The sequence below is a fragment of the Saccostrea cucullata genome, unplaced genomic scaffold, assembly GCF_032062105.1.
Source record: "Saccostrea cucullata isolate Sc308-1 unplaced genomic scaffold, CSIRO_AGI_Scuc_v1 ctg2806, whole genome shotgun sequence".
Lineage (NCBI taxonomy): Eukaryota > Metazoa > Mollusca > Bivalvia > Ostreida > Ostreidae > Saccostrea > Saccostrea cuccullata.
Window position 1 is genome coordinate 4,623 of NW_026920864.1, and position 72,089 is coordinate 76,711.

At 32.9% G+C, this 72,089-nt stretch overlaps 3 protein-coding genes and 3 long non-coding RNA genes across 6 annotated transcripts; all 6 read left to right on the top strand.

The window, feature by feature from the left end:
- The first annotated feature begins 5,222 nt into the window (after positions 1–5,222).
- LOC134258529 (uncharacterized) lies at positions 5,223–6,418 on the top strand. Its single transcript, XR_009990168.1, has 4 exons — positions 5,223–5,334; positions 5,660–5,731; positions 6,194–6,215; positions 6,313–6,418. It is a non-coding gene; the product is annotated as an uncharacterized LOC134258529 (long non-coding RNA).
- Positions 6,419–8,163: 1,745 nt separating this feature from the next.
- On the top strand, positions 8,164–9,633 carry LOC134258530 (uncharacterized). Its single transcript, XR_009990169.1, has 3 exons — positions 8,164–8,226; positions 8,603–8,712; positions 9,615–9,633. It is a non-coding gene; the product is annotated as an uncharacterized LOC134258530 (long non-coding RNA).
- Positions 9,634–9,653: 20 nt separating this feature from the next.
- Positions 9,654–59,506, top strand: LOC134258524 (multiple epidermal growth factor-like domains protein 10). Its single transcript, XM_062741086.1, has 25 exons — positions 9,654–9,711; positions 9,943–10,173; positions 10,824–11,075; positions 11,222–11,362; positions 11,526–11,756; positions 19,417–19,668; positions 19,766–19,906; positions 21,040–21,177; positions 25,977–26,114; positions 26,739–26,876; positions 27,156–27,293; positions 29,047–29,184; positions 30,928–31,065; positions 36,742–36,870; positions 37,222–37,359; positions 45,131–45,262; positions 45,408–45,525; positions 45,796–46,096; positions 48,743–48,800; positions 53,380–53,517; positions 53,927–54,064; positions 54,438–54,575; positions 57,983–58,120; positions 58,945–59,051; positions 59,366–59,506. The coding sequence occupies exons 1-25, from the start codon at positions 9,654–9,656 to the stop codon at positions 59,504–59,506; spliced, it is 3,810 nt and encodes a 1,269-aa protein (XP_062597070.1).
- Positions 30,927–33,363, top strand: LOC134258526 (scavenger receptor class F member 1-like). The gene is made up of 6 exons (XM_062741089.1): positions 30,927–31,065; positions 31,309–31,446; positions 31,664–31,801; positions 31,924–32,010; positions 32,760–32,883; positions 33,031–33,363. Exons 1-6 carry the CDS (start codon positions 30,987–30,989, stop codon positions 33,209–33,211), a joined length of 747 nt encoding a protein of 248 aa, XP_062597073.1. The 5' UTR covers positions 30,927–30,986; the 3' UTR covers positions 33,212–33,363.
- LOC134258528 (uncharacterized) lies at positions 42,014–50,169 on the top strand. The gene is made up of 4 exons (XR_009990167.1): positions 42,014–42,291; positions 42,640–42,744; positions 43,064–43,226; positions 49,752–50,169. It is a non-coding gene; the product is annotated as an uncharacterized LOC134258528 (long non-coding RNA).
- On the top strand, positions 43,979–46,068 carry LOC134258527 (THAP domain-containing protein 6-like). Its single transcript, XM_062741090.1, has 2 exons — positions 43,979–44,291; positions 45,131–46,068. The coding sequence occupies exons 1-2, from the start codon at positions 44,087–44,089 to the stop codon at positions 45,340–45,342; spliced, it is 417 nt and encodes a 138-aa protein (XP_062597074.1). The 5' UTR covers positions 43,979–44,086; the 3' UTR covers positions 45,343–46,068.
- Positions 59,507–72,089: the final 12,583 nt, after the last annotated feature.

Sequence of the window (72,089 nt, forward strand, 5' to 3'; positions counted from 1 at the left end):
AAATAGGCATACGCCATTTTGATAGCATTATCTACGATACATCATTACTAGGGTATACTCGTCGCATTCGTTACACCTGACTGCTTTATTGTCACATGTATCGACGTGGAATGGCGACCCGTGTTCGTGCTGGTTATCTTGCATTACCTTTGTTTGTATTTCATTGCAGTTACGTTTATCTATGTTGTTTGTATACTGCACTGACTTATACAACTATAATTGTAAATTTATTTGGTATCTTACTTTCCGGCATTAGACGAAGTATTACGTTATTATTCTCGCTACCAAGTCCTGTATAGCATACGCCCGTCTACACCGGTGTCGACTGATTAAATTGAACAGTCTCAAATTTTGCCCTATTTAAAGGGGTCTGCAGGGTAGCGAGACTCGGGAACTAAAATGGCGGAGCTTTAAAGTGCTTTGGCACATATCTTTATATAGTTGTCATAAATAATGTCAAAAAGATAAAATTTTAAACACCCGTACACAAAAGTTATAAAGTGCAAAATACATGTAAGTAAATTTTGTGACATTACACATCCATATAGCCTTAAAATGAAGAAAACTATAAAGGCAATGCTATTTCAAAATTCAGAAAAATGTCAACGACCACCTATATTCAGCACCCTTAAAATGTTTTTCATTCATATACCCGAACAGGGTATATGTGCTCCTGATCATTTTACAGCAGCTTGGGCAAAATAGTTAGTTTTGGTTTTAATAGTATTTGAGAAATTCTGGAATAACCATCGAATAAAAAAATGTTACATGTGTTATGCTGTTTGTTTTCACCAAAAATATACCATCCTCCACCCAATTGGTTGATTTAACAATACTCACGTTAGGAAATATTGAATTTGTCTATGCAATCTTACAGTAGTTATAAATTTGATATGAATGTCCCTTTATTAATGTCATTTACACATTGTATATATATGTAGGACTCCAAAGTGCGATGGGACTCCAAAGTCCGATGGTCACGCCAAAGTCCGACGGTCTGCGCCAAATCCTGATGGTTTGACACGCCAAAGTCCGATGGTGCATAAAACAATTAACTTTAATGACGTCATAATACTCCTGCGCGAAAATGCGATGCCGCGCCATGCCAAGGCCCAATTGTTTAAAATAAATACAAATAAATAACAAATACAAAGACTACCCCTAATCTTTTGAATATAGGTGCAATACTAACACTTATCAGTCGAAAAATGTGTAACGACTATAAGCTAGATATCTTGGATGGGTGCAGGACTAACCCAAATCAGTCCAATAGTGTGCGAGGACTAACCGTAAAATCTGTCGGGTGAGTTCGAAGAAACAAATTGGTGTTCAAGAACTAACCCTTATCAGTCGAATAGTGTACAAGGACTAACCCTAATGGCTTTGGTGGGCGAAAACAATAAGCAAAATCATTTAAAATTGTATGCAAGACAAATACAAAATCTATGAATTTTGAATGCAGGACGACATCATGACGTCGGACTATTGTGACGTCATAAATATTGATTCGCGGGTATGTTAAGGCAGCACATGGATCAGAATTCGGCGAATTAACACTTTTTTTCTAATTATGTAACATTAATAAGTCGGAAAAGTCAAGGATAAAACTTTTGCTATAATTATGCATTCTATAGACTTCAGTGGGACTTATACTACAGGAAGCACTTCACCACGACGTCACCACGTGACGTCTATAATTAGAAAATATGCCTTAATGAAAAAGTGAAAAGTTTAACACTACCCCGGGGATATTTAGTTTCAATTTGTAATAGTAGTTATGTAAAAACATCTCTGTTCCATAAAAAGTGCTGCTAGAATCCTACTGTCCTATTATAGAAATAATTATTCAACAATTTCGGTCGAAACCTTCCCAAAATTTTTACATTTTGTTCATAACATCGAAAAAAGTGCATCAATTCCCGTAAACCATACGTTTCTAGCAGCACTTTCCAAAAACAAAAGAATAAGAAGTTTAGATAGAAACAAAAATTAAGTTTCAAGGTATGCGGCGTAGTGTTAAACTTTTGCATTTTTTTTTTGCTACGAACGATAGAGGAAAGGCTGATCGGCAAGTAAACACTCTCCCTGTTTTAATTTTACGAAGAAATTGCAGAATTATATTACCATACATTATTCGTACGCTTTATTCCCACAGGAATCACACATGATATTCTTTCTTAATGGTTTTAAACTCCGATTTCTTGTGTTTGTTTACATGAATTCACATTACGTTTCAATTTCACTCTGCTTCTGCATGATCAACAGTTATGACGTCACGGGTTTGGTATGTAACCCCTGTGATAACTACAGAGGCACAGGAATGACAATATTCCGTTTATATTATGCCTCTGCATATTTTGATTCATTTTTACGACCTCAAATCAATCTTAGATATCGATTTTTAATTGTTATCTCTAAACTTCACGTCATATAGCTTACTTTGACGTCATATTATATAGGCAAGTAGAATATTTGGTTGTAACCTTAACCTACCTGCGTTGTTCCTCCGCACCATCGGACTTTGGCGTATCAGAACATCGCACTTTAGCGTCGCGTGTCTCATAGGAAACGAGCCATCGGACTTTGGCGTGACCAACGGACTTTGGCGTCCGTAAAGACAGCGAGCCATCGGGGTTTGGCGAGACCATCGCACTTTGGCGTCACCATCGCACTTTGGAGTCTTACATAAATATGTTTCAAAATATATCATATTTTATTATCTTAATTTCCTCTAGAATGTGACGTTGGAATGTTTGGTGTTAACTGCAATGAAAGCTGTGGCCATTGTCAGAATGATGGGCAATGTCAACATGTAAACGGTACTTGCTTACAAGGATGTTCAGTTGGATATCAAGGCGTTCGCTGCACCGACGGTAATAAACATTCTTTTTTAAAAAGTATATACATATATATAATCATTTTAAATTTCACAATTTTAGTTTTTTAGAAAGAAATGTGTTTAAAAATTCGACGGAAATGGGACATTAATTTATAATAATGATGCCAGAATATTTTCTCATAGAATCAATCTCTATAGCTTTTCCTTTTAATGACTTAAAATGAGGGACAGAATATAACATATATTCATAGAAGTGAGGGTAATATTGCTTTGTTGCTGTCTGTCGGTTGAAACACTGCATGTCTTTTCATTTTCTTCTCAGTGGTTGCACATACTGAAATCAAATTTGGGTATACAGATCTGTCATAAGAACATCTAGGTCAAGTTTTTTAGGTATGATCGAGCCATTTGGACATAGTTATGCCCCTTTGACTTAGAAAATTTCCAATTATTTGTATATTTCGTTCATTTTTTTTTCAAAAGTTACACCTTTTGAAATGAAATAATGTGTACAGATTTTTAAAAAAAACCAAAAACATTTATATATCTAGATCAAAATCTGTTTTTGTAGAGATCGAGGCAGTTTTTGACAAATTTATGCCTCTTGGACTTTAAAATGTGCATACGTACATGTATTAATAATTTTTCATTTTCGAGTTCGCAAGGTTCCTAAAATAATTGAAATATTAATTTTGTAAGAATGTGACGGTGGAATGTACGGAGCTACTTGTGGTAAAACATGCGGTCATTGTCTGGATAACTTACAATGTCATCACCTTAATGGCGTATGTTTAGATGGATGTTCTTCTGGATATAAAGGATCTCTCTGTATAAAAAGTAAGCAAGTGTTGAGGAAGCAAATGTAAGAATGTCCACAAGTGTGATGAACTTTCATTCTTAACTTAAAAGTTCATGTAACATATTGTAATGATATAAAATTATGAAAGATTTACGTTTTCTATAACTACTGAATAAAAAACTAATTACGATTTAAATGGGTATTATGTACATTATTATAACAATAGTTAAAAAAGTGTCAATATTTTATTATCAAGTAAAATGAGTCAAATTTAACTAGTTAAACTCCCTTGATCTGCTTTTAAATATGCATATTTACATAACAGTAATATATGACATTAATATTCAATTTTATGTAAGTGAAGGGTGTAAGTATGGTATTATAATAACTTATGAAATTTAAATGTTGTGAATTCCTGAAAAACTGTGAAAAAGTTAAGCGGCACCAATAGATAAAAGTTTTTATATAAACATAGAAAGCAAAATTTTACATGGTGACCATGCACTGTTTAGATTTAAAATTTAAATTCTCTGTTTAAGAATGTGAAGAAGGAAAGTATGGGTTAAACTGCAGTAACAACTGTGGAAATTGTCTTGAAGATACACAATGCCACCATGTAAACGGTTCTTGCTTACAAGGATGTTCATGTGGATACCAAGGGATGCTTTGTACTCAAAGTAAGCGATAACTTTCATTGACTTACTTAAGTTAATAACAATGTATATACTTATCATCTTGTTGGGTAAAAAATATTTGTAGATTTTTTCAATGGAAATGTACTTTATTTTTTTTATTCAAATATATAATGTAGCCTCCATAGTAGTACATGACTGTGATTACTATTTACCTAGGAATATGCTGGGTAAAAAAACGAAGTATTTCAATGCAATGAAAAAAGTATCCATAATAAGTCTAGTGTAGAGTTTGTTTAAATCACCCCACCCCACCCCTTTTTTGGTGAAGGATGTGTTTTAACCGCATATATTAATTTTTTCTACACCAAATTGATTTCTATAACCAAAGTGCTTTTATGAGCAATGTGGTCCAAAATACTATCGGTATGACATTAAGATGATCTTAATTACCTTTATTCATCTCTATACTTGCTCTATAAATATTACAGAGATTTATTTAGATATATTTTTTGTATTTTTTCATCATTTACACCTTACATGTATATTATTAATTATAAGAAAACCAGACCTGTAGCACAGATTGTGTTAGTCAAACTTGTCATCATGAATCAGGTGTCTGTTTGACGTCATTTCAGGTGAGCTGTAAATTGAGTTACAAAATATATACCAAAATACAGAAAACTGGTCTAACGATAACTTTTTTTTCTTCATCAGACATTTTCGAGTTAAATTCCTTTTTTTAAAAAAATCGTGTTATATTTATACACCTATTATGTTGAAATGGGCAAATGCATGCCAAATAAAATATTTTTCTTTGATGACGGTACAACAGCGGCATTGAGTTCTTTATTAAAAATCAATCATTGAAAACAGTCGCAGGTACTAAAAAGTAGTAAAAGTTTCTTAAAAACTCTGATTAAAATATTTCATTTTCAATTTATAGAAGAGGCCTGACACACATACCATTGATGTCACAACTATCATAATATGTGTTGTAGTCTCTCTTTTCATTGTATTCATCGGAAGTGTCTTGAACTTTCTCATCTGGAGGCGGAATGGGAGTGAGTATATTTTTTTTTTCATTCATCAGGTCTTTATGAGTGATGTGTCTTCAGATTATATTACAAGCAGAATAAAAACAACATTATGGGTATACAATGTTTATAACTGTCCATAATTATTTGTTAGATAATTAATCCTTTTATTAATTAGAGGAACGATGTAGATGTACGTGTATAAAAGAGCTGTTTGTCTATTGACTCCACAAACAGTTAATAGGTTGTTGGGTTCGACAAAACGCATGTTGCCCTGGAGTTCAGTCAATAGAATATAATATTTTAATTCATAATAAAATGCTCTGAGGATAATTTATTCATATATTTACAGATAAAGCTAAGGAAAGCAGACGAGTCGGACAAAAAATTAATTTAAACGAACTGTCAGCTGTACACCTTGCAGGTAAAATATACTCAATGTTTATAAGAGAATATTTTTTTTATAGTTTTATACTTTGTTATTGAATGTGTAATTTATTTTCAACGGAAAATGAAAATTACTCTGTTTTTACCGATCACCCAAAGCGGAAGTAAAATCACATATGTTAGAAGTGTTGAAAGTCGGCTTCCTGAAAAATCAATTTAAAGATGCAGAATTCGCAATGTAGCGGTTATCTTGAATTTAATCGATATTCTAGAATGTTATAAGGGATTTAACTAGGCTGTGTTGCCAACTAACAAGTAGGAAAACAAACGTTTTTTTTTTAATTTTTAAGAAACTGGGGCAACACTGTCTGAAATAATCAAGAACTGATATAAACAGACAGCAGACCGATAGACTATCAAAGGCCACATTTCTTCTTAATAAATTCTGGTTTTTGCACAAAAGATGTAAATTGAGATCAGTTTTTCGTTATTATTTCAGATCAAAATATCGAGAGAGATAAGTATGCAATAACATATTTTTTATCTTTACTTCATTTCTAATTATCCTTCTTATTTAAAACCATTTCATTATATTATTTTATACGAAACTGTTCACAGGACTACCTCACCTTATACAGAACTTGGTACCCTGAACAAATCTGACACTTACGAGGATCTTCACATCTGTGCTGACCGTGAAGAGAAGAATTGATAAAGTTTACGTGTAGTACACTTTAAATATAGTTTCCTTTGTTAACTTTGGTGAATTTTGCCAAGGTATCATTGCTTTGTAATATACATTTTCTAATCTTGGATGACTGATGACTGATATTGTTTCTTTCTGTAGGATAAAGTAAGGGTACTTAAAATAAAGTGATTTCAAAACTTGTTCTATGTCTAGAGGAATAAGACAAGGATAAGAATATTCTATTTCAGCCTTGCAATTTATTTTTATTTCTTGCAGAAATATTAGCTAACATTTTAGGAAATACAAGTAACGTAAACTTATTTATATCAAATAACGATGCAATAAAAGCCAGTTGATAAATGTGAAATTCTATTCATGATAAAACGTCTTTAAATCTTCATTTTGTTGACTTTCGTTCATTGAACTTACAGGATGCAAAAATAAATTAAGCTGTCATTTTACAGTGTCAAATCGATTATAATGTTTTTAGAATAACTGCGAAAAATATATAACTTTATATTTTTTGTTCTTCTTATTTAAAACAAATTGATTCTTATCGTATTTTGAAAGAAGCTGTGTTGAACGTCAATTGATAAAGCATTTACTGTATGTTAATTTATGTAAGTGAAACAGAAGTTTATAATTATAATAGTCTACATATTAAATAATATGGAATAGCACGTTGAAATTTTATCTTCTGATGATCCCATGTAGCTATATTTGTGTTGTTTAATTCATCGTTTAATAAATAATGTTAAAAATTAAAAGTGTGTTTGATCAAGAAGTTTAAAAAAAATAGAAAATAGTATTGTTACGTCTTGATGAATAGCAATAAACTAATTTCTGGCTTTATTTCAGGAAAAGGGTAAATATAATTTTCCTGTAGAATATTAAATTGCAAGAACAGTCCTATAAAATATACCTGCAATGACAACGCAAAATCGGAAACTTTGTTAAAAATATCAAGTTTTACTGTAATTGGCACAATCCAGGAGACTCGATTAAAATATTTCAATGTTGGGTACAAGAGAATACCGTATAAGCAGAATTTCTAGCGAGGATTTATTTTCGGCATTAGCGAGGATTATGAGATTGCTAAATTTGAATATCGCTAAACATTAATTGCGTTTTATTTATATTAAGTTCTTACGAGAGCATTTTAAAATCGCTAAAATAACATCTCATTGAAAATAAAATACCAGTTTTAAGGACTAATAACTAACTTTGCGACTCGCTAAATTTACCACTTATACGGTATGATAAATCGAAATATGAAAAAAAAATGAAAAAGTATATAACATAAACAATGATAAATCATAATTTAATCATATATTGAAGGTCTTTTGAAATTTTTACTTCAATGCTTCTCTCTGCTGGATTTTAATAAACTAGTTCTGAATAGTTTAATAAAATGTATCAATTTTTCGAAAAGTATAAAATGCGTTTTTACCTGCGAATAATATTTTCAGAAACATATTTCCATTAGTTGTTATTTGATTTTTATTATTTATTAAAGTCTAGGACTGTAATATTAATTTTTACTTTGTACACTTATTTCTCTTTTTTAATGCTATTTGTAAAATATGAAAACGTCTTGTAAATATATCTTTGTGTTATATTTTTCCTTAATACGAAAGATTGATAATTTTGTTGATAAATGGAGGTCACATACTGATAATATTAATTTTAAAAATCTTCATTGCACACCTTGCATTATTTGTTAAACACACACAGAGATATGATATCTCCCTATTTTTTTTATCTATACTTCCTCGTCTCTACTTAAACAAAGTTATCGGGATATCTGTGTGTGACTTCTATCATTGATGTAACTGCATTATAAGGTAAAATCCAAAACATTTCTGTTTACTATTACATAAGCATTTCTATCCACAAATTTAACTGAATTGAAATCTAAGTGCGGATTTATAACAAATATTAAGAACTTTATCACATCACATGTTCCTGAAGGCATATCAATGTAACAAAAAGCAGTATGTCCTCTTCGAATTTTAACCAATTATGAAGTCAATTTCTTGAGAGAACGTTTGGTTATTGTATTATTTCATATAATGAATTAACCTCTCAGCGACATTGCAGAGTAGTTCTCTTGTTGAAATACATACTTTCTTTTTCTTGGTTTTGTCTCCCCGACCTGGGGGTCATGATTTTAATAATTTAAAATCTTCACCACCCCAGATGCTTCCACTTTTATTCCAGCTTTTCTGGCCCAATGGATATTGAGAAGAAGTTGAAAATGCGAACAGTTTACAGACGGACGGCAACTACGAAGGTATAATCGGGAAAGCTCACTTCAGCTTTCATCTAAGGTGAGATAAAAATATACAGCTCAATTTGAAAGATCACACATGAAGAAGCGTGTCCCTCCTTTTTTAGAATAGAGGGTTTGGCATACTGTAGAAGTACTTTTTCCCCGTTGTATTAATTTATGCTATTTACGCGGTCACAACTTTTTCGCGGAAATTTGTCCAAGCATACTTTAAATATAAGGCATATAAAGTGACAGTCTACTAGGAAATCTGCGTAATTTTCTAAAACTGGATTAAACAGAAATTGACATTCCGTGGAATTATGACCCCGTGGAAAAAAAGTACGTCTACAGTATTTCATTATCAAATCGTAAGGGGTCACATTATCCTGCTTATTACAAAGATAGTGCCCTCATAAGCTAGCATAATTTCATATTCCTGATCGCTGCACTGCGTGGATATTGTTTTGAAGATCTCATTAACATCAAATATACCACAAATGACAAATGAAATTTTCACACGTCATCTTTTCATAAAATCAAACATGAAAATATTTTGGATTCGGCCTGTCGAAGAAATTTCTTCATTAATAATAGTTCAGGGTTTGCATTCAAAGTAATGAAAAGTAATAATTATAATACAGAAATAGATGAGATACATAACATTTGTGCGCTTGAAGAATAGATTTAAAATATGACCTAAAAATCATCCACAATCAAATTTAATATGAATTGATCCACTGAAATTCATATGATAAACCTGTAGAACAATTCACACGTTGAGTTATTTATTTTTAAGGAATGAATAGAAAAATCGGTTGCTCCTGAACTACAGAAATGGTATATTTCTCTCCCAAAGCTAAAAAGCATGAAAAGTCTGTACCTACAAATGAATTTGCTTTAATAATATATTATCTAAACCGTCGCAATTTTAAAGAATGATGTATGTGTTTTATTTTGCAGGCATTTGTTGTCAATATACATGTAGAGTATTTTGGTGCCATGAGGATGTTCAGAATTGCCCTGTTTTTCTCATGTATGGCATATACTTTTGCGATTGGTAAGAGGAAAACAATGGGAGATAACCGATTCTATTAGTCAATTTCATTGAATCGCCTTTTTATCTAGGGTACTTTCTCACTGAGAAGGAAATAACTTTAAGGAAATTATCTTTGCAAAATACCAGTGTTACCGACCTCAGAATAGAAAATTTCTTCATAAATTTAACCATGACGCTTTTTTGTAACCTTAACGGTTCAGATTTATTTTAATTTTACATTTTTTTTTCAAGAAAATTTAGCTTTAAATAAACCAGCATGGCAGGCGCACAACTGGTCCGGTAAGGAAACAGAATGGGGAGCATGGAAGGCAGTGGATGGACAATATTCTAACCGTGCTGCAGGTGGAAACCAGTGTACGATATCAGCAGATGGACAACAGATAGCCGAATGGAGGGTAGATCTTGGGAGAATTGTCAGCATTAGTTATATCGACATCTGTTACAGGACTGATAATGTTCGTAGTATGTACACCGTAAAAAAATTCAATAGAAACAGAAGAATTGCAGTGATGGAAATGGCTAAGCGCCTATAATTCTTTTTGAATTATAATTTCCTTTTCAATTCGTCTTTGTACCATCTATTACTATGAGATCAGTTACCTTTTGGGAAAAAATTACTTTGCTTACATAGTGTCTAAATAATGTAAGTAGCTTTTCAATCATATATTCAATTTACATATTACAAGTAAAAGATGATATTGAAAACATGACAAAGAGTATGTTCCCAAAATATTTACATCCATGAATGAATATTTCAAAAAAATTATTAAGAAATCTGAAATACTTCATGAGTTGTTATTTTCTTTTTTTTAAAAAAAACTTGAATGTAATCAGTAAATGTATTTTCTACATGTATTAATTATGTCTCAGATTAAAATAAGTTAAAAAGCTCTGAATGAAATATTTTTGAAATTATCGATTAACTATTTACAAAAAACGGTGTTTCAAACACAATATACTTTGTGTTTCTTGGAAAGAATACTAGCATTAGATTTACCTCACACCTCATACAATTGTTGTATCTTAAAGTTAGCATATTCTTTAATTCAATATCCATATATTTTATAACTTCCATGTCATTAATCGCTGATCTGTAGATTGTACCTTTTCAGGTCCCGGTGCGTTTTATGATCGTTTTGCCGGCTTTTACCTCTACGTCTCCAATACTACATCGAAGGAGAACGGAAAGAGATGTTTCCACGAATTGCAAAATGTGAACGGTACGCCATCGGAAGACCAGAGAATCAATTGTTCTGTGTATGGAAGATTTGTCATTTACTTCAACCAGCGAATCCAAGGCTTTCACTATCCTTCCTACTATTCTCAGTATGCATACAATGAATTGTGCGAAGTGAAAGTATTTGGTAAGTTCTGTTTTATAACACACAGTGTTTCAGTATACACTACAGACTTATCTTTTACACTGCCTGGCTCTATTTTACAATTTGTAATTTTGTATTTTGGACAATACACAAGGTATATTGATTGATTAACCTCGCTTTTTAAAAAGGCTGCCCTGTTACTGGATATTATGGAGAGAATTGTACCAAAACCTGTCCACGGAACTGTCAGGGACAGCAGTGTGACGCCAATACTGGAAATTGTCTGAATGGTTGTATAGAAGGATTTAAAGGCCCACACTGTAGTTATTGTAAGTGTATTCATTTTAATCGAAAACTTTATTTTAAAATTACTTTTATTTATTCGGGAAAAAAGCCCTTTGATGACTGACTTTTTTAAACATTCTCATATCCCGAATGTTAAATTCCATAAAAAAGTTTATGTTTATTAATTATTCATCCTTTGATCAAAAGTTAATCTTGCACTACGGAAACCAGCCTGGCAAGAAAACGATTATCCCCATCATTCTTTAGTATGGGGAGCAGCAAAGGCTGTAGATGGGAAATATACCGACCGCTCAGCATTGGGATACCAGTGCACAATATCAGCAGATGGAAAACGAACAGCAACATGGAGAGTGGATCTGCAGGGTTTGTTTAGTATCAGTCATATCCACATCTACTACAGAACTGGGAATAGTCCTAGTAAGTATTCAGTATTGTCAATGATTGGGTGATGAAAGTGTTCTTTCATAGAAAACTAAGCGTATGTACTGTTTAAAATCAACTTTTTTTTCACTTTATTTATAAATTTTAACAACACTGAGAAATAACATGTACAATTTGAAAAATCTAATGACAATTTTATAAATTTGTTTTTTAAATCGGTTTTTAGAAGACAGGTAGATTGACGTCGTAATAGTGTTTCGATGCTAGGGTAAACTGAAGCTCTTAAAAGAAAAAGTATTATATGTGAATATATGCTCTTTAAAAGTAAAACATAGAAATTAGCAAATCTCCCGATGATTTTCATTATTGTTTATGTGAATCATTTGAATCTGTCATATTTTGTAGTATGCTATAAAACAGGAACATTCGTTAATTTTGAAATGTTTCCTGTGGAAACAAGATCGTAAAATTTTCAGTTTCTAAGATATTATTTACAATATGGTAATACTCATCATATATTATAACCTGAGCAAAAAGGTTATTGTAATATTTGTAAAATTTGCACATAAATGACACTGTCCAGTATTTCCCTTCACTACATGTAAATGCGTTGGGACGTGGAGACCGGTTCTTCGGATGAGACCGTATAAACTGATGTCCTGTGTTGCAGTAGATGCTGGCATGAAAAAGATCCCTCCCTGTTCAATGGCCTTAAGTGCCGAATATAGGACAAAATTGCAGCTCTCCGCCGGCAAGTGGTGACGTCTCCATATGAGTGAAAAATTCTCGAGAGGGGCGTTAAACAATACACAATCAATCAATCAATACTACAGTTAATGTACCATGTATTTTAGGACGATCCTTTGAAAATTCCTGGGAGGTAGATTGCCCCCCAAACTTGTGTATTTGTGCATTGAATCTATAAACCGAGGCCCCGTGTCACAGCAGGTGTGGCACGATAAAGATCCCTCCCTGCTGAAAGGCCGTAAGTGCCGAGCATAGGCCTAAATTGGCAGCCCTTCACCGGCAATGGTGACGTCTCCATATATCAGTGAAATATTCTGGAGAGGGACGTTAAACAGAATACAATCAATCTATCAAGAAACGTTACATCTGTTATTAAACTTTAGATTTTTTCTTACTTAGTTTTCTCACAATAAACCCCCAGTTGTCTCCCTTCAATCTGTTAGAGTACGCAAATATAAATTTCTTGTAGATAAAGTAAAGCTTATAGTGGGAAAAAACTCATTTCACCACTGAAAGCGAATTTAAACTGTAAACCAACTTTCATTCGCGTGCGAGAAATTTCTGCGAGGTTCGCGAGAGCCTCGTCATCGCGAATATTTCTCGCCGCGATCCTTAAAGTCTCTCTGTCTGTTATCAAAAGATCTTAAAAGGCTTGATTGCGAAAATATGAGGGGTGTTAGAAAAGTTCGCGGACAAGTTCTATTGTGAGCGCGCTATTTCCACGAAACCAGTCAAACTTTCCAGATAAAATCTTAACCATTTTTCCAATTAATATACAAGAATTTGTTTCTCTCTGGTGATTATTAAAAATTAAAAATTTGCGTCACGGAGCATGCTACATTTTGGCAAGTTTATATCACAAAGACTCTTTATTTAAAATTAAAAATTGCACAATTTTAGCGCAAAGGGATTAATGATATTTTTCCTGCCGCTAAAGCATACAGGAAACGTCACTGGGAGAAATTTTGAACTAAATTGGATGGTATATGACTGTATTATAGCCGAATATAAATGATCAACGCGTAAAAGCACAGAATAAATAAATTGCTAGATTCTCATTCGAGTTTTTTTTTTAAAAATGGAGGCGGGCGGGCGGCTTTTATTTTATATTTTTTATTTTTTCAATTTTGCAGATTTTTTTATTGACCTGGTCAATCGGTGTAATTATATCTAGAATACCTGAATAAAAGTCATAGTAAAGGTTCAATTACCTCTTACTTCACATCATCGCTAATCTTTTTTACCAATGACCCTTGTTTAAAGTATATACGCTTGTATTTCAGTAATATTACCATCTTTTCAGCTGTCAAAATCATGTCGACTTTCGCGGGATTTAAAACGAAAGAAGAATGGTAGATGAATACCGATACCGATCAGAATTAAGACGACGAAAAACAGAAATTTAAAAAAATAGAGGCGGGGGTATAAAATCGGGGCGGGCGGGGATGAGAATCTAGGAATATTTTTATTATGGCCAAATCGGAACGTCATTGAGCGTCACGGAGCACTGCACTACGAAAAAATTATTTGTGCAGACAGGAACATGTCTAAAAAGAGATTAAAATGTCAAAGATGCTGCTGGGAATTCTCTACACATACAAAGAACAAGTTTTCAAATGATTGTAGCTTCATAAGAATGGAGGGAGTAACATTTTGAATGATTAACTCCTTCGATACTCCATCGATACTTCAATACACCCATATCACATGGACGTTGCGTTGCGCCTATATGGTTTTGCAAAGCTTCCATACCTTATCGATTAACTGCATAGACTTTTTTTTTATTTTTTAAGATTTCAATGATATCCGAATTAATACAAAAGACATTATAGTAGAAAAGTAACATGTCTTGATATAGAAATCCAATTTTAAAATAGAAAAAAGATCTGAAGAAATGCAAGATTTATAGAACTGCGACAAAGCTTAACAGGTTGAAATCTGGTTGTCACGTCTGTTGTGTATTGGAACACACTTGACCAGTAATGAAGAAAACACGTGTGTATCGCAGAAACTACTTTTTAATTGAATTAACATGTAACAGTGAGAACCAATAACATACACATAACAAAGTTCCGGAATACATGGACACAACATTCCTCCCTCTTAAGTTTTGAAGTAAGATTTACCCCTTTACATTAATTTCTGTGCCTTGCTGGTACATAATGTAATTCGCGGAAACATATTACATACAAATGTAAACTATACATTTAAGAACAAAGCATTAATAGCAACATATGTACAAAACTTTTGTTTCCTTGTGATACCATGAGGATTATTATGCCTCAGTCTGCACTAGTATCACATTTCACTTCAAACATAATCAGCAAGATGTTTGGGCGGTTTCCTGACACGACTCGGATATCTTGGTTCAGGGACAGCTTGAGTAGATGGCATGGCACGGTCGTCATTGGATGGATGCGAAGGACGTGGTTCTGCATTGGACGCGGGCGAGCTCTGTTTCGCGATGTTTGACTTTACTGGTTGTTGACTCACAGCTGTGTTATTGTTGCTAGGTTGAATATGTAAGTCCTCCTGAAATGGCACATTTGAAGAACGCAACTGATCAGCGTGTCGTCTCCATGTGACTCCTGGTGTTACTTCTACAGAATATGATACAGGTCCAGTCTGAGCTGTCACAGTTCCGGAAGTCCACTGAGAATGATCCTTTCGGTAGTCACGAACAGCAACAGAATCTCCTGGTTCGAATTTACGTAACACACTTTTTCTTCTTTCGCGCACTTCACACTGTTTCTCCTCTACTTTCCTCCTGACATCTGGTTTCATAAGATCTAAACGAGATGGTAAGTTTCTGCCCATGAATAGTTTTGCTGGACTTTCATTTGTTGTGCACTGTGGAGCATTACGGTAAGCCATAGGAAAATTGCTGAGTTTCTTCACCATGCTACCACTTTCCTTTTTACTCGACTTGAGACTCATCTTGAATGACTGCACAAATCTTTCTGCTAAACCGTTAGTACTGGGGTGATAGGGTGCTGAGGTTATGTGTTTTATACCGTTTCCTCTAGTAAAATTCGCAAACTCTTCTGATGTGAATTGAGGTCCATTGTCACTTACAATTTGTGATGGTAAGCCATTACGTGCAAAAACGGTACGTAATACATCTATGGTCTGGGAAGATGTGGTAGTTTTCATAGGTATCACCTCTGGCCACTTAGAGTAAGCGTCAACAATAATTAAGAACATTGAATTGAGAAACGGACCCGCAAAATCGATATGGATCCTTTCCCATGGTCTAGACGGCCATTTCCAGGGGTGAATAGGTGCGGCTGGTGGTGCATGCTTTACTGCCTGACATCCAGCACAGCTCTTTGTCAAAAGTTCTATATCCCGATCTATCCCTGGCCACCAAGCATGACTTCTTGCTAAGGTTTTCATTTTAACAACACCAATGTGACCTTGATGTAGCTCATCCAAAACTTGACTTCGCAGTGACGGCGGAATCACAACACGTATTCACCATAATAGACAGTTCTGGTGAATAGTAAGTTCACTACGGCGCGTAAAGTATGGATCCATCTCCTTCGATTCTGAATTTGCAGACCAACCTCTGGACACATTATCGTAAACTTTCGACAAGAGGTAATCATGCCTTGTTTCACGCTGGATTGCTTCAGGTTTGATAGGTAGATGTTCCAGTTGACTGACATGCAACATTTCCACTTCCGTTTCCTCTTCTTTGTCCACTGATCTGTTACCCTCACACGTGACAGGTAAGCGGGACAAGCTGTCAGCATTTCCATGTTTCTTTGTATTTCTGTAGATTATATCATAGCTGTAGCCAGCCAGGAACAGTGCGTACCTCTGCAACCTAGCTGCTGTTGTGTTTGCGATCCACTTCTTTGGACCAAATATAGAGATTAGTGGTTCGTGGTCTGTAATGAGATGAAAACTTCTTCCATAAACATAAGTGTTGAAACGTTTTACTCCCCAGATAATTCCTAGAGCTTCCTTCTCTATCTGTGAGTAGTTTTTCTCAGATGTGCTGAGTGAACGTGACGCATAAGCAATTGGTCTCTCTTCACCATTGGGCATAATGTGACTCAAAACAGCTTCAAGGCCATAAGGAGAGGCGTCTGTCGCAAGACATAAGGGGGGTAAGTTTGGATCATAATGGGTAAGTACTTCATCTGATGTTATGAGCTTTTTAACTGTCTTGAAAGCCTCCTCACAGTCTTTTGTCCAACACCACTTGCGGTCCTTTTCCAGTAAGTTGTACAGTGGGTGAAGCACTGTAGATAAATTGGGAATGAAACGTGCATAGTAGTTCACAATCCTTAAGAAGGAACGAAGCTCGGACACATTAGTAGGTTGTGGTGCATTTACAATAGCTTCTATCTTCTTCTGTGTCTTTTGTAAACCATGACGGTCAATTTCATGCCTACAGAAAGATACTTTATCCTTGAAAAATTGGCACTTGTCCAAATTTACTCTGAGTCCATATTCTGCCAATCTGCCAAGCACAGCATCTAAATTTCGTAAATGCTCTGCTTCATCTTTGCCCGTGATGATCATATCGTCGATGATACACTTCACTCCAGGAAGTCCTTGAAGCACCATATCCATCGAACGCTGCCAAATTGCTGGCGCAGACGCAACACCATACACTAGGCGATTGTAACGATATAAGCCTTTCTCTGTGTTTATCGTAAGTAAGGGACGGGAATCTTCTTCTACCTCCATCTGTAGGTAAGCATGTTTTAAATCCACTACTGAGAATTGTTGTCCTCCAGACAGAGCAGCAAATATATCTTCAATTCTTGGAAGAGGGTACTGGTCAACTTCTAATACTGGGTTAAGAGTCACTTTGAAATCTCCGCACACACGAACTGAACCATCCTTCTTACTGACTGGTACAATCGGCGTAGCCCATTCACTAAAGTTGCACTTCTCCAGTACACCATCTTTCACCAACTTCTCTAGTTCTACCTCAACTTTAGGTTTAAGTGCATAAGGTACCTGTCTGGCTTGACGAACTTGGGTTTTGCATCAGGTTTAACTGTCAACTTGGCCTTGATTCCTTTTAAGGTTCCCCAATCATCATTGAATACACTCGAATGTTTATCTAACACAGTTTTGAGATTTTTCTCTGCTTTGCATGTTGCAAGCGCTTTTATTTCTTGCCAGTTCAGTGTAATCTGTCTCAGCCAATCTCGACCAAACAGTGTAACTCCAGCTTCCTTCACAACATACAGATTAAGGTCCTTGCGTTGGTCCTGGTATCTCACACTGACTTCTGCGACACCCGCAGGTTTTATTCTTTCTCCTGTGTAAGTCTTTAACAGAATGTCACTGGGATTCATCTTGACGTTTGGAAATTTCTCCTTGAATATTTTCTCGGGAATAACAGATACTGCAGCTCCTGTATCCAATTCCATTTCCAGACTAACACTGTTTACTATGGGTGTGATCCTTATCACATCATCTGATCTTCTCATGGAGTTAATATCCATCTCTAAAGTCTTGATGTAGATCTCATCACTATCTGAACTGTCATTTTGATTTATCATGTGAACACTCATCTTATTTTTTCTTCTGGCTGCGACATGCATGTTTAGAGTGACCCTTCTTGTGACACTTGAAACACTCCTTGTCTCTGTAATAACAACTTTGTGGGTTGTGGTCACCATTGCACCGGAAACATGATTTTCCTCCCTTGGGCGTATATTTCCCTGATGTTCCACCATATCCGTGAGACTTCTTTTTAGTATGTAGTTTATGTACACTTGCACTAGGACTGTGCTTAGACTGTAGTTCTGTAGCATCCCTGGCTGCTGTCTCCATAGCAACAGCTATATCTGTAGCGGACGTAAAGGTTAGTTCAGCCTCGGATAAAAGTTTCTTTTGTATATGCTCATTGCGTAAGCCATAAACAAGTCTGTCTCGTAACATATCATCCAGAATAAACAATGTTCAGTTAACTTCCTCAGTGCAGCTACATAATCAAGAATAGTCTTACCTTCTGCTTGCTCCCTCTTATGAAAGCGAAAACGTTCAGCTATGACAAGAGGTTTTGGACACAGATGCTTTCGTAATGTCGCTACTAGGTCGCCATACGATACTTCTGAAGGTTTCTTGGGTCTCGTGAGCCCTCGCAGCAGTGAATAAGTGTTTCCACCAATCAGTGTAAGTAAAACGGGTACTTTCTTCTCTGATTTAACTTCATTACAAATAAAATATTGTTCAAGGCGTTCATGATATGAATCCCATGATTCAACTGCACTATCAAATGGTTCCAATCGGCCTATTTTCCCTGCCATTACTGTGAAAGCACGTGGACCGGTACACAGAACAAATTCGGTACACAATCCGAACAGTTACTTGCACAAATTCGACTAAATCAGAATGTCACACTCACCGACACAGTTTATCCGAGTAACTCATACATTTATGCGTAGGCTTGAACACATTCCTCGTCGCCAATGTTGTGTATTGGAACACACTTGACCAGTAATGAAGAAAACACGTGTGTATCGCAGGAACTACTTTTTAATTGAATTAACATGTAACAGTGAGAACCAATAACATACACATAACAAAGTTCCGGAATACATGGACACAACAACGTCGCTTATGTCAAGTGATTGCTCCGTGAATTCCATGAACCCATGGTAAAAATGGTTGTAAAATTTCAAGATTTTATTATATGGACCTGATTTTTTACATACCAATACACAAAATGTAGGAATTTATTCAGACACAAGTGTTACTTCACACTACAAAATAGATTTTCCGTAATTCAATGTGTCCGCGAACTTTTCTAACAACTCTCGTATATCGCCACGAACTGCTTTACAAATGGTAAATCTTGAAATAAAGTCGTCGCGCATAAAAGTTGGTTTACAGTAGACATTTTTGTCTCAAAAGCAAATTGTGAAATTAAGAAGTAAATTGACGAGAAAAAATCACTCCATTAGACATTTTTATTTAGGCCCTGGTGCATTCTATCAGCGTTTTGCCGGGTTTTTCGTCTACATTTCAAACGATACCTCGAAGGACAACGGTGTTCTATGTTTTCATGAAAAACAAAATATCAGTGGTTCACCCATAGAGAATCAGACCTTGAGCTGTCCATTTGACGGACGTTATGTGATATACTACAACGAGAGGAGAGCGGGCGTACACTATCCAGAATATTACTCCACATTTGCTTCGAATGACTTATGTGAATTTGAAGTTTATGGTGAGTTTTCTGTTCCTGATAAGGATTTACTACATGAATGTTATTAAAAAGAAATAAAACAGTGATATGAAATTTTTTATCAATTTTATTTAAACAGGATGTCCTAATTCTACACACTACGGAAAGTATTGTGACCAAATGTGTTCGGACAGTTGTCTTGGACAGAGGTGTAATTTCTTAACAGGGAACTGTCTCATGGGATGTTCAAGGGGACATAAGGGACCTCAATGTAGACAAAGTAAGTGGCAAATTAATATGCAGTTTTATTTTTATGTAGGTAATAAATATTTTAAGTTTTAAGCAGAAACAGATGCAAAACCCTAGTTATACATTGTAGTATATATAAGTTATTAACTGACTAATTTATTTGAAAGTTAATACTTTTTATTAAAACCTTAACCAAATAAATGTAATTAAATATATGTATGTGTACATTGTGTTTGTCAATTTGTTTTAACTTTCTGCATCGCATGTATCTACTGATAAGTTGTGTTATACACATCAGAGTAAACAATTACTCAAAGATTGAGAGTGTTTTTTTCCTTAAGGTAGGATTTTTCTCTGGTTTCTGACAAGATGGGATAATCAAAGTACATTTGTCAATATGTCTTGTATATTTAGATTTTGAAATTTAAAAGACCATATTTTTCTTTCCTCATCACAATTATACAGCTTTCAATAGAAATGGTAAATGGCGTTTGAAAACTAGCAGGGACTAAATTTTTGGCGGAATGGTGGCGTATGAAAATATCTCCTTTTTTGCCTCTCAAAATTATTATAGAACATTGAATTTAGTTATTATTTTTACGCAATCAAAGACTAGACGAAATGTTTAAATGTAAGTTAAATTATTAATTGGGACTAAAGTTTCAAAATATATCAAATAAATAAGATTTTTCACGCATACTAGAACTATGTTGGCTTTTAAATGCTTCAAATCTAAGTACAGATTGGGGCCAAAAATCTGTAAAAAGTATTATTTCTCTCTAAGTAAACGATCAAAACTTTTAGTTTTTGTATCATTTTGTACCTTTCTGTGACAACTTTACTATATGTGAAAATTAGAAAAAGTTAAATATAAGAAGCAAATAATAATAACTAATAAATCCTAAAATTTTAAGAAAAGTAGAGGAAATTCGGATATTTTTATTCTTAATGTCCAGGTTAAAGGTAATGACCTTGATCTTACCTTTCCTCTAATATTAAATGGGTAATTTTAATCTCACTGATACTATCACTTAGTGATATTGTCCTCTTCATTCTGTGAAAATTTCATTAATTTTTAAATACAAGAAATGTGAGAAGAATCCTACCTTAAACGCGGATCTAATAAGTACAATACAATTTTATCATTCTATAATTATGTAAAAGAATGTGACGGTGGAATGTTTGGAGGATCCTGCAGTCAGAAATGTGGTCATTGTTATGGTAAAACACAGTGTCATCATATCAACGGTTCATGTCTAGGAGGGTGTTCTGCCGGATATATTGGATCTCTTTGCAACAAACGTAAGAAAAACTATACCTTCAATGTTTAATTATGTTCCCCAAACGAAGTTGGGGAACATATTGTTTTTACTCTGTTTCTTATTAAGGTCTTCCGTTTCAGACGGAAGACCTTCTAGCGATTCTACTGTTTCTTTTTATTTTTTTTTCCCCTTTTCTGGTCAGAAAGATTTCTCAGAGATGGCTGGACGGATTTTCTTGAAATTTTCAGAGATGGTAGAGAATAAAAATACGCCCAGACGTTTTCTTCATTTTTTCAAAATTCACTTCCGGTCGTCAGATATGTCCGATTTCCGCCTCTTTCAAAATTATTTTGTCTCAATCATATCTCAGAAACGGTAAGAGATTAAGACACCAAACTTACAGGGATAATAGATCGTGATTAGTAGGCGAGCCCATTTGGGTTAAGATCGACCGCCGTCACTTCCGGTCGTCACAGGAAGTGATCAAAGAAATCGAAAATTTCAACTTTTCTTTTTTGAAACTTTTTTTGCATCACATTATAGCATCTTGTTTGTAGTTTCGAAATATATCAGTCTCACCGGAAACAAAAACGACAACTTCCGGTTATAAGAGAAAAACTGCATATTTTCAGTATTTTTCTTTCCCATAAATGTTTTTTATAGATGAAGCATTTTTAATCATTTTTGGATATGTTATTTAGACTGCAAATGACTACAGTAACGTCAAATATCTTTGTAAAATTCACTTCCGGTCGCGTGATTTCCTGTCCTCAAAATGAGAAGTTATCACAGCTAGATCTCGTCAACGGTAAGAGATTAAGACATCAAACTTATAAAAGTGGTAGATCTTGATAAGTAGACCAATTCAGTTGGGATAAGATTGTCAGCCGTCACTTCCGGTCGTCACAGGAAGTGATCCAAAAAATCAAAATTTTTAACTTTTCTTTCATGAAACTTTTTTTGCATCACATTTTAACATCTTATTTGTATTTTTGAAATATATCAGTCCGACCGGAAACTAAAACGACAACTTCCGGTTTTAAGAGAAAAACTGCATATTTTCAGTATTTTTCTTTCCCATAAATATATCTTATAGATAAAGTATTTGTCATGATTTTTGGATATGTTATTTAGATTGCAAATGACTACAGTTACGTCAAATATCTTTGTAAAATTCACTTCCGGTCGGGTGATTTCCTGTCCTCAAAATGAGAAGTTATTATAGCTACATCTCGTAAATGGTAAGAGATGAAGACAACAAACTTATAGGAGTGGTACATCTTCATGAGTAGGCAAAATAATATGAGTAAAGATTGTCGGTTGTCACTTCCGGTCGTCACAGGAAGTGGTTAAATAAATCAAAAAAATTTCAACTTTTCTATTATGGAACGTTTATTGCGTCACATTATAGCATCTTTTTTGCAGTTTCAAAATATATCAGTCCCACCGGAAATAAAAACGATAACTTCCGGTTATAAGAGAAAAAATATATGATTTGAGTACTTTCTTTCTAATATATATTTTTTATAGATGAAGTGTTTGCAACGGTTTTTGGTTATGTTATTTAGACTGCAAATGTCTACAGTAACATCAACTATCTATGTAAAATTTACTTCCGGTCGCGTGATTTCCTGTCCTAAAAATGAGAAGTTATCATAGCTAGATCTCGTAAACGGTAAGAGATTAAGACACCAAATTTATAGGAATGGTAGATCTTGATGAGTAGGCAAATCTATTTGGGTAAACATCGTCCGCCGTCACTTCCGGTTACCACAGGAAGTGATCAAATTAATCAAAAGTTTCAACTTTTCTTTATGGAATCTTTCGTCGTAATACATTATAGCATCTTATTTATAGTTTTGAAATATGTCAGTCCCAGTGGAAATAGAAAAGACAACTATGAGAGAAAAACTGCGTAAATTTAGTATCATACTATCCCATAGATACTTTTTATAAAAAGTGTAATAGAAATCATTTTAGGACATGTTATTCAGATTGAAATGTCTAGAGTAACTTCAAATTTCTTTTCAAAAAATGTACTTCCGGTCACTTGATTTCATTAAGTTAACATTACGAGATCTCTTAATCTGCAAGAGATCAAGACACTGAACTTACATGTATAATAAACCATAAAGATTGGGCACCAGATATAGGATAACTTGCGTCTGATGTCACTTTCAGTCGTCATAGAAAGTGATAAAAGAATTAATGAAAATGATTTTTGTAAATGTTATTAAGACTATAATTGTCTAAAGTAACGTCGAGAATCTTGGTAAGTTACACCTCCGGTCGTTTGTTTTCTTGAAATCATTTTAAATATTAGATGCCTTTTTAACATAGATAAAACCTCATTCATGCAGATAAATAGAGGAGAACGGAAGACCTTCTTTGTTGCTATAGCAACAAGAGTTTCTAGTTATTATGTTCCCCAAACGAAGTTGGGGAACATATTGTTTTTACTCTGTTTCTTATTATTATTATTATTTTTCTTCTCGGGAAAATTTTGTCCGCGAATGATCTTGTAAAGTACACATCCGATTAAGGGGAAACCTTTTTAGGGTAAGTAGGCATGTTATGTAGATTTGCGGAACGAAGGTCATTTTGCGCGCACGTGCTTGCAAGAGCGCGCACGTGCAACACGTGAAATGACCAATATACTTGAAATTGCCGTATCTTTTACATTTTTCGATGTAATGCTTTGATATTTAGAATATGTAGACATATTATAAATGTAGATAAGATGACATTGTCAAAATGCCATTTTGTGTGCACGTGCTTGCAAGAGCGCGCACGAGCAACACGTGAAATGACCGATTTAATTGATATAGACGTAAATCTTTACTGTTTTGATGAAATGCTTTGAAACTCATAATATAAGGATATAGTAGTAGCATAGACAATATGACATGGTCAAAATAGCAAGATCTCAAGCGCATGCACGTGCGCTTCGCTCTGATTGGCTGAAACTAAAGTCTCAATATCTTTCTTGGTGTTGGATGAAATCCTTTGAAATTTTGAACATAGCCATGCATTAGGATATCCTACAACATGATATATAGCAATTATCAAGAAAACACGTGCATGCACGTGTGCTGCAATCTGATTGGCTGAAACTTTAAATAGCTGTAACTCCCTTGGTTTTCAACCAAACGGGGTGGGATTTAGAACATAGATAGATGTAATGGACTTCTACAAGAAGGTATGTCACCATGCCCATGTATGCACGTACGTGCACGTGAAATGAGTAAAACCAAAAATACACTTGAATGAGCGTATTTTTTAATACTTTTGGATTAAATACTTTAATATTTAGTATATTAAAGTACATAGATTGTGTAGACAAGATGGTATGGTCATTACGCACATACATTCACATGCGCACGCGTGCAATGCTAAAATTTGAATAAACTTGGTACCCTTCTGGGTAAACGTTGTTAAAGTCTCAAATGCATAAAGTTTGTCTTATTTAATGAAGCTTACAGGGAATATGGCACCAAACGGGAGATGGGGAGCGTTTGGGGAACATCTGTAACGATCCCCGTTACAATTAGCACTAGTTATTATTATTTTTCTTCTTCTTCCTGGGTACTTTTTTGTCCGGGAGTGATCTTGTAAACTACACATCCGACTTAGGTAAAACCTTTTTAGGGTCAGTAGGTATGTTATGTAGAATTGCGGAACGAAGGTCATTTTGCGCGCACGTGCTTGCAAGAGCGTGCACGTGCACCACGTGAAATGACCGATTTAATTGATATAGGCGTAACTTTTCACATTTTTGATGAAATCCTTTGAAACTCATAATATAAGAATGTATTAGTAGCATAGACAATATGACATGGTCAAAATAGCAAGATCTCACGCGCATGCACGTGCGCTTTGCTCTGATTGGCTGAAACTAAAGTCTCAATATCTTTCTTGTTTTTTGACGAAATCCTTTGAAATTTTGAACATAGCCATACATTAGGATATCCTACAACGTGATTTATAACAATTATCATGAAAACACGTGCATGCACGTGCGTTGCAATCTGATTGGCTTAAACTTTAAATAGCTATAACTCCCTTGATTTCCAACCAAACAGGATGGGATTTGGAACATAGATAGATATAATGGACCTCTTCAAGAAGGTATGGTCACCATGCACATGCATACACGTGCATGTACATGTGCTGCAATCTCATTGGCTGAAACTTTAAACAGATATAAATCCCCTGGTTTTCAACCAAACGGGGTGGGATTTAGAACATAGATAGATGTAATGGACTTCTACGAGAAGGTATGGTCACCATGCTCATGTATGCACGTGCGTGCACGCGAAATGAGTAAAATCAAAAATACACTTGAATGAGCGTATTTTTTAATACTTTTGGATTAAATACTTTAATATTTAGTATATTAAAATATATAGATTCTGTAGACAATATGATATGGTCATTACGCACATGCATTCACACGCGCACGCGTGCAATGCTAAAATTTGAATGAACTTGGTACACTTCTGGATAAACGTTGTTAACGTCTCAAATGCAAAGAGTATGTCTTATTTAATGAAGCTTACAGGGGATATGGCACCAAAAGGGAGTTGGGGAGTGTTTGGGGAACATCTGTAACGGTCCCCGTTACAATTAGCACTAGTTAAGATCAGTATTATTTTTTCACAGTCATGTTAATAACATTTTCATTGTACTGCATGAAACGACAACTAAAGTGGTAAATACATGTGGCATATTTGATTTTCTGTGAATAGACCATGACATACACCTGTATAAAACGATACAAAAATTATAACAATTACATTTTTAAATGAGATTTACTAAATACAGAGAACTTTTTGGTAGAATGTGTGGTTGGGACATACGGATTGAAATGTAACAAAACTTGTGGACTCTGTTCTGATGGATCAAAATGTCACCATGTGAATGGTTCATGCGTAAATGGATGTTCTTCAGGATATAAAATTCCTCTCTGTATCACAGGTAACTGATTTACAGGGTTTAATTTTCACTTACATATATTTTGTTGCATTATCACACCAACTAATGATTTCATTCCTCTTTTAAGAATAAAGAGTGTTCTACTCTAAATCCTTTCATTACTTTCAAATGAAAGTACATTAAACAACAAACACACCATATGGACATAACAACGACACGCAGTAGCTTTATTTGTACAGTATACAGAACATATGCAAAGTATGAAATTACATCAATATGTATATATATACAAGTTTATGTTGGATTGAATAAATCATGATAAAATTTAAACTTTATCGTGCTCTACGTGTCGTCCTAAACTGGTATTTAAACCATTATTCACCTCTTATATAGCCTTGCTAACGAGACCGGTTCTAAAGAACCACGTGATATTCACCAGGTATTCGAATGAAAACCTTGTAATTCCAAATAAGTAATTCATTATCACACCAAGTAGAAATTGATTTCTGTATAACTCGTTCCTCAAACGAAAGAAATCATATAATACATGTACATATGATTATATTTCTTGCATTTATCAAACGTTCTGATATTCACGTGTTTACTTATTAATAATTCTTTAGGCGTGTTTAAGATATGATCATAAAAATATCAATATATTTTAAGAATGTGACCATGGATTTTTTGGCGACGCCTGTAGGGAGGCTTGCGGTCATTGTTTTAGTAACGCACCGTGTCATCATATCAGTGGTTCCTGTTTACATGGATGTTCTGCCGGATACCAGGGTCCTCTTTGTAAGAAAAGTGAGAATCAGGAATAATAAGTACACTTGCTAAAAACGAAAAAAAAGCTGTATACATGTACATGCCTGGATCATCTTCGAAATAATGTTTATTTGCTTAATTTCTCCTGTCGAATAATTGGATCACTTACATTCATGTTCTCTAACGCAATCTATGAAGCGTCAGATAATGATCATTTTCATACTGTTTAAACATTCAAGAAATCAGAAAAGCAAATTAGGCTTTCCAATGTGAAAAATTCATTATTAGAGTTGATATAAAAAAACATGCTTCTTATAGAATGTGACGGAGGAAAGTATGGATTGAAGTGTAACAAAACTTGTGGACCCTGTTCTGATGGATCACAATGTCACCATGTTAACGGATCATGTTTGAATGGATGTTCTCCGGGATATAAAAGTCCCCTCTGTATCATAGGTATTTCTTAATGATTTCTCGTCATTGGTCATTTGAAAAATTATTTTGTTAAAACAGATTCTGATTGCACACATAAGTACTCTAGAGTTGACATCAAGAAGATGCTTGAGTTTCTGATTGACAATATCTATGTGGATTTTGGAGACCAGGTATTCCAACAATCTATTGGAATTACCATGGGTACAAATTGCGCTCTGTTATTAGCAGACTTATTTTTATATTCATATGAAGCAGAATTTATGCAAAATCTTATGCGTGAAAAGAAGAAAACACTTGCTGTGGCCTTCAACTCGACATTTAGATATATCAATAATGATAATATCCATTCCTACATTGTTATGATATATCCTTGTGAGCTTGAGATAAAAGATACCACAAAGTCCGACACTTCTGCTTCATACTTGGATATTTTGCTTGAAAAAGACACTAATGGTAATCTAACAACCAAGCTATATGATAAACGTGATGACTTTAACTTTTCTATCGTCAACTTCCTTTACTTATACAGCAATTTACCTTCATTACCTGCATACAGAGTATATATATCTCAGTTGATTCGATACGCAAGAGCGTGCTCTACGTATGAACAATTTCTTAAACGAGGTAAATTATTGAAAAGCAAGTTGATGAAACAAGAATATCAACAGTCTCGTTAAAAGTCATCATTTCGTAAATTCTATGGTCGATACAATGACCTTGTCAGCAAATACAATTTATCATTGAGTCAAATGCTGACTGATGTTTTTCATTCCAATTGTTAGTCAATTATTTATACACTGAATTGACGATGGATTTTTTCCGTTATTTCCTGATCCTGACAAGGAGCACACGGCGGGTGTGACCAGTCGGCAGGGGATACTCTTTCCTCCATGGCACCTGATCCCACGCATTATTTCGCACACCATAGACTTTGATGCATAGTAAAAAGAAGACCATTTACGTTTTGAAAGCGTTCTTTCACTTAATAAAAAGAATGACAAAATTAAGAAATTACAGTTAAAAAATTTAATTACATTTTATGTTTCCGATATTGAAGACGATTTTTCAAATGATACGAACACTAACGTCGTAATAGAGTTTTCTTGAAGTTATGACTAAGTTTATCTTTTAAAGCTTATGAAAAGCTTAAGGTGACGCTATAAAAGCTCTTTAAGAATGGGTAATTTTTTGTAATAAAAGAAAAAAGAAAATAATTATGCTCTTGAAATTCTAAACAAAGAAATTCGAGAAATTCTCCAAAGCTTTTATTATATCCTTTGTATTCGCTATATATTGTAGTACACTATCAGAACAGGAAGATTCGTTAAGATGACTTCTCTAAAAACAGGACAGTAGAATTTTTGTTTCTTATATATAAATATGTAAAATATTTTAATAGTATTTCTCATCGTATATTATGGTTTGATCAAAAAGTCTATAGTAGTCTTCGTATAATTTGATTTAAAGTGCGAAAAATATACATTTTCCTATATAGCCTAAAGTAAGTGTACCCCTATTTAAAGACCGTCACTGAAAATACCTGGACGGTAACTTAGCATGCATACTGAAGTCAAAATAGAGAGTTTCTCTATTTCACTTTTTATGCAAAACAAACTCCAGTCGGCTCCCGCAACAAATGATTTTATTGCACTGTTAGGGATACATGTATATAGTAAAAAAAAAGTATTTTAATAAGCGTGTTTATAATTCTTCACTAAAAAACTATTTCAAGATGTGTTTTGGATTTGATCATAAAAATAACAATATCTTTAAGAATGTGACAATGGATTTTTTGGCGACGCCTGTAGGCAGACTTGCGGCCAGTGTCTTGGGAACCCACCGTGTCATCATATCAATGGTTCCTGTCCACAAGGATGTTCTGCCGGATACCAGGGTCCTCTTTGTAAGAAAAGTAAGAATTAGGAATATTTGGTACACTTGCTAAAAAATGTAAACATGGGGCAAACTTTAAAATAATGTATGCTTAGCCTCTCTAGACTCAGTGTAAAAATATTTCGTCGTTAGGTGGGGAAAATCTTTTTTCAAGAAAAGGTTAACATATTTGTTGACAAAATATTCAAACAAACAATATGGATGTTATTTTGCTTGTTTAATGTGGCGCTTCTGGCCGCGGTGATCCATTTGCTGGGGCTACCACAGGGCTGCCCCACAATCAACAATCAATACAATAAATGTGACGACCCAAATCGGGCGGATCATGCACTGGGTAGGTCACAAGTGCATGAACGTCACCAATGCAATAATCAATCAAATTCAATCAATCAATTATTAATCAATCAGTCAATCAATCCATTCCAATATCAATCAAGTTAATTACTTGTCAATCAATCAATTATTAATCAATCAATAAATCAATTCAAATATCAATCAAGTCAATAAACAATGGAATGAGCATGAATATGTGTTGCACTCGTCCAGTTGCGTTGAGGTGCGACGGAATACGCAAACACTTGGAATTTCAACCGCAACAAGGCTGAAGTGGACGCTATCCCAAACAGGCAGTCATCACGGTATAGGTAAAACAGAGACCTCATCACCGCGACATTGGTTGATGCAGACGCAATCCCCAACAGGCATTCATCACGATAAAGGTAAAATAGAGACCTCATCACCGCTACGTTGGTTGATGCGGACGCTGTATCCAACAGGCAGTCTTTGCAGAACACGCAATCATACAGAATTCACTAATGCAACACAAGTTGATGAAAACGCTGGACGAAGCAGGGCACCATTAGGGAATATTGGAGCACACGATTATCACTGCAACATAGGCTGTTGTTGACGCTGGGCCAAGCAGGAAGTCTTCAGCTACAATGACATAACAAGAACAGCAGTATTTGTTCTAAAACAAGAGGAGGGTGGGTGGGGAAAATTAAAACATTGCAACAATTCAACTTCACAAAATTTTCCATGACCTTACCGTTTTATTGATTTATCGAAAAAGGAAGAGGAGGAAACAACTAAATTTTAGACTAGTATATGTAAACGGACCTAAATTATCCGGATTGATAGGTTGGAACTAAGGGTTTATAATTATATATCTGAAAGGGACTTAAGATATCCGGAATGGAGGGACATACGGTTACTGAAATAAACTCACCTATCCGAGACCAGGCTCATATAAGTGGTATTGTATAATATTTGATCATGTAGGATGTATAGGTTTTTTTTTAACAAAATCAATTCCGACTCCAACTTTTAAAGGTATTTCCTTTTATATCGTATTGAGATAAATTCACAAATAGTACAAAATGAGGTATCTTGCTGAGAAACAGGGGTGTTGAGAGAGGACCTGACTTGCAAAACAGAGACGAATATAATAACTCTTTTCCTTTTTGGTGGACATCAGGTTATGTAAGATGAAATCAAATTAATTAGTTACACAAATGTGTTAATAACTATAATCTAAGAGAGGTCAATAGGGTTTTAATTGACAGAAACCGATTGTTTTTAAACATTAATGCCTATATGCCATTTAAACGAAAAGTGGGTCAGTGAACTGAATAGAGTAAATAATGCCAAAGTCAAAGGTTAGCAAAACGCAATAATTCCTACGATTATTAGCCTTTTCATATTAATCCCCCCTTTTTTTGGCAAGTATATATCTTTCTCAATTCTTATATTCTAAAATCAGAATGTTACAATGGAACATTTGGACCTCGGTGTAAATCACACTGTGGAAACTGTACAGATATGGAGGATTGTGATCACGTGACCGGATATTGTAAAGGAGGTTGTAAAGATGGATCAAAGGGAAATAAATGTGACACAGGTATGAAATATCATTCATTTAAAAAAACATTTATCCTTATAGTGCGTTTTTAAAGCATTCATTCAAAAAACATCCTAGTAATTCGTTTATCACATTAAACAGTCTAAATGGCAATTGTTTATTAATATCCATGATTCAAATTATGAATATTCAATGTCATTGTCATTGATTTGTTTAATTAAAATTGTTTTAAACTTCGTTATCACATTTATAGTATCTTTATTTCTGTTTAAACAAACACAGTTTGTCTTGATGGCACCTATGGTTCGAATTGTACGGAAAATTGTGGAAAGTGCAGAGGTCCCAAGAGTTGTGACAAGGTGTCAGGGTTTTGTTTGAATGGCTGTGAGAATGGATATTTCGGAGAAAAATGCATATTACGTAAGTATTCTAATCGACTTTTGAAATAGCAAGCTGGGTTAATGATATTAAAATATATGAAATCAGCATTTCAAGGCCAACCATTTTAAGCACGTCGACAAAAAATGTCAATAATAAATTAAACTTTTCTACAAAAGAGAATGGGTATCCCTTGGCGGGAAAGGAGAGGAGAGTTGCAAAATGAAAGATAATATTCATTATTCTATTTCATATGAAGAATGTCCCAATGGAAAATATGGATACATGTGTAATTCATCCTGTGGAAATTGCAAAGACATAAGAGATTGTGACCATGAGACCGGATATTGCAATGGAGGTTGTGCTGCAGGATCAATGGGCGTGAAATGTGACGAAGGTTCTGTTTTAAAAATGCCACACAATTGAGTGTAATGTTTTTGTATTTGCTATTTGAAAGATTTTATATCATCGTTTTTCCCAAGGATTTAAATTTTTTTGCATCAAACCGTAATCTTTCAGAATGTCCCTTTGGATTTTACGGGGAGGAATGTTCTGAACGTTGCAATCTGTCTTGTGGTTATAAATCTGGACAGCAAAGTATATCAGGTTGTACAAATTCTACCGATTACATTTAAAATTTCATAGAGCACAAAGATCCTACCAGGTGTACGAAAGTTTATTTTGTTATTATAGTTATAATTTTTTATCTTCTTTATATAACTTTATGTTAGAATCCGTTTTCAATAAGAATAGGTCCATTGCAGTCTTCATTTAAAAATATGCAGGAAATCCATCACATGAAATATTGCTTAGATTCTTTTACAGAATTGACTAGTGAAATCGTTATAAGCATTGCCAGACTGTATCGATTGTGTTCTTGGACACTATTCGTATAATGGTCAAACGCATGTACATGTAACCCATGCAGAAAAAAAAAATGTTTGTCTCTAGTCCGTAATTGTTTTGTATTGCAGTATATGAATCGGTTAAAAGTCGTAATATAGTCCCAGTAGAGTGAATTTAGGAAAACATGAATAGTTTGTTTGTGATATGTGAGATGAAGCATCATAAAAATAAAACATGAAATTGACTGCATGATATTACTACTGTTGTTAATGAAAGTTGTTAAATCTCTTGTTTTTCCCTTAAGGTCAGACATGGAATATTATTTTGTCTTATATGTAAAATCATTGTTTTTAAAAGAAGTACTTTTATTTGTATCTAACAAAAAAGGTAAACATTTGAAATATTGATCACAGGGAGATTTCATTGTTTGAATTTTTGCTGAACTGTTCTAACAAATTGTAGAGAAATATAAAAAAAACGTTAATAATGAGATTGTTTTATTTTATCAGAGGAGACAAACACCTTTAAACTTACTTCTGCAGATGAAAACAAAGATACCGTGTATGCTTTGGGAGCTACACTGACACTTTCCTTGCTAGTGAATATTCTATTTGCCGCAATGTGCTTTATTAGGTATGTTGTTCTCGCAAACATTGTAGAAAATCTAATCCTTAAAAGAAAGTTTTAAAAAGCATTTACGAATAGTTTTCAATAAAATAAGATGTTCATGTTCGTAAAAGAAATGTTTCGATTATTTTTCCATGATTTTCTTGTCTGTAGATTTCTTTTGAAAAGAAAGGATGAGATTAACGGTAAACCATCGCCGATGTATGTAAACGTAAGCGGAAGACTTAGACAAGACAATCGACCTTCAGAAGAGATGGAGTTGGACCAACAAAACGTGCAATATGAGGCTCTCGCGGCCCCTTCCCAGGAAAATCATTACGATGCCTTACAATAAAGAATGCCTAAAATTGACCACATTGTAAAATTAGTTACATGTATAATTAATAACAGCTATAGACGATTTTCTACATCTTCAGCAGAGAACAACTGGATTACAAAATATATTAAGGAATAAGCTTCTATCGGAAACTTACATTGAAAGTTAATATTAAGGTCAGGCGAGACGTTCCTCAAAATCTGTTTTGTATATCTTCGTAATGTATGAAAAATATTCAAAATTTTAATAACATTCTGATTTCTAAACCAGTTTCTAACCGTTTTTAAATAATCCAAACACTCAAACATTTGAAATTGGAAAGTTATTTTTCTTCCCCACAGTATTATATAAGAAAAACTACCCCTGGTATCTTGCAGAAATGCCTGGTAAGGTACCTCAATTTTTTGTGAGTAAACATGTTTAAGTAACAACACTTCAATGACAAACTCTTAGAAAAAATTATCTATTATAAAGGAACGTCTGTCCTTAATGCTGATAATTTTTCTGACAACAACGAATAGTCTGTGTATTCTTTTGAAACTAATTTTCTTTATTTCAATATATCTGAGTATTAAGATTTTCTCTCTCTTCTCTCTGTGTTTTCTCTCTGAATATTGAAAAATGTTTATATCTGTAACATGTTATATAAACTGTAAAATCACATATTTTCGTGGGGTCAAATTTTTGAGGGTTGAGAAAGAAATATCGGTTTGTTGGAATTTGGTTTCAAGGTTAGAAAAGGCTGAGTATGAATGCATATGAAATTATATATTTCGAAGCTGTCATGTATTCGAGGACCTCTCCATACCTAGAAGTTAACGAAAATTACAACCCCATGCACACACACAAATAACAGAATCACATTTTTTCAAAGAGAAACAGAAATATATTAATGCATATGAAAATTTTATTAACTTTTTCTATTTTCTACAATTAAAAATGAATGTATACATCCATCGATGCTACTTATTGCAGAATGTGCAATGTAAGCTTAAAAGTTTTGTAAAGATCTAATTTATCCCATTTTTTTTACTTTTTTCTGATTAAGTTTTAAGTAATCATTCAAACATATTGTTATATGGGGGATTGGACCTTTGAATATTGCATATCAATCACAGGCTGATGGTGGAGTGTTATTTTTAGTGATGTAAAGTAGCATCCAGTTGTAAATTTATTAGAAATGTTTTATTTTTCATGTTATTTCAATATCTTATCGTTTACTTCAGTTATTGGTACAATACACATTACACTTCGACATTGTTGTGTAAACAAATGCTGCTTTTGTATTACTAGACAATCTAGCGAGATATTGTTGAACAGACAGTAGGGAACAATGATACTAAGATGTTATATGTCAGTTTTTCATCATTATCTACCATATTACGACTGTAATTTACTAACGTATTTCAGCATTATCACATGTGTTGTAAATTGGGCGCCTGCCATCTTTCTTACGAAGAAAATAGCCATGTGATATCAACATTGTTGATTTACAATCGATAAGATCGAAATAACACTGTCCGTGTCGTCAAATTTTATAATTGATAGTTAAATGTTATTTTATTGCAGTATTGAACCATCATTTAATTATGTTTTATTTAACGAAATGTTTTGGAACTTGAATGTGTAGCGTAATACTTAAAATTAATGCAATATTTAAAAATATTCTTCTTTACTCCATGGACATCAAGCAGTCAAACTGTTTTATTTTAATCAGCAATGAGTCCTCTACCAAAATTGTGATTTTATTATGTATCAGGGGTTCTAATAGGGCGGGGCTATATATATATATATATATATAGTAAAATGCATTATTATATCTTTGAAAAACTTCTTCTCTGCTCCTGGGTATTAAATAAACTAACTAAGTACATAGTTATGATGAGCAATAGTGCCTCTACCAAAATTGTGAATTTTATGGCCCCAGGATTGGTTTTGTTTTAGGGTGGGGCTCAAATGATTATATAGTGAAATTGCATGAATATATATATATATATATATATATATATATATATATATATATATATATATATATATATATATTTATATTTTCAGTTTTACAAACGCTCAAGGTTTTGAATTTTTAGAATAAAAAAATATAAAAATTTTTTTCTTTCCGATGTCAAATTTGAGTCGGGAGAGATTTCAAATTTAACGAACTCGCACTTCCGGTTTTCAAGAATCACTGAGAAGATAGCTTGGTTTAGTGTAAAATTCATCGATACGAGTGCCATTCAAAACGTTTCACCCGTTCAAAGGACAAATAAAATGCTGACGACTTTGTTGCACAATTAACATACTGGTGAGATAATTACTGTATTCGTTTCAAAAGTATCTGTCTGTAAATTATTTTGGCCCCAGGTTTTAAACTGCCCGTGGTAGCTATAGGTTGCATATTGTTATATTTCAGCGACATTGTTTATGTCTCTGTGAAATAGCTTACAGAGAAGCATGAATTCTTTAGAAAATGGTTGCTTATGTATCAGATGTAATGAATAAACTAGGGAGAAGTTAGGTCCATTTGAGGAAGAAATAAACAATAACCTGTAGAAAACAAGAAATAAAAAAATTTGATTAACTGAATTGTCTATTAAAAGGCAAGAATATACAAATATATACAGGCATGTAGTATCATTTGTATCAGCTAGAAAAAATATTTTACACAGGTCCAGAAAAATACACTTACACTTAATTAAAAAAAATGTTCACACTACTCCCCAATACTCCCTGTCTGTTTTATGATATGAATTATAATTTTATGCATCAAGTAAATTTTAGAACAATGTCTACACATTCACCTAACACATATTAAAAAAAATGAAGATATATTGAAAGACTTTTAAAGAATTGATTTTTAAAAATATATTTTGACCAACATCACAAAATTTATATAACTGGCCCAAACTGGCAGATGATGAAATAAGCAATTAAATGTTAACAATATGAGAGACTTTCCTATTTGTAAGCATTATGTGTCCAGTGGTATTAGGAGCCTATTAGAATAGCATAAAAAAAGAATGTACAAATGTTAATAATTGATTTATCCAAAAAAAATTTTATTTCCTTCTCCTTCGGGACTTTTTTTTTCTCATGTTCATAACTAAACCTAAACAAAAAAAAAATGCTGGCCTTATAATGAAGAAAAGGGCCTCTTTCAAAATAGATAATTTCAGGGACGCTGGGTCAGGGATACCAGAGGGGTACTTTGACTAAAAATAAATTAATGCTTTGAAATCTGCCCTTTGATAAGCAATGGTGCCTTCTTCAAAATTTGTGAATTTCATGGCTTTTGGATTAAAACGCAAACCAAATACAATCGCTGGAAAGTTGTTACATGATATTCAGGTGACCTATAAGGCCCGTGGGCCTCTTGTTTAAATTAATTTCCGTTATTTTGTCCAATTATTAACTACTTAAGCTTCAAATTTGCGCTTAAGAGTAAAAAAGAATCCCCTACATATCTAAATGTTTTTTTATTTTTCCTGAGCCGGGAGAGGACAAGTTTCAATTAAAAAAAATGGCATGATTGGTATTGCTTTTTTTTTAAGAATGTGACGGTGGTTTAAACTGCTCCAAGACATGTGGTCACTGTCGTGACGACTCACAATGTAATCATATCAATGGAACTTGCTTTACAGGATGTTCACCCGGATACAAGGGATCGTTCTGCATCAGTGGTGATTTATATTAATTAATCTTTATTTCTTATTAAAAACAAAAATCAGGCATGAGCACTTTATACACTAAAACATGTTCCAAAACATATCAAAAGTAAAATGTCAATATTATCTAAATTTTAATGTACTTTCTGTACATAATTCCTGCGAAGATAAATATGTATCTAGAAGTAGCAACACACAAATATTTTTGAACGAACTTTTCTCAAAATATGCCAGTGTTAATTATAAACTTCAGATCAATGCCTTTAAAACTACTCTATACTTAATATATATATTATACACAGCTGCAGAAAATCAAAGGATCTAAAATGAAATTTTATAATGAATTTCCTGATTTATATTACTTAGAATGTAATGGTGGAATGTATGGTGTAAACTGCAGTCAGACCTGTGGAAACTGTCTTAATGATTCACAGTGTCACCATGTTAATGGTACCTGTTTACAAGGGTGTTCAACTGGATACAAAGGATTGCTTTGTACACAGCGTAAGAAACCTTCTTTCATCATTCTTTAAAGTAGTTCTTCACTCGCACTACGTCATTTACGAATAGTAGAACCGGAACCGCGCTTCCCTTTTCCGAGATGTGATTTTTTAAACTATATTGGTTTCACTTTTACTTAGCGTTTTAAATATCCTGTAACGATTTTGCTCCAAGTCGCTCGCGTCAACAAACGTACAAACACTACAGTTTTAAGGATAAATTAATTAAAAAGAGAAGGCTGGGAAAAACTTTGGGTTGACAGAAATAATTAGTTAATAATATGATATTTCTGTGAGTGATGCATGTTCTATATGCCTCTCCGATAACACGGACCACGAACTTGCTACATCAGAACATGTATGATTTGTATCATACTAAAAAAAACTGTTGTCGGCGGCCAAGTTGAAGTTAATAGTGATAATTCGGAAGAAAAGTAATGACTACGATTTGACTTAGACAATATATAAGTTTTAGTAATCAAACGTTACAAAATTTACTTTGAATAATAATAATATTGTATAAGACGCATACCCCCCCCCCCCCTCCTCCACTTGCTTACCCACGAATTAATGCAAAATTATCTTTTGAATAGAAGTATATGACAAATGTTGATTCACTGGCAGCATACTTACTTTCCTGTAACAAAATTATCCACTATATGTGAGAATCAGTCAATCACTTTCATTTTCATTGTCTCCAATTTACAGACAAATGTGTTTTAATCAAAGAGTAAAATAAGATAAATTTTAGTGACAATAGGTATTGGGTGTGTATAATTATTGTTTTAAATATGTACAACTTTGTTTATACAAATATACACTCCAAATGTAACAGTTTTACAGGAAAATAAGGCAATATATTACTTCTGGAATATGGAAATTAGGGGGGTACCTTTAGTGTAGAGCTCATACCACGAAAGGTAATGCGTCAACATATAATTTTTTTAAGCTTAAAAATCTTTTTCTTAAATATTATTTAGTAAAAATAATACAATTTTACGAAGTTTGAGTCCATGATTTTTTTTCAAATGACCGAGATTGACCTGTGAAGCATATTATCTAATATTAAATTTTAATACGTTAGCCTAACAAAGTGCATCTATTTATAATAATTCATGCAAAAAAATGATTATATATTGTTGACTAACATATTTCTACTCTCTTTAGGGTATTAAAGTCGAATATTTAGACTTGAATCCAGTTAAATACAACAAGATCTAGAATAGGTAAATTTTCACTATTTTACATTTCGGGGTATATATTCCGATAGGCATTAGCGGAAAAGTAAACATGTTGACATATTATTTTTCTTGTATCTATCCATTGCTGGGATGTATGTCTATCTTTTAAAAGCAGATTTTTTAAGATTGAGCCCATTTAGTGCCGATTATAGAACTAACTTAAATTTAAATTCTTTTAATTTATTTTATTCTTTTCAACACTTTATTTTAAGATTACCGTATTTCGTTTCCCTTTTGAAATGTTGATTTTCACCATATGATCAATGAATAGGGATCATATCAAAAAAGAATAATGACTACTCTATTTTTGTATATAAACAGAAATGTATTTCGTCGATTAATCTCTTTTCCCGCAGTCTTAGACATTGATTATAAATCAAAGCGATAAAGGTCTGTAGAAATTCAATCATACGTATTGACTGTAAACCACTTCAAACTCAAATTGAAACATAAGTATGAGATCATCTTTTGTTTTTTTTAACAAATACTCATTTTTTTAGTTATTTCACTTGACACTGCCCAGAAATGAAGAATAAATATAAGACTGCCGTCATGAGAAAAGGGCCCTTATCTTTTGACGTCACAATGCTCAGAAAACGACGTCAAAGTTGCGGTATGTAAACACGGAAAAAAAAAAAATGTCAACTGCGTTTCGTGACCTAGAAATAAAATTGGATTTCAAAGTGTAACAAAAATTTGAAATTTGATGCGGACATTTTTAATAGGTATATAGTATGATATTATTACTATCTAACTCATGAATTTCTTCATAATCCTGTTAAAGTATTTTAACTTGATGTTGATATACGCGACATTGGACATGCACATTGCTAGGAACAGCGATTAAAACGATTTCTTTTCATGACTAAATTAAAGATGCTGCATATTTGTTTTTAAGAAATTTCCAAATGCATAAATTTTAATTCATGTTAAGAAGTCTTAATATTAAAAGGTATATTCCATGTATATTCCATGTATATTTTTTTAAAGAGAGAGAGAGAAAGAGCTAGCGAGAGGTCTATGCACTTGTATTATTACCGTTCTTATAAGCGCTTCTTTTTTTCTGAAAAAAAAAACATAACCTCTCTTTGACTGGATATATATTCTGGTAACATGGGAGATGCAATTAAACCTTCTACATCAACAATAAATGATTCTTTACTAAATCAACAGTAAGAGAATATTTTAATATTATTTGGAAATTGAATTAGACGTCACTACGTTTTCAGCGAGTAACGTCAAAGTTATTTCAGAGGCGCGCCTTACTAAAATGCCTATAAAATACTGAAAAAGTGAGATATTTTCAAAATTTATGTATATTTGCATTCAGAAAGAGTTCGGTTATCAAAATTTACCAAAAAGTAGATTTATGAAAATTTGACCTTAAGGGCCTTTTTCTCGTGACGGCAGTCAATTAATGTTAATTTGTATTGACAAATATTTTTTAATGTAAATTAGGCACATTAATCTATTTGTCAATATTGTTAGGTAAATAATTGTTTATAGGAAGAACATTTTGTGTAGAATACAAAATATTTTTTAAAAAATATTGTTCTGTCGAATACAAAATATTATTTCATAAACATTGTTCCATTGATTTTATGTAACTTTTATATGTATATAAAAAATTACTCTTTTAAACTGTTCAGGCAATTATAATAGTACACATAAGCTTGTAAATGTATTTGCATGGATTTTCTTTTTTGTATTTCAAATTTCTGAGAAAGTAAGAAAAGCAACAATTAAATGAATTAAGGCTGTTGTAAAAAAAAAATGAATCTAATCTTTCGAAACTTTGCCCCATTTTAAATGACGGACTAAAATATGTCGATTAAAAACCCTGTTTTAATCTTCAGGAAATAATATTTCTTAAATCAATTCCGGTTTTCCATCATATTATCACACCCTCGCTTTAGATGCGTTTGCTTGTCGGAGAGCCACTATGGTGACTATTGGGAAATGAAGATGAAGCCGCCTTACGATTTGCAGACCTTTATTTCTCGTTGGGTCGGATAGTATCAGGGACGTGTGCGTCCGGATTCCAACTCTCCAATTGCTTAGAAAAATTTGTATTTATAGACATAAATGTTATTTGATGATTTTGAGTAACATATGACATGAGTTACTTGATTTACAAGTAGATTTAAAGATTATGATTCCAAATACAGTAAAATTACTTTTTCATGGGATCAAAGTTTCATGGTTTGAGTAAAAAGTCTTGGTTCGTTGGATTTGAATTCATTGATGAAGAATTGTCGAGTAGTTACATGTATGTATGTAACATTTTCATTTCGTGGTGGACATGAATTCGTGGGTATCTCCATACCTCTAAACAACATAAATTAAGCTCCCACGACAATTTGTGAATTCATAGTTAACAATAATTAAGTCACACAAAGCACAGTCCACCTGGTTATATCATTCATGGCTCATTAAGATAATGAAACATTCAAAATAGATAAATCTGATAGATTGAATCAATTATGACAACTCATTAACCCCTTCACTTCCGTACCGGTCAAATTGACCGGTGGCGCGTTAAAACACGACTTCGCGAAAATAAGATATCCGCATTTATTTTATGGTAGCATGAAGGTATATAAACTATATATCACCTTTTTTGAAATTTTCTCTACTTTTAAAATATCTAAAAAGATTTTGTCTTGATTGCCGGTATTTAATCGATTTTATGTTGTGAAGACAAACGTGACTTTTTGAAAATGGCGTAATTTTCCAAAGCAATTGCCGATTTTCCAGACGATTGACATTTTTTTCCTGATTAACTTTTTAAAGAAAGTATGATATATTCTTAAAGCATATTTTCCCCGTTTTTAAAATATGTAAAAATTATTGTTATTACTTTAAAGTATGTTTTAAAAACAAAAATTTTCTTGCACTTATGTGTTTTTTCTCGATTTTATTCGTAATGTTTAAACAAAGCTCAGTTTTACGTTTATTTCTGTATTGAAATAGGGAAAACAAAATAAAGCTGGTAAAAGTAGAGAAAATTTTCTTTCCAACAAGCCCTTACAGGCCTTCTTACGCTCAGTATTTTCTTAATTACGATAATTTGAATTTGTGACCTTCGCATAGTTTTTATGGAAAATTCGGTCAATATTTACATGTAACGTCAAGGTCGATATTGTTGTGTCTAACTAGCTCGAAACAACAAATTCTTTTATAAGACTTTTTGACCATTTAGATATATTTTTTACTGAAATAAATGCATAATACAAAAAAAAAAAAGATTTCAAAAACAAATATATACTATCGTTCTGCAATTTGTGCGAAGTGAAAAGTTAATTTATTCATCTACATGTAATGATGTATATTTCAAGTAGTGATTTATATACAATGTTGATAAAAATTGTAGATTCCCTAAACGTCGATCTTTACATAAAAAAATCAGATTTTTAATATTATTGTATCTTGTTATACTGTATTCTAAATTTGCAATTTAATTAGATCTATATTGGCACGAAATTTAACAATACAAAAACTCGCATTTATAAATAAATACGACTCATCACTGTATGAGTTGATACGAATTGAAATAACCACGTGTTTCCGCTATGGCAGCAGTGAACAACATGATGGCGATCCGAAATCTGAACGTCAATTTTCATGATTATTTCACGACGAAGATCATCACATCAATGAATCAAATAATACGGACATGCCTTTGGTATTAGCAGGTGAGAATACGACGTCCAGATAACATTTTTTTTTCAGTCTAGGAAATAGGAAAAAGTCACAAGTACCTAAGTCAGGTGTACATTGACTGAATAGTTTAAGTTTAAAACGCACTTAGTTCACGTTCAAAAGAAAACTAAATGTACACATGTATTAGATCTTCATATTTCAGTGTGCGTATTTCGTATTGTTCAGCCAATTTTGTTTTGCTTTTGAAATTTGATGCTTTTGACAATCACTCGAAAGTTCAAAGTAAAATCAAAATTGCCATAATAATGGATAGTTGTTTTCAGTATGTGTGTACCAGTCAGCCAGTGTGTACATATACCACTTTCACATTGAATTTTTAGGGTGCTGGCACCATATGCAACAATACTTTCATCTGTGAATACCCACTTGCTAAGCCCACCATGAACTACGAAGGCCAATTAATATGTAAGGACACCAATGAACAGGTAAATTTTTGTTTTGATATTGAAAATTTCTGTATTTCTAAAATTTCAAAAAATAAAGTCAAATTTCATTTGTGTCATTCTCATGATATTGTATTTATACAAGTTTATAAACATTTGCTTTATATTTTGAGAAATAAGTGTTTGAAAAACATAATACTTATGATGCTTGATTATTCATACAAACACATTATTTAAACACATAATATCTAGTTAAATGAATGCCGAGATATATGGAACAAGCTCTTTTTATAGACTGCTGTTGTATTTCCAATCTGCATAAAGTATGTGGTTAGAATTTCCATTTTCTCAATTTTTTCAGACACTCACCAATTATCGTACATCATATACATGGGTGGTCAAACTCACTGGATGGTTTATCAACACTCCCATGCTCACGAACAGCCTTGCCCCAGGAAATTTGCCCTGAAGTAACATTGCAGTCTATTGTCTCCTTTCTTTTTACAACCCTGGCAGCCATGCAGGTATGCAATCTATGAAAGCCATGAAGGGACATAGAATTTTTAAAAATTTATAAAAGTAAACGGAGTTCTCGATTTATACAATCCATTCTCTCGGAATGACAATCTGTTATAATAAATTGCCAATTCATTTTCACAGATTCTCAATTTGTTCCCTCAAATTGCACAATCCGTTATCTCAGATTGTATAACTCATTCTCCTAGTTTAAATGATTCGTTCCCTTGGAATGTAAACCCTTCCCATGATTCCAATAAAATTATTATTTATCTGTACATATCGGATATGGTAATATATGTTGAAAGAATAGAATATTGTAGTATTTTACATCCTACCTTTTATTACCCGGTACATATTATGGTCCAAAATGAAAAAAATACATGAACATTTTCAAATCCATATGCTAGTACTGATATTTGTTGATCAAAAAATCTTTGAGGTTTTTGTGTTACGTGTATATTAGAATAATTGAAAGTCCTAAATAGTAAAAGTGAATATGGGTCCTGTGTAATCATAATATTTCTAAAATAAATATACGTTGAATTAGTTATGAAAGAGGTTGGAAATGGCCGGTTGCTGAAACAAAATAAATAGAACGCACAAATTGATTAAAATGGTTGGATGTATCTGTACATATATGTAATGAAATTAAAGAGCACAGAGAAAATCAGAAGACTGACGTTGTAACAAATCGAGATCTCGAATTATTAATCTGTGAAAACGAATTGCAAATATTTGTCAGTTCTTGCCCCTTACTGTACTATAGGTGGCGCACGACACGCTAAGGTTCATATTTACTTCCGGTTTCGATTCGATTTCGCTTAGTTTCTAAACTATTTTGAAAGTTCGTCAAAATAAACATCCAATGCCTACTTGCTGTTGCGTGCCTGGTTGTTCCACGAGAGGAGGATTAAGTTTCCCAAAGGAGGAGAAGATAAAAAAGCTGTGGATTCGAGCCATTCGAAGAAACGATGAGGATATTGCGTATAAACATTGGACGCCACAGCCATTCAGTGTTGTGTGCCACAAACACTTTCGTGAGGAAGATTTCACCTGCGAAACACAGCACGGTTAGTAAGATTATATGACTTCATTTGTAGTTGCATTTAAATATTTTATTAATTAATAATAATTTGTCTGTAAATCATAACAGCTGTGTAATAATAACGCGACGGACACACAAGAGAATTTTGAAACGTGTATATCAAAGTCAAATACAGTTTTAAAAATACAGCGAAAAGTTAAAGACTTCATTGAAATTATTTCCCTTAAATGACCAGCCATACTGAGAAATTTGGCAGAAAGATAATTAAATGCTTTTATCAGTTTATATCATATGCAGACCTTATCAATTTATCAAAGCACAATATTTACTTCTGTTACACATGCTCATAGCTGAGACTGAAACGAATCACTGAAACAGCTGATATGACTAAGAATTTCAATATTTTTTTTTTTTCATTTTCACATTTGCATGATTTATTACTTATTATATCTGTTTATTTTTTCATGTTGACAAGTGCTTTTCTTTTCCATTCCCAGTGCAGTATCCTGGTTTTAAACGGTTTGATATTATCAAAATGTGCGATGGAGTGGTCAAACTTGTGAAATATATATTGAAAAATACCAAGTTTGCTATTTCATGGCTATTTTGTTATGTCATAATTCATCAAGATGTTTCAAGGAATTAGAGTCATTCTACAGTCATGCTCTTTTGGAAGCTCCTGATGAGTGGATGAGGAAGACACCATTGGACACGATAAGCATTAAAATACATATATCTTTAATATTAGTTTTTATCTGATTGAATTGAAATATTTTAACATCTCGGAATCTGAAATATCATGTCTTTTTCTTCCGAAACATTTTTATTATTAAGGTCACAATTTTCTTTTTGATAATTTGATAGGCACTGAGCCACTAAGGAGGCAAAGAAAACCTGAGGCAGTCCCTTCCATTTTCCCCTGGACCAAGTCACCATCTATTAATTTTGATGAGAGGAGCAAAAGAGTAGTGGCCCGCCGTGCCAAAATGGAGAAAGGTGACCATGAAAATTCAGAAATGGTTTCAGATGATTGCAATGTATATGAAGTGGGCAACAGTGTAGAAGTGGAGGGATGAAAAGTTTAGCCCTAGTGATATTAATAATATTGATATAAGTGCTACTGTTGCACCTCTTTTTATAGATTCATCAAGTCAAACAGCAAAATTGCCAATCATGTGTATTGAAAATTTCATGTATGATGATGAAGGCATCATGTTTTATACAGGGTTGAGTTCCTACACAGACTTTTTACATGTACTGTATAGTCTTGGTGAAGCAGCCTTTCATCTCAATTATATTTATAATCAGGTGCAAAATATGTCCATTGAAAATTAGCTCTTTTTGACACTGATTAAGTTGAGGCAACATAAGCCCAATTTTGAATTAAGTAGATTATTTTCAATATCACAAACAACTGTTGAGAATGTTTGGATTACTTGGGTAAACTTTATGTCGAGACAGTGGAGGGAACTAAATTTCTGGCCCGAAAAAGATCTGGTCACCTTTTTCTCTCCATCTGATTTTTACAGTAAATTCCCCTCTACACGAGTACTACTTGATGGAACAGAAATTCCTGTAAAGAAACCTAAACCCCCCATTGCCCTGCAAGCAACCTTCTCTACGTATAAAAATAGAAACACTGTCAAAGTACTCGTAGGCTCATCTCCAGGGGGTTTAATTTCATATGTGTCTCCTGCTTATGGAGGGTCTGCTAGTGACAGACAGCTTGTTGAACGGAGTCCTTTGTTAAGTGCTGACTTATTTGAACCTGGTGATTCTCTTATGGCAGACAAGGGATTCAATGTACAAGATCTATTTGCTCCCAAAGACGTAACTGTAAACATTCCATCATTTTTTAAACAAAAAAAACAGAATGTCTGGAAAGACAGTTTTGCGTGATCGCAAAATCTCTAGCAAAAGACTTCATATTGAGCGGCTGATAGGGTTAGGAAAGACATACAAAATTCTGAAAACACCCTTAAACACAACTGAGACAAAATTGGCCAGTGAAATTTTATTTGTATGTTTTACACTTTGTAATTTCAAAAAATGCATTGTTCCCAAACATGCATAATGTTGACTTCAATGAAAATGAATTAAGTACTAAAGTTGGTTCACAGAGTCATACCAAACTATAATATATGTTAGAACATTTTTATTGGAAAGTTTTGACAATTTGTTTAAAAAAAAATCACTTGCTTAATATGTAATGAACTGCTTTACTGATAACAAGGTGAAAATTAATTGACATTTTTGTGCATTGTACTTCAATAATACCCTAATCTAACCCATTAACTTGGAGATGTCAGTTTATTAATTGATTTAAAAATTCTCAATTAGTTTCAAGTATCTGTATAGCTAAAGTCTTAAAGCTAGTTACATAGTCATATGAAAAGATCTATTGGGGCACATGTACAATGTACACATAGAGTATAGGTATAAATGTATGAACATGTAACAAATGTAAGTTTCTATGTACCAGGTACAACATAAAAGTTAACAACTTAAAAAATTAGTTCATTTTGTTGTCATGGTAATAAAAGTTCTTAAGAACAGCAGTCTTGAAGTATGTGTCAAAAAATGAAATTAATTTCTGCAACATTCTATCAATGAATGCTTGGTCTCTCTGAATGGAGATAACTTTGAGATCTTTCAGTGTGTAAACAACTAAATAACAGCATGTTCTGTTTGAACAGAAGAGTTGCCCTTGAATTTGATAGAAGTAGTCATGAGTATTGTCTAGCTCTAAACATCCATCAACATTCTTTAAATAGGAGACAGTTTCCTCGGATATTTTGCAGTATTTTGCATTGTAGGGGCATTTGACTTCAATTAGTGTACTTTGGTCTAAGATGGCATCAGGGGAAGAAGCAATAAAAGGATGCAACTTTGAAACAAATATTCCACATTTGAGGTTTTAACATTAAATTTTTCCTCAAACTTTTTTATCGCCACTGACTCATAACACCTACCATGCAAAATAGCTGGTACACGAATTTCAGGCATATGCTTAGTTAAATTTTCAGCCAGTTTTGAAAAATCAGTTTTGTCAGTAGCCTTGCAAACTCGACCAAAGTTGGACGAGTGAATTCTCTTTCGTCTTTCATCACGCCAGATGGCGCTTTTACTTTGTCCCCGTGTTTGCTCTTCTAACTTAACAATATCCTCATCTGAAATTTTTGATATATTCATGTTTTGTAACCATATGTATGACAATGGGTGACTGAAATAGTCATGATCTTTTTCTAACCCAATGGTGCTTGCTAGTGGGAAGATTTGTGAGATAGCCAAATCACTAATGTTAGGATGATTTACCCAGACATTTCTGAAGGTATCAGAGTACCCTGGCATATTCCGATATGCCCTGGGCCTTGGATCGTAACTGACATCCACTTCACCCGCTAAAGGCAAGTCATTTGCTTTAATTGGACTTCCTTTGTATACTTTAGTGTGATGGAAAGTTTGTAGGTTTTGTGTACATGTCTCCTCTGTGACAATGTCTAGACTTTTACTGAACAATTGTAAACCAAACAATACTACACACACATGCTTACACACAGCAGTTGGGCCCATACCCGCAGCACACTCACACTGACTTTCAACAATACACCCATCCATATCAACACACACATCCACTTTATATGACACACTCTTCTTCATCTGTGCCTTGCATTCAGCCTTGATGTAGTAAAAGTTGTTTTCAGCACAGAGTCTCACATACTTCAGAAACTTGCTCTCATATATGTACATCACATTACTATTAACACTTTTGTTCATTCTTTCTAGATATGCTTTAACTGCCTCTTCTCTAACTTCGACCATCTGTGTGTCTTTGTTAATATCTTTAAACTTTTCATAACAAGGAACTTGCATGCAATACTCTCTCTCTACTCTTTCTGTAGCACCAAAATTTGCATTCCTGTCATATGCTTCAAGTCTGAAATATGTTGAATGGGAACACTTGTTTTAATATGTATATATAGATATAACTTACAATAAAAAAAACCAAACTGTTACATATTTTTATAAGTACTGCAATAGTTATGTAAATGGTTTAAACAGAGGTTTCTCATCCATAATACTTTCTCTCACTCTCTCTCTTCCTCTCTCAGGCCTAATTTTGTATATTATAGGGGCCTTTACTATGTGATAAGCAGTGCAGTCAGGTAACAGTAAATTTATAAAAAGTTTTAAACGTCAAGCACCTATTGCTATGAGCTAAGCCTACATAATTCAACAAAAAATGGTCTTTTTGAATTTATACAACATATGTAACTCAAATGCATTATGTAACAAACAGTTACTATAAACGTTATAGGTCTGGTATTATGTAACAAATATTGTATGATATATAATTAAAAAGGCCATTCTAAATTGAATTATGTAGGGTTAGCGCATGGGCGCTTGACGTTTTAAACTTTTTATCTGCATTGATATAATTCAGTAATAACAGTAATAAAGGTTAAAAACTTAAAGAGCCTTTGGCTTCGCCTTATACAGATTGACAATGACATGCGTGAAAATCTGACTCAGAGTCAGAATGTCAAAATGTAGACAGTATTAATCTCACAAAAGTCTACATAAAATTTGCTTTTGAAGAACTTTATTGAAATTACAAAGAATATCAGGTACCGATAACGTCTTAATCACGATTCTGTGTTCGACAGAGAAAATTATGGTTAAGAAGTCGCCCGCAAGTATTACCTTTCAACCAATTCTCTTTTGCGGCCGGAAATGCGAGCATTTCGTTTCCGTAGCTCTTTTCTAAGTGTGGGTAAATCCCACGATCCGTAATCAGCCATTATATATATAAAATCTAATCAAAATAGCAAGGTATACAAGGTCAAAATTACGTTGACACTCTCTAAAATTGAAGGTACGAATAGTCATGACCTTAAACGTGTCATGCGCCACCTATAATTCAGGGACGATAATGTGCAGTTTTATTTGCAATTACCAGTATGTAATTCGAGATCTCAAGTTATGAATCAAGGGGGTGAATTAGTAATCTGTAAGATCGTTTGTGTAATTCGAGATCTCGAATTATGAATCGAGGGAACGATTTATTAATCCTTTGGATTGGATTGTCTAATTCGATATCTCATTTTTTACTTTTTTGAAAAATTGATGTGTCCCTTCATGGCTTTTGTAGCAATCTAATTAAAATTAAATCTTCCATCCACTGCCAGATTTTTTTATGTGTTGGGATAGCGTAAACAGAGGCTTTAGTCAGATTGCCATATATGCTATTTGTTTTAGTTCAGTAATTTTACCATGATGGTTTACTACAAGGTTGTTGAAGTATCAATCCTGATACATTGACTGAGCAATATCATTTAACTACTTGAATCACATAATACAATTTTAATTTTAAAAGGAAAATCAAATAAATGTAGTAATTTTAGCATTCTTAATTTTATTTATAAATGTAAATTCATATACACAATGACATGTTTCTGTTTCAAAATATTTAAATCTTTTACAGGATAGAAGCTGATCACTTGTACTTGACAGCAAATAATGTCTTGGACAAGTCAAAGAATTTCCTCCAGTCTTACAGAGAAATGACAGTTGATAAAAGAATGGTGGACACAAAGTAAAAGTGCTCTTCAACATTTTGTTGAAGATTTCAGTCTGATTTGGAATTCATCTTGCAATATATATGGATTTTTATATTTGGATATAAACGTCACATTTTCAACTTATTGACTAGACAGTTTTGCGTTAAATATTGCCAATGCTATCTATTATTATTATTTCCCTCCAAGACAACATGTCAAGTCTTTATTGTACCCCTTAAGCTCTGTTATACCAGAAAAATCTTGTAATGAAATCATTTAGTTTATTTTTTCTTGTTAGATTAAATCCATGAAAATAAAGATTATTTTTAATAGCATCAAAAGAATGGATTTTTTTGTTTAACAGAAAGATTGTATACATGTTTTGCTAGGGGTTTGTAAGAAGCAGATCAGAATTCTTTGTTGGAAATTTTGTCGTTTGCCATTTTTATCACGTCAACTATTAGATGATTTATCCATGATTGAAGCATTTCAAAATTGATATTTACTTACAATTTAAAGCAGAATTCTGAACTGATATGACCTTGACCCCCTTAAGAACAAGAGTGTCAAGGTCAATTTTTAATACAAAAATGTTCTTTCATTTTTATTGCCAATATCTTACATACAATATCATAAAATATACAAAAAGTGTCAAGAATGTGTCCAGAATGTGAAATAACAAACATGTTTATAGCCAAAAACTTTAAAAGGTTGTTGCTTAGCAACCTTTTAAAGGTCATTAAACAGATATTTGAACTAAAATGATGCATGGATATTGCAGTTCTGACCCCTTCTTGAGAGTATATTCAGAATTTTCCATTTCAGCATCCATTGTGTAAAATTATGGCAAGAATATTGAAAAGTGTTGAAAAAAAATTGATGAAACTTTTGCACTTATTTGACCTTTGACCTCCTAAAAATAGTTCTAATGAGGTCAAACTTTAAGACAATTTATCTGCTGTTCGTCCCTTGTACTTTTATGACCTCACATCTAACTTTTATTTGTGCTGGGATGCATAAATGTGTCTAGGATGAGTAATAAACGAAAATTCTGGCCCGAAATTAAAAAATTCTGGGTTGCTAAGCAACCACTTTTAAGTAGTTATATGCAGAATTGAAAAAAAAAGTTTTTATGTTTCATGTAGTAAAGTATCATGCTCTTTTGTGAGTATATCCAAAATTTCCTATTTCAACATACATCATAGTAAATATTTAGCTTGAAGATTAAAAAGTATCAAAAAATCCCATAAAATTTTGCACTTAATTGACCTTTGACCTTTATTTTTACTAATAAGGTCAGATGTTGAGTATCTGAATAGTCATAAAATATCATCTCTAAGACATTCTCTACAAAATGGTATGAAATATATACTGAAAGGAAAAAGAATAGCATAATAGCGAAATATATTTGACTATAAGGCCGAAAATTATGAAAATTGGTCAAATGTGTATTTTGATTACTGTGCACTAAAATTGCTGGTCAAAATTACTCAACCATGAAATGTATGGCGTCACGTAGGGGAAATGATAAAAAGCCAAAAACACGTGCATGTTGATGATGACAATTTTATGATCACATTTTGTGGTGCTGATCGATGCATTGGAGTTAAAGACATTGTTTTCCGCATTTGAAATCAGTATAAATTTCGTGCAATCATGGTATGGCTGACGGAAGTTACAATGGTTCCAGTAATTGAATTGCGTAAGTGGATGAAAAGGCAACAAGATGTTGCTGTGCAGTTTGTTTTAAACTTTTCAACAAGAAAGGGTTTTTCAGTTGTCAGAGAGTAAATTAAAAGGTTTCCAACCAACCATGGCGGTGACGTTGACGCGTAACAACGTCACATCGAGACAGGGCTTTTCACCATGTCACCTCGGTTGTTGGCAAGGTATTATCACTGAAACCGATATTTATACAGCAAACTATCATACCAATATTTTCACCCTAAAATTGACAGAAATTCTCTGCTCTAATTTGGTCCGCGAGCTTGGCAACTTTTACGTCGATTTTACTCTCACGCGCGCACGTACACGTCGTGTGCGTAATGTTTTTAGCATGTTCACACTGGCAAAATGTAGCCCGTGTTTGTCGAGACTTTCTCACAAACATTCACGTGTACTAAACCAGCTGGATTCTGTAAATTCTATCCTAAAATGAAAAATTTGTGGCACTCATTTGGCGGGGGGATTTGTTGGCTTTGGAATAATACAGCTTCTATCAACCATTAAGACTATTGTCGGAAGAGTTGAATAATAATCAAATGAGAAACATAAATGCTCTGGTGAACTCAATGCACAGGAAAATCAAGGCTGTTACCAATGTGCAAGGGAGATTATGAGAATTTTAATTTTAATTTTGTGGGGTATCGACATATCAATTTCAATAACTCAGGAATTATCAGTCAAAGTCACACAAGATTTTGGTAACTTGTAGATTAAAGATGAATTAAAATGTTTGATAACAATACTGGAAAACATTTTCGAAATAATAATTTTAATTTAATTTAAAAGTAAAATATGCGTTTCTTTTTCCTTTCAGTATAGTTAGCTTTTTCCTTGAATAAAAAAGTTGGAAATAATTTAATAATGCCATATCAAAAAGTCTCCAAAATCACCTAAAATGTGCCGGAAGAGAAAGGGTTAAATTAAATACAGATATGTAGAATTTTATATTGAGTATATCTAGAGTAATTGTCAAAATGTTGGATGGTACATTTTCATCTGTGACAATAACCCCTTGCCCCAGTAAAACACAGCATCATGTTTTGATGTGCTCAACTTGATATTTGTCCACTTGAACAATTATTTAGTTTGTTATTAATGTTTTGTGGAGCAGGAATTTAATTTGTCCATGATTTAGGATTTCGAGGGATCGAGATTAAAAGTCTCATTTTAAAGTTCACGGATTCGTTGTACATAGAATTCCTAGTGCAAAAGCTTGATATTTTCGGTTTTGAGGATCAGAATAGTGTTGTCCGTTTTTCCTGAAGTTTTGCTCTGTCTTCTCTCCATTTTTCTTGAATGTTGGAACCAATCCAATCTACTAACTATTGGTGCGATGACTTTTCAAGCCGTATAGTCTGCACATCTAGCTACAATTTTGAAAATTATAAGCAAGACCATTGACACACACACACAGATACAGTCAGATTTCAATCATGAAGAAAGTATCTAGATTATATAATGCATAGGACAAATGAAATTAAAAATAAAACAATTTATTGACAACTTTGTTTAGATAATTAAACATTTCAAAATAGATAAATCGGACAGATTTAAGCAATTATATATGACAACTGAAACTGAAATTAATAACAGATATGAAGAATTTTATATTGAGTATATCCAAAGTAATTTTCAAAATGTCCGATGGTACATTTTCATCTGTGACAACATTATTAACTAATTTGGTTTATGTTTGCATATCAAGACAGTAAAAAAGAATCTCCGACATACCTTTCCAATTTTCTTTGTATTTTTTCCTGAGCGCGGTGAGGGCAAGTTAACATTTTTTTCAAATACAAGACCCACCGGTATTGTTTTTATTTAAAGAATGTGACGATGGCAGATATGGTTTTAACTGTGCCAAGAGTTGTGGTTACTGTCGTGACGACTCACAATGTAATCATATCAATGGAACCTGCTTCAAAGGATGTTCTAACGGATACAAGGGATCGCTCTGCATCAGTGGTGATTTATATTAAATAATCTTTATGTTGTCTTCTGCGTCAGTGGTGTTTATATTAATTAATCTTTATTTTGTCTAATTAAACGCTCAGAGCAGGCATGATCAATGAACAAGAAGTTCCAAAGTAAATCAAAAGTAAAATGTCAACAATATCGTTTATTTTTCATAAAAAATACATTAATGTAAATACATGTTTGTATTTAGTTTTTAAATAATTCCTGCAAATATAAACCCTAAAGTATTGCACAAACTCTTTTAAAGAACTTACATGTTTCTAAAAATCTGCCAGTATTAAACTTCAAATTAAGGCCTTTAAAAATACTCTATACTTTTTATATTTAACACAGGTAAAAAATATCAAAAGATCTTAAATGATTTCTTATAAAGTATTACCTAATTTGTTTAACTTAGAATGTAGTGGTGGAATGTATGGTGTAAACTGCAGTCAAACTTGTGGAAACTGTCTTAATGATACACAGTGTCACCACGTTAATGGTACCTGTTTACAAGGGTGTTCAACTGGATACAAAGGATTGCTTTGTGATAAGCGTAAGAAAACCTCTATCATAATTTCTTTTAACAAAGTTGAAAAAAGTAGGTGTAGAATTTGTAAAGGATGTGATGGAGAAGAATATTTAGCAATACCAAAAGCATGTTAAACTTAAAATAAAAAAGGGTTTTTTTCACTACTAAACAGATTACCCTGAGGTATTTCCCTTTCTTTCGAAATGTTACCATTCATTTTCGACAACATGATCAATAGATAGGGTTCATGTAGAAATATTCCTTGTTTTGCATATAAACAGAATTAACTGTAAACTTAAGACAAACATCGTATAGGAAAAAAAGAAAAATGGCCGTCCTCCGGTATAATGTTCACACTGAACCATAAAAAATGAAGAAGAAACCTTTTTTTTTAAAGAATGTGACGGTGGGATGTACGGTGTCAACTGCAGTAAGAGTTGTGGTCATTGTTTGAATGGTGCACAGTGTCACCATATCAACGGAACATGCGTAGATGGTTGTTCTACAGGATACAAAGGATATCTATGCTTACAGAGTAAGAATTCTATGCATATACGGAGTGATTTTTTATCTCATTAAAAAAATATTCTCAAGCTGTTAATATATATAAACCAGTTTTGGTGCATACACCGAGGGTGACTGGGCATCTTATTTAAGTGTTAAGTTAGGATCTCCATTGGATTTTGTTGCTTGTCTCCGATTATTATCGTGATTTACCATTTGATTATTGTTAACCTAGATAGGGTTAGGACATATTCGTATATTTCGGCAGCTCACTTAGGTCACACCAACTATTTCGTATTATTTAATGTTGAACACCCCAAACTCTGGAAATAACAAGATGTGTTTGTAAAACACTGATGCCCCCGTATGGCAACATAGCAAAGATTAAGCTTTTCTTGAATGCAAATTTAATTAATTGGTACCAAAAGTAGGGTATTCTCACTGGAAAACAATTGTGAAATTTGAAAGTAAGCTAATGTTTAAGTTTTTTAATAATTACAAAAATCTCCAAGGTCAAAAGGTCAATGTAATTAGTATGAAATAAAAGGACTTGCCACATAAAATACTTTTGTAGAGCATGAAAGTCCTATCCCTAACTGTTCAGAAGGTATGGTCAACATTCAATTTCTTAAAAAGTAGATCAAACTCCAAGGTCAAAGGGTAAAGTCTTGTCATAAGGATCAAATATGTAAAGTACGAAATCACTAGCCCTTACTCTTTAAAAGTTATGGTCAAGGTTTGCTCTTTTAAAGTAGGTCAATCTCAAAAGTCAAGGTCAGAGGGTCAAAGTTCTTGGTATCCTATGAAGTGTCTTCTCACAAGGATTTTAGGTAGTGTAGATTCAATTTTGTTCAAATCATGACCCCCGGGTGTAGGACGGGGCCACAATGGCCAATAACAGATTCAAGTTTGTCCAAATCATGATCCCAAAGGGTAGAGTGGGGTTACAAGGGAAAATCAAAATTCTACATAGGAATATAAAGGAATCTTTTTAAAATCTTTTTCTCAAGAACCATCGGGCCAGGGGAGATTAAGTGTATGTGGAAGCACCCCCAGGTAGTGTAGATTCAATTCTGTTCAAATCATGACCCCTCGGGTTAGAGCGGGGCCACAATGGATGATCAAAATTTTACATAGGTATAAATAGAAAAAATCTTTTTAAAAATCGTCTTCTTAAAAACTACTAGGCCAGGAAAGACAATACTTATGTGGAAGTGTAAATTCAAGTTTGTTCAAATCATGACCCGCGGGTGTAGGGCCGGGCCACAATAGACGATCAAATTTTTATTAAGGACATACGCAAAGTACATTACCTACTGATAATTTTCCAAGATATTCAAAATTTAAACTTATAATATCATAACATGTTCTTAGACAAAAAATCAGCATGTGTTTCCAGGGGTTATGAAAAGATATCAAATTTTGAAAAATTTGCATTATCCAAAAAAAAAAAAATATATAAAAATTATAAAACATAAATTCCAGTTTTTTTCATCCAAAAATTGTTTTAGAAGAGGTGTACAAATACATATATAAACATTAAAAATAGTGTACACAGGCCCTTCATTTAGTGGAACTCTTCAACTCCAGGGAAGAACCCAAAAAAGTTCAAACTACGTTGTGTATGACCTTAAGGAATATATAGGAAAAATGTTCTGGAGAATAGCAAAGCCATGATTGGTCATATTAATTGGAAGCATCCACGGGTAGTGTAGAATCAAGTTTGTTTAAATCATGACTCGTGGAGGGGGGGCTAGGGGTAGGGTTTTCAGATGAATATATAGAAACCCTCTTGTATAGTTATATTGATAAGGAAGCATCATTGTAGATTTACATTTGTTCAAATCATGATTTCAGGGGGTAGGGACGGGCCACAAAAATAAAATTCAAGCCGTACTTTTCAACAATATGATCAGGTGAGCGATATGGCCAATGGGCCTCCTATTCACATTTCCAACTTCTTCTCAAGGATCACTTAGCCAACTTTAACCAAACTTGTTATAAAGCATCCGTGGGTAATGGGATGTTTGCATTTTTAAAATGAAGGGTCAAGTTTCATATTAAGCGGAGATAATCAAGAAAAGACTTAAATAGGGCTAGGTAATTTAAAAAATCTTCTATAGACCATAAGGCCAAAACCTGAAAATTATGTGGAAGTATCCTTGGATATTGAAGAAATGTTTATGCATATGTTAAATTAAAGAAAAATTACCTATTGTGGCACCAAAGGAAATGGTTGGGGCACAATATGGAATCTAAGTCTCATATCCTAATTTATATGAAAAATCTTTGAAAATCGTCTGATGAAGAACCATTTGGCCAGAAAACTGAACTTATGCGTAATATTCCTAAGGTAGTGTAGATTTTATTAGATTTTATTCTATTGCTTTCCGTTTTTGTCCGTCTTCTTGTGTTATGCGTCGTTTGTTAACATGTGAACATTTTAACTTCTTCTCTAAAACAACTGCACCAATTTGAACCAAATTTGGCAAAAAGCATTTATAAGTAAAGGGGAACAAAAATTGTGTATTTCGTGGTCCTTGCCCCCCTAGGGCCTGAGGGATGGGGCCAAAACCACAAAAATTAAAGCAATCTTTAAAAATCTTCTTCTTTACTCCTGGACATCTAGCATGCAAACTTTTGGCATGAATGTAATTAATGAGCATTTAGTCCTCTACCAAAATTGTTAAATTCATTGCCCTGGGATCAGGGGTTCTAGTGCTACGGCGGGGCTAAATGTAAATATATTATATACTGAAAATGTATAAATTCTTTGAGAAACTTCTTCTCTGCTCCTGGGCATCAAATAAACAAAATAAGTATATAGTTATGTGGAATAAGGCTGTTTCTACCAAAATTGTGAATTTCCTGGCCCTAGGGTCAGGGTTCTGAGATGCTAGGGTGGGGCTCCATTGATTAAATAGTTAAACTGCAAAAAAACTCTTTGAAAATCGTTTTCTCTACTCCTAGGTATTAAATAAACTACCGTAGTACATAGTTGTGTTAAAGAGGGCTGCCTCTTGCAAATTTGTGAATTTTAGGGCCCCTGGGTCAGGGGCTCTGGTGTTAAGGTGGTGCGATAATGATTGCATATAGTGAAATGAATGAATTCTTTGAACATATTTTCCTTTGCTCCTGGTAAATATGCCAATTACAATTTGCATTTTTAAGGCCATTTTTTTTATTTTTAAAGTTTTTGAATTTTCCAAAAAAAAAAAAAAAAAAATTTTTCTTTCCGATGTCAAATTTGAGTCGGGATCGAGATTTCAAATTTACGAGCACGTACTTCCGGTTTCAAGATGAACATGGCGGGTAAACAGATCTTTAAAGTTCATAGCAGCAACATATTTGGTTTAGTGTAAAAATTTATTGATAGGAGTGACATTCAAAATTGTATTCGTATACAAAACTATCTGACGAGCAAATCCTTCGTTTTAGAATGTGAAGAAGTAAAATATGGTTTGAACTGCAGTAACAGCTGTGGTAATTGTCATGATGATACACCGTGCCACCATGTAAACGGTACTTGCTTACAAGGATGTTCAAGTGGATACCACGGGATGTTATGTACTCAAAGTAAGCAATTCTTCTTCTTGACTGTCCCAGGTTAATAACATTGTCTATATTTATCATCTTGGTGGGTTAAAATGTACTTCGAGTCCCATTGGTTACTTTTTTATGGAAATGTACGTGTATTCATTTAATTCTAATATATAATATTGCCTCTATAGTGCTCCACTGTCCGAGTATTTTTTAACTACGAATATACCCGGTATTGGGGGAAAAATGAAGTATTTCAATTTAATAAAAAAGCATCCAGAATAGGTGCATGGTAAAGTTTGTTTAAACTACACCACATAGGGTGCAGGATGTGATGTAACCACAGATATCAAACTTTTCTACACCAGACCGATTTTTGTTTTTCGGTAACCTAAGTACTCTTGTTAACGCTTGGGCCAATAGGACTCTCGGTACAATTAAGGAATGAATTAAATAGCGACCCAAGTTATATTGTATAACCTGGGTTGTTTTTTTTTTCAAATTCATTTCTTGTAATTTTATTTTCAATCATTAAGTGAAAGAAAACGTCTTCAAACTGTGCAAATTTAAAACGTAACGTCAAGCGGACTGATAAGTTTTTGACGCAAGTCATTGTGAAGTTTACAACCCAGGTAATACAAGTTAAATTCTTTTTTATCCAATCAAATAACGCGTTACAACCGAACTTTATTTTTAACATTTAAGAATTCTTGGTCACTCTTATTTATCTTTATACTTTTTATAAAAATTGAAGTGTTATATTTAGAAATAGTTTTGTTTTTTTTTTTCATCAGTCACATATTATATTTTTATTAATAAAAACAACTATATCTTTTTACACCTTTTCATTCCTTAATTAGTTTGTCCTCGGTCGTATTGGGGTGTAAATTGTAACCAGACCTGTAACACAGACTGTGTTAGTCAAACTTGTAATCATGAATCAGGAGTTTGTTTGACATCATTTCAGGTGAGCTGTAACTTGAGTTACAAAATATATGGCATAATACAATTCAGAAAATTGATCTTAAAAAGCTTAACTGATTTACTTGATAAAATATTTTCGAATTTAATCCCTGTCTTAACGTTGTTTTAAGAGTTTTGTGTTCTATTTTGCACACCTACATTATATTATGTGGAAATTGACAAACGCATGCCAAAAATATTTGTTGTTGAAAACAGTACAGCGGTCACATAAAGTTATTAATAAAAAAATTAATTCATTGAAAACAGGTACATGTACTTCTAAGTTTTAAAAGTTATTTTAAAAATCTTTTATTTTAGATGAGGCCTGACACGCATGCCATCGATCGCACAACTATCATAATATGTGTTGTAGTCTCTATTTTCATTGTATTCATCGGAAGTGTCTTGAACTTTCTAATCTGGAGGCGAAATCGGAGTGAGTATATTTTGTATCTGTGATGATTTATCAAGTTTTTCTGAATGATATGTCTTCTGAGTATACTACAGTGTAGAATTAAGACTAAATTAGGGGCATAAAATTTTAGTAACTCTCCATGAATAATTAGTGGTTTAATAATGTTATATTTCCTGGTGCTTAATCCTTTTAATAATTAGAGGTACATTTTAGATGTACATGACCATATAAAAGACATGTTTCCCTTACGGCCTCTGGCAATCTATTTCTATGTTGCCTTCAACGCAGTTATGATAAGGCTGTCCGAAGGCTTAAAATGCCTTTAAAATATACATATATTTTTGAGCTAGATTTTAATTTTAATATGTAATCCTTGTTTAAAATTGCATTCAACTTGAGATAATAGTTTAATCAGGTTTTATTTTAAAGCATTTTTGCGATGTCACATGACTGTGTTGATCACGTGACGGACATTAATGATATTCCTAATTGTTGCACAAAAATCGCTTAGGCACAAGTGCAACACAAAAATATTGTGCAAAGTATGTAATATAGATCAATTCATCATGATCATTGGTACATAAAAAGTGCTGGGGGCAGGTTTAATTTTTACTCGGTAAGAAAATATTTTACGAGAAATTCAACTTGCCAGCATAAGAAAGGGTATTTTTCATTCTTTATCGCGATTTATACAAAATTGGCAAAACTTCACACAATCCCCCAGCAAAATTCAGTAAGAGGACATACATGTACTTCTCTTGTAGATTCGCTCAGAATATCTTCAATTTTTCCTTGTTTATCACTTGTGCCAGTCCAATATAAACACGATTTATAAATTCTAACTCTGTCTACGGACATGTAAGGGGAGCGTTTCACACATAATTTTTCGCTTTTGTTTGAATATGTGCATATCGGACAAGCGAAAAGAATAGGCATATTTAAATTTCAAATGTACAGCATCATAATAACACACTCGAGCTTAAAAAACAGTCCTAACACTTGAATTAAACAACAAGTCCCCAAAATAAATCTACATGCCATGTAAAAATTATGACACTTTCCCTGTCATGTCAGCTCAAGTACACAGGAAAAATGTCCACATGTGTTAAACATATGTTTGGTTTCACATGTGTTCAACACATGTTTTATACATGTAATACATGTGTGTAAATAAACACATGTAAAATATGTGTTTCATTTATATGTAAAACATATATAATATACACATGTTATACACCTGTGAGATAATATATATGTTAAACACATGTTTTTCACCACACATGTATAACACGTATTATATATATGTAATATATGTGTGCGAAAATACAGATGAATTATACATGTTTAATTTATATAAAATATATGTGTATTCATAAACACATGTTATACACATGTTAAGTTTTATCTCATATGTGTGTGTACATTAATTCAAAAGAATTTGTAAATGTTAGTAAAATTTTACTCATGTAAAGTGTAACTTTGTTTATCCCCCCCCCCCCTTTCCCTTCTAAAAAAAACTTTCACAATTTTTTTTCTGTAATAATGCATTTATCAGACAAAATTGATAAAGAATGAATTCATTTTCTTTTCATTTTAAATCTTTTGGGCTTGGCTTACTTCTTGAGTAAAATTAAAATAATTCCGTATTTGTCTCCGGGCCGGTTTTGTCTTTTATCGGATGAAAATGTACGTCATTTTTGACGTCACGGCTGCAGCAGACGTGCTGGGTGTATTGGAAAAGTAAGTGATCTCCAAACAATTTTTAAAAGACTTTTAATTCATATTGTTTAAATATCATTTCATTATTATAGTTACAGGTGCGTATGAACTTTCTATATACCATACATGTAATACTCTCATCATTGTGACTTATCATGCATTTTGTAAACCTAACGATAGTGATCTGTAATTTTGGTGAAAAATGTTTCTGACTGAATGTAAGCACGGGCACTGGAAGTTAATGTAAATATATAGTATGTGTATGTATAAAAAAGACCCTTCTTTTTTTATACATACACATACTACATTATTTATATTAACTTCCAGTGCCCGTGAATGTAAGCGGTTACATGTTAGGCTAAAGGTGTTACTATTTTTTATAATTTGTATACAGGTAAGTAATTTTGGATAAATTTGTTTCTGAATGAACGTAAACATTACATGTTAGGCTATTTTTTAAAGGCATTATTGGTTTTCCTTTTGTGGTTACGTACTGATATGAAAGTGAAAGTAGAAACCTTGAAACCATTGTGACTGTCAGTTGGTGGTTACCAGGTTATGTATGTTGAGATGGCTGTCAAGTCGATTCTTTCATCAATTTAATAACAAGTGTTTGTTTTTATGGCCTATAGATGCATGCAGTAACTGAGTTCAGTGTCACATTGCTGCGTCTAAAAAGCCCAAAGCTGATAAGACTGGCGATTGATCCTAAAGCTGATTTGACAGAAGATTGCATCTTCACAATATTAAAGGTAAAAATAAATACTACTTGCATTAAAAAATCAAAGTAAACATCTGTAATGACTCCTTCATGACAAAATATTTCTTGATACATTGTAATTTCTTTTTGTTCCTTTATAATTCTACATTTGTTGTTTGCACGACTTCATAAATAATAAGTCCAACTCAATGCTACAATAATTTTATTCTATATATAATATTATAAAACAGTTTTAATCCAGTGCACTTTTAAAATATGGAAAGTATGAATAAGTTTTGCTGGCTTTAAGGTAGAACCTATGTCGGAAAAGTCTTTGTCACAAGATTTTCAAACTTTTCATAATGATAAATTAGCACTTGCTTATCGATCACTTAAAAGCACATGCCATGTTTCCTTGCTATTAAATGTAGTGCAGCCAGTTAAACATTGAATGATAAATACATATTGCGACTTCACAATTTCAGTCATTTTAGGGGTACTTGTCATGCAAAGAAGACAACAAAATCCCAGAATTGCTTCTTTAAACCGTTGTTTCTGTTGTTTATGAATTGAACACTATTAAACAATATTTCCCGAGAATAAATTCTTTTTTATTCAATTGACATAAAAGATAAGTCCACATTTTCAAAACTATAGGCAATCCATACCAAACCATTCTCACAATTTGCTCATGAGCAGCTCACATGAGGACTAACCAGATTTCCTCCCCTGAGTTGCTCACGTGAGTCTCATGTGCAATTTAACATGCAAATTAGGTGAAATGCTCACGTGAGCAGGGTTCTGCATATCAGCATTTTTTGCTCACGTGAGGAATCATTTTGCTCACCTAGAATATTGCTCACATGAGTCTCATGAGGCTCATGTGACTCATGTGCAACAATTGCTCACTTGAACAAGCAACAACAGAACAAAATTCAGATTACAAACATTATATAATTATGTAATTTTAAAATGTGATTCATTGGTTACATTTTAAATACTCTTAAGCAACATATACATGTAAATAGATGCATGCATAATTATATTCAGTGAACTTCATTTTTACTTAAAATGAAATAAAAAATTAAATTAAATTATCATAATTATGTACAGTACACATCAATCAAAGTATTATTATCCAATAGTTCCATTTCCAGTAGATTAACATAGAACATCCAATGTAAATGTCCAGTCAACATTTTTGACTGCACTAGTACTAGATGGATTCAAGTTGTCTTAAAGTTGCCTTGGAGGCTAAGTAGATGTTTCTGCCTTTGCCGAATTTATCAGTGGCATGCAGTCATACTTGTGTGTAAAATAAATAATCCAGTGCATGGTCATAAGAATCAAAACCAATTCTTCCTGTTCCATTCTTTTTCCATGCATTTCCTTTAAATGAGTGCCAACATCAGAACTCCGTCATGTATGCAAGCTCAGCCTAGGGTCCGTGATTAATCTGCAGATCCTTAAATGATTCCAACTTTCATCTGCAAAAAATTTGAAGTTATAGTTATAAGTATATTTTCAAGGTTCCGTTGGTCATGAAAAGCCAGCCCAGTCAATAGAAAAATCATATGCATCAATATTTAATTAGCAACTTAAATACATGTAATTCATAGTCTATACCGCTCTGAGGCTGTCAATTGTACACTCTGACCTGTTCTTACCATATTTATAGTTCTTAATTAAACTGTAATTCCTGATAACATTCTGCATTACATATATCAAAATTAAATACACTGATAATTAACACAAAAACATATTTTTTTTAATTAGTAATAACTGAAATGAGAGGGGGGATAATAAATTTCAAAGCACTTACCCTATTCTCAGATCAGCAAATCTTTGAAATTTTCCTTCATTGTGGCAGCTAGCTGCACCATATGGTAATATATTCTAATTGATCTTTAATCATTTCCTCATCCCATGAACATACTGGATACATTTGTAACTTTTAAAGGCTGGCATCTAGTTCAAAATGGTGATGACATATGATTGGCCCCATGAGAAAAGGTCCTTATGGCAATTTTTACACTTTTGAGTTTTTTTTTATGGATTCAAATAAAGCAAGGTTAGAAGTTACTGAATATGAATTTTTGTGGCCCTACGTCAACTCTAAGTATGTTTTTTCTTCATTTATATTGTTGATACTTTAACAGGTAAATATTGACGTCATTTTACTTTCGCCCAACGTCAAACGTCAAGTTTTCAGAGTGAACACGATTTTGACTTTTCATGGTAACGTTACTATGATAAGGATTTAAATTAATGAGCATTTCCAGAATTTTTTTTTTACTTGATAAATTTTCTATTTTATTAATTGTATAATACCTATAATAATTTAATAGTAATAGATGTATGTATAATCAATCAATGAAAGTAACTGTTTGTTTTACATTTCGCTGTGGTGTGAGAAGCAAAGAACTTTTTTCAATACCAATTTACTATCACAATACTAAAATATTTATTTTATGTAAAGAATTGTTTGAGAAGCTTACAAAATTCATTCGAAAATCATGACCCTCGACAGGTCAAGGTGTCAACTTTTTTATTTGAATACAGTATAACGAGATAAAGCTTTCCAGATATGTGGAAGTTTAAACAAAAAATTCAAAAAAGTCATCGGGAACAACAATGAACAAGATGCTACTGGGTTGTAAAAATTTGTTTATTCGTGTTTTTTTTTTTCTCTAAATATAAAGACGGAAAAAATGAGAAATGTAATGTATTATTGCATACACTGTACACCAATTTCAGTTGTTTTTTTTATTTTGTAAAACTAAATAGTTTTAGAAGAACACATATTCCAAATCTATATATACATTTACAAATACTGAGTATCTAATTATTTCTTAAAACAATTTTTGCTTATATAATTTCATTTAATAAAACCATTTTATCCTAATATCAAATAAAATCCATTTAAGAAATAAATAACAAGTTTATAAACTTCAATGGGAATTGAAGTGGGTCTGTAACGTGATCAAATCCAGTGAAGGCCGAAGGCCTTCTCAGAAGATTTGATCACGTACCGACCCACTTCAATTCCCATTGAAGTTTATAAACTTGTTATTTATTACTTATATATACATTTGAGACAGACAGTGAATATTTTCGAATTAAATTATTGCACTAACCGTCCGTCGTAGATTTTGAAAAATGACGCAAGGTGTAAATCGGCTTGAATGGCGGTTACGCTTCGAATTCACCAGGCTAAGGATTTTATTTCTAAGGGAATATTTTTTGGAAGGCTACTTCTGATCGGTAATAGTGAACAGATTGTTGTCTGGGAATATTTTTATTCGTGAAAACCGATAATCAATGCTGAAAAGACACTAGAAACACGTCCGATTCGAAGATCGATGATAAAAAGTTGGAGGAATTTCGGTCGCCAGAAAGGGATAGATGGATCCGATGGATGGAAACACTTGACCGAGCCAATTGGATTTGCTCAAAAACATTCAATCTACGATTTCAATGATTAAAGGCATATTTGTGATGAAAATACGGAGACACTGGCGACAGGTTATTGTTACGACAACTCCGAAGTGTTTGTCAGCTGTTTGTGGCGTGATTGCAATGCTTTGATATGTTCCAACAGATTTACACATTTATCGTGAGTAGAAATTAATGAAAATATTATAGTTTTTTACGGAATTTTAACTAAAGGTCTTCCCAAAAAATTAGGATAAAGGTTATAGACTGTGCAGCTGACAAAAGTGTCATAAAAGTTGTAAACAAACGCTAGTTTTCATGTGTATATTCTCTATGTACAAAGGTTAAATCGATAGCCCAAAAAATGTATGAAATACTCGTTTACATTGTAAATAAAATAATAATTATTTTACTTGCTTATTTTGTTCATTTGAATTTTCTATACATGAAAAGCAAGTAGAGCAAGTCATTTTGTACCGGTAGAGATCATTGCGCCGTGTGATTAGGTCACGTATTGACCCCTGACCTCTGACAAACTTCATACAGAATTGAAGATATTTATTCTCTGTATGTTTATATAATGGAGAGATACCACAAATGTATATATTTGTACTTATTTTTTATTATAATATCGAAAAGAATAACAGTATTCCATTAAATTAAGGAAAAACTGTCTAATTTATTTTGCTTTTGTTTCATGATATGATCAATCGAGTGGCTTGCGTGATAGGTGCTACAAGTCCCGCTTCTGTCATTATTTGTCCCACTCCCTACATATTTTTTTTAAACCGCACTTATCATTGAACCAGTAGATTTATGTAGAAATACATTATTTTTACTATTTGTAATTTTATCTCGGACAAAGACATTGAAAATGTAAATATTAAATCATAAACAAGGGATACTGTAAGCACTGAGCTTATTAACCCCCGCCTCCCATACCTTTATAATGGCAAAATCCATGTTTTTTTATCTCTTGAAAACACGAAATAAGTTTAAGCGTCAGAACACAAAATAAAATAGGAGGTGCACAATGGCATTATGTATAATAAAGAATCAGTGAAAGTACCATTATTTTTTTCTTGCGGATGAGAGAGGGGTACCCTTCAATATTTTGGAAAGAATGGCAGTGTCCATGTTTTGTTATGCGAAATCCGAAATATGCGACCGTTCAGAAAGTAAAATAGGAGGTGCATAAGGGCACTATATAACAAAGAATCTGTGGATTGAGTTTCAACAAAATTCAAACCTTGGTATAAGAGGAGTTGCGGATAAAAGATGGGTATTCCGAAGCGTAAAAGACAGATCACTATATACATGTACCCTCCATTTTTTCAAGCGGGAGTATAATAATTATGAACTTCTTGTTGTTCTAGATCAATTAAAAGAATTTTTCCGGGAGGAGTCAAAAATTTAATTGGAAATTTAATATTCATACAATCCATGCGTGGATCTAGAGGGAGTCGGGGGGGGGGGGGGGGGGGTCTGCGCTTCTGCGCACAGACTGTGCAGAATTATTATTTTTTTTTTACTTAACCAAATAAAAATCCCCCTTTATTAGAATAGGCGTAGCTCTCTTAGAAAGCACGGATCTATGTGATATTGGTATGAAAAGTCACTGGCCGATATGAAGTAAAAAGAAGCCGAGGACTAACCCCTGCCCCTCCATACACACGCACACACCCACCCTAACACATACGATTTAGTTTTTTTCTTTTCGAAATTAGTTTAATTTTTTTTAATTTTATTTATTCTTTTATCCGTTTAATTTTATCTTTGCATGTCAAGAAATTACTGGTTGGAATTTTTTTTTTTTACGAGATGGTGTTATGTGATTGCGTGTATAGAATTCTAACCTTCTTGCCCTTTACACTTGCCATTGTTATTGTTTTCTAATGTAATGTTTATCACAGGAATTTTTTTTTACCTATAAATTCCTAAAATAAAATAATTTCGCTTACATTTTTTCAAGGCAATTTGGGTAATTACATCATACAAACCAATAACTGATGTATTTTAGCTTCAAAAATAAAACGAGTTATAGATTAATTGGTAATACAACTGTAATGACATATGATGTATACTACGAATGACAGTCACACGGATTAAATGTTTTGACATACATGTATGTGATCCACTTAAATCTGCAGATTAAGCTAAAACTTTTTAAACAAAAGTTTTAACATTCCTTAAAATAAATAGATATAGTTAAACCAATAGAGATTTTTTTCATTTTCCGATATTCTGTTGCTTTGAAAATTCGATTTTTCATTGAAATTTCATTTCTTTATCCAAAAAGTCGATTAAATATAAGATGATGATCTCACTCTCTCTCTCTCTTATCAAATAACTACATGAATGTAAGAATGATCTATCTTTCGTTTAAAACAATTGTATTTCCAAAGGTAGTTTTTGCTTGTTAATATTAATTGAAAGAAACAACAACAAAAATAAGGTTGAACAACATTTTTCAACTTTTTAAATTTAATTTATGAGCATCATTAGTGAAAAAAATAATTAAAATTAAATTCAGATAAATTCATGTCAAAATAAGTAGATAGGCATGAATATAACATATTTTGTTGAAAGTTTGATTCAATTTTGCATCTATTTCTGTTCTAGGACTATATTGTTTTAAAATTATATATAGTTTTCGTAGTGTTAAACACTTTTTTTCAAATACATGGTAAAACGTTTGAACCGCTAATAAATAACATGTTTGAAAAAATATTTTTTATACTACGGGAGCAAATTTCAATTAAGATTGTGAGTTGAAAACTAAAATTATAAATTAAATTTAAATGAATGACCCTCTCTGGTACCCCTTTAGTATTTCGATCGATTGTCAGAGTTACCGCTCCTGTTTTTATTTACAAAATTTCGCCTCTGTAATTCCATTATTTTGCAAGATTTGGGAAACTTATAAGGATACTTTTCGTCTCTGTAGGAGGAAATGTGTTTAGGTTTCAAATTCTTTTAGCATTAAAGTATTTTACAACAAAAATATGGGAGAACATGCACAGATGATTCAATGTTTACATGATTGATGTAACTGAGAATGCTGGGGCGGATCTCATATACGGAAACGATTTCCTTTCAAATATTTAGATAAAATACCCGTGCCTTACACATTACTTCAATTTTGTCTATACCAGTAAATTAAATATTTGCATTTTTTCACCCATATTAAATTATTTAGAAAATTACTTGTCTATATAAGCGCCGTCTATACATGCATAGCTAGGAAATCAATAGATCAGAGACATTTATATATAGCGATATAGCAAGATCGATGTAGCGAAACGGTCTCAAATTCTTTTAAATTAATACCAGTGGCCCGGACTAGAGTATGCAACATAACAATTCAGAATTAAACATAAAAAAATTAATATCTTTTATTATACATATGTTATATACAATGGTCAAGAACCACAAAAAAGATAGACGTGTCAAAGCGTAAACACGTGTATAAAAAAAAAATCTGCGACGACGCTCACCGTCTGCAACGTCATATCTTTATGACGTTATTTCTCTGTTCTAGAAAAATTGCCATAAGGACCTTTTGTCGTGGTGGCAATCATATGTATTTCCAAAAGCATATTTCAGTTCTTTACTGTATTAATCCATATACTTTCAATGTCCCTCACAAACATTTTGTATTGAAATTTTGAACTGGTCTGAGAAGGCGCACAAATCCTGACTGGCTCTCCTCATTGGATACTGCCCCACTTCAAGTAACAGTGGGGGACACAGCAGGTTGTTCAGGTAGAGGAAAGCATTTTCAAATTGATGGGAATATGAAGATTAGAAGCTCAAGAAATTAAGTTATTCCTGCCTGGTCCCCAATCATTTGTGATGCTATCAGCAGGAAGTGTTAACACTTAACACATGGTCAATTTGTAATAAAGGCTTGGGAAAGCTTGGACCACATAGAGTGTCAAAGTATTGTATTTCCTCACGTGAGGAATTGAGACTTGTAATTCTTTGGTTTTGGTTCTACTTGTAATACTGAATTTTGATTATGTCCAATTTCCTCACCTCTTGCTCATGTGAGAAAACTGAACTTAGAAAAATCACTACCAGTGCTATATCTTAAATAAGGCTGTTCTTAGGTGAGCACATTGAATAGACTTTTGCTCATGAGCATTGAGGTGAGCATAATTTTGCACATGTGCATTTTGGTTAGTATTTTCCTCCCTAACAAAGACTAACAATCTGCACATGAGCAAAATCCAATTCTACCTAGTTTGCATGCAATTCTTACTTGATTCTCATGTGAGTCTCATGAGCTGCTCATGAGCATTTGTTAGAATGTTTGGTACGGGGTCAATGAAATCTATTTATTTTCAGTCAATTTTCCACCCTACATTTGTAAATATACATCAGAAGTTTTTGTCACAATGTTTTCAATCTTTAACATGATAAAGAACATACCCAATTGATTACAAAAAGTGATTAAAATATATACCTTTCCCCTCTAACTAATGAGAAATAGGTTATTTACCGATACTAATATTCTTGACCTTTTTGCACTTACACGGATTTTATTATTAAATGACTGTGCGGGGCTACTTTCAGCTTTAAAATGTTTATAAAAAATTGTACTTTTAACTTAAAAGATCATATTTAATAGGGAAATTGTAATAAAACTCCAAGAATATGAATAAGTAACAAATAATTATGAAAAGGAATGCACATCATTTCATGATAGATATCACAAAATGTACACACAATCTACAACACATAGATCTTTGACTCAGACATCATTTCATTACAGTTTGTTGTATACATGGCAATTTCATCACACAATATAGTCTTGGATTTGTCAACTTAATTAAGGTCAAGATCTATTAAATGAAAGGTGCCTACAGGTTTTTCTTATTCAATAAATATATTGTCATTAAGCATTATATTAAAAAAATATATATATCAAATATTATGAAGATTATTTCGGCATGATTTTAAATTGAATTCTGTGAATTTCAAAATGCAATATTTTCTACCATTTCTATACTGAAGCTGTAAAGTACGGGAAATGACATGGAATTAATTATGACGTCATAATGGATCTAGCACAGGCTAAACACATTCACTAGTTATGATGTCATACGACGTAGGTTCTACGTTAAAAGCTATGAAACTGGTACATGTACTGTAAATGACTTCAGGGGGAGGGGGGGTTATTGAATTTTTGAATTTCAGTTAAAAATTAATAACAGTGACATTTAACTTTCAATGTACAAGTACATGTGCATATGTGTTGATTGTTGAAAGAACAACAGCTAGCTAATCCATTGGATATTTACATCTATTATGTACCGGTATTCATTACCTGACATTTATTATTTTTTTCCAACGCTAGAGAACATAGTTTCTGGTAAAATGTAAGATATTAATTAAGACTATTAAGAACCTACAAACATGTACTCTCTCTTTTTTGTAGTTGTAGTTTTGTAGTTTAATTAAGTTTTAGTTATGCTTAGAAGATGCTTAGAAGATATCTACTGCTTGAATATTTGTTTTACAGGTTCAGTATACAGTCAGCGTCTCATAAATCCCAAGATCCAAGACTTGCTTAAAAGCTGAATTAAGGTAACTACACACTGTTAAATAAACTTTGTTATATTCTTCCCAACAATGTTTGGGATATCCTAGAATCACACTGTCTGTTTTTCTGCCTGTCTACTTCTCGGTAGTATTTTTTGTCCAAAAATAAAATATTTGTGTCAGAATCTTCTTAATTTTTGGCAATATGAATTAGTAATACTGTTTGAACATTCCAAATTGCCTTTTCATGACTTTATTATGAAGCATATCTTCCAACAGTGTAATTGTCTTGCAAATTACATCATAGGATTCCACAAAACACCTAGTATAGCATATATAACATTAGTTTTATCTCTTATCATACCTCTGTTGGTGAATTGGGCATACATTTGTTTGCTGAACTTTAATATTACTTGTAGAATTGATTTTGTAATTTAAGAATTGTTTTATTTTTACTTTTGAAATTTTTGTAGAGACCATTCTGTGCCACAAAGAAATTGTTCAGGAAAGGGAGAAATGGTGGATTTGCATTTTGGGTACAGTTCAAAGAGAGTTCAAAATGGTTAAGCTCATGGAAGATCAGAGGGAGGACAACTGAAGAAAACTGAAAGATACAGAAGGAAAAAGAACAAGAAAATATATGAAATAATTATGAAATTGGGAGGATGTACACAATCCTGTCTGCATTTGACCTGTTAAGATTTAATTCCCATTCTTATTTGTATGCTGTAATATCAAATAACTTGATTTTTCATAAATTTACAATAGAGAATACATGACAAATGTTATATGTGATATTTCAATTTTGCTTTGGACACTTTCATGTCAAATCATATAAATTATAAAAAAGTACATGGATTAATTATGTTATTCATTTGTACATGTATGCATGTTTAACTATTTAATCATTTTGTGGAAATCTTATAATTGTACTCAACTTAGAATATGTAAAATATATGTATCGACAAATGCTACTGACTTGTTTGTATACTTTCCTGTTTAGAAAGTACACCGAAAAATAAGTTATTTCTCTTGATGAAAATAATTTATCAAAAAAGTTGTGTAAGCATTTTAAGATATTAATTTTCAAATATTTAACCCATGAAGATAGATCATTGGAATGTAATGGATTTTCATCTAACACAGAAATATCTAATTTTTAAATGTGTACAAGAATGTGTTTTTCCTTGTGATAAGTATTGAAAGAGAACATGTAACTATTTCAT

Excerpts from the sequence above, each read along its gene's own strand:
- LOC134258526 (XM_062741089.1), top strand. The coding sequence starts at position 30,987 with ATGGAGGATTGTGATCACGTGACCGGATATTGTAAAGGAGGTTGTAAA. Across the intron at positions 31,802-31,923 it reads GGGCGTGAAATGTGACGAAG|AATGTCCCTTTGGATTTTAC; the intron begins GTTCTGTTTTAA and ends GTAATCTTTCAG. Across the intron at positions 32,011-32,759 it reads TGGACAGCAAAGTATATCAG|AGGAGACAAACACCTTTAAA; the intron begins GTTGTACAAATT and ends TTATTTTATCAG.
- LOC134258524 (XM_062741086.1), top strand. The coding sequence starts at position 9,654 with ATGAGGATGTTCAGAATTGCCCTGTTTTTCTCATGTATGGCATATACT. Across the intron at positions 11,757-19,416 it reads CAGAACTGGGAATAGTCCTA|GCCCTGGTGCATTCTATCAG; the intron begins GTAAGTATTCAG and ends ATTTTTATTTAG. Across the intron at positions 54,065-54,437 it reads AGGATTGCTTTGTGATAAGC|AATGTGACGGTGGGATGTAC; the intron begins GTAAGAAAACCT and ends TTTTTTTTAAAG.
- LOC134258527 (XM_062741090.1), top strand. The coding sequence starts at position 44,087 with ATGCCTACTTGCTGTTGCGTGCCTGGTTGTTCCACGAGAGGAGGATTA. Across the intron at positions 44,292-45,130 it reads CACCTGCGAAACACAGCACG|GCACTGAGCCACTAAGGAGG; the intron begins GTTAGTAAGATT and ends ATAATTTGATAG.